The 72,089-nt window shown below is 39.8% G+C and overlaps 1 protein-coding gene across 1 annotated transcript; it reads left to right on the forward strand.

Moving 5' to 3' along the window:
- Positions 1-4,956: 4,956 nt before the first annotated feature.
- LOC139720432 (engulfment and cell motility protein 1-like) lies at positions 4,957-31,516 on the forward strand. The gene is made up of 20 exons (XM_071631793.1): positions 4,957-5,023; positions 7,044-7,227; positions 9,385-9,546; positions 10,977-11,146; positions 12,292-12,391; positions 13,295-13,383; positions 14,394-14,462; positions 14,925-15,003; positions 16,021-16,071; positions 17,013-17,132; positions 19,293-19,394; positions 20,872-20,976; positions 22,221-22,329; positions 23,271-23,407; positions 24,062-24,291; positions 25,097-25,212; positions 26,735-26,839; positions 28,913-28,977; positions 30,360-30,437; positions 31,292-31,516. Exons 2-20 carry the CDS (start codon positions 7,102-7,104, stop codon positions 31,487-31,489), a joined length of 2,211 nt encoding a protein of 736 aa, XP_071487894.1. The 5' UTR covers positions 4,957-5,023; positions 7,044-7,101; the 3' UTR covers positions 31,490-31,516.
- Positions 31,517-72,089: the final 40,573 nt, after the last annotated feature.

Below are 72,089 nucleotides of genomic sequence, written 5' to 3' on the forward strand. Positions count from 1 at the left end.
TGAAGTAACCAAAGGTAACGTTTCAAGTTGTTATAAATGAAAGTACGGACGGGATCTATCTGATCAAATGAAGAAGTTCCACCATTCAACAAATGTTATGGTCCGAGTCCGTCATTCGGCTGTTCGCTCGAGAAGGTGATGCCCTAATGGGTAGTAAAACGGTCCTTCTCCTTGCTCTTGCGACGGCGGTAGGTTGCCCGACGACATAGATAGTGCATGACTGACGTACATAATCAGGGGGAGGATGTCCGGATTCTGGTAGAAGACATCAAACTCCGGTAAAAATGTCAGCAATCGCCGCAGAGTGGCATAAGATAGTTTGCATGAGAAGAAAATTATACTGTTTTTCCTTGTACGCAACAGTCTATTGAAAAATCAGAACCACACATTCACAAATACAGGCAAAAACGGCTCTTTCCCACACAGATGCACGTACTATTTCGCCAGAGTCAATCATAACCTGTGTGTGTATCCCCACGCTCGCCGAAACACATCGGTATTGTGCATTGTATAACACGTAGGTTACGCTACGCGCTGATGGTATGGTGGCAAGTGTGAGATCGTCCTGTATCCACCACACACACAGGTCACCATTTCTCCGTCAGCCGAACCTTGCCAATATCGTCATTACATAAATGTGACGTCATTCAATTCTTTTCGACTAGGAACACAAGCGCAACCAAACCTGCTTCAGCGAGCATCCAACCATGAAATCTTTGGTTCTTTTGTGAAACACGACTGGAGTATTTCCAAATGAAATGGTTCTATCGAAATTTTGAGATCAAAGTCAAAATCTTTCTTCTAACTATGAGGACTGGTTTCAAAGGACTCTTTTATGTGAAGTATCTTTTGAATCCTCCTCACGATCCAGGAATTTCGTAAAGGTGAGGCGCCCCCCCCCCCAAAAAAAAAAGGGGGGGCGGGGGGGGGGGGGAGGAGGCGCACGTTGATTTTTTTTTTCATTTTTTTGTACACAGCACAAATTTTACAAAGGGGTGGTGGCACAAAACTCGAATTTTCAAGTTCGTGGGGTGGGGGGGGGGGGGGGGGGGGCGTCCTATGCGCCCGCCTTGAATCCGCCACTACAATTATATACACTAGAAGGAAACATTAACTACACAGTCATGTACTTTCTGATGAAAAATATCCCTCGCCTTTGGCTGGAAGGTTTTATAGTTCAATTATACATAACAGTATATTGCCTGGATACGATATACTTGAATAATATATGTTAAGCACGGTTGTTTTGGATATAAAGTCTTTGAAATTACATTTAGTGTTGCTTTATATAATCTTGGCATTGCCTTGTTTCTTTTTGTTCAATAAAAAAAAAAAATGAAAACCTTCAATTCGGTGCATCCCACAGGGCATGCATCCACTGAACCAGTAATTGCAGGCTATCCCTATGTAACCCAATAAATAATTGCAAGGATCAGTTTAAAAACAACAACAACAGCAACAAAATTGAATAAGTTTTTCATTACAGTCAGGCATTCTGAGCAGAGGTTTCTAACTCTGCACGAAAGGAATTGAATCCCAGTTATATTACTTGCACGAATGAATGCAGAAATATTAGTCAGAGTATAAAGTAAATGAAGTGTGAGGAATATTGCACTCTCAGTTCTAAAGTTATGGATCTTTGCAGTTTTGGTACCATCATCGCTGGAAAAGAAGTCGTCTGTACAGTAAATCATGTGATATCACAATTGGACAACGATATAAAGAAAACTTAAAACTAATTCAACATTATATCCTATAACTAGCACATGAAAGAGCACTTGCTCCCTCTTTTAGATGAGAAGGGGGAAATCAATGATAGTATCATTTTATGTGTCAGTAACAGGTGAAAGGAATATTTACTTGTCATATAAAAATTAACATCAGATGGGAATTTTCCACTTTATCTATATCGTGTTGTCCAACTGTGACATTACATACGAGTTTATTGTTGTAGACTTCTTATCCAGCGCCGGCTGTATACCGAAACTTTGAAAATTCATAACTTTTGAACGGAATTCAATTCGACTTTTTTCAAACTTCACTGATAAGTAACTGTTTTAATAACTTTGATATGCAGTCACTAAATCTTCACATGAATTCAGATTCAATTCTCCTCAGAAAAGACACCTTTGATCATATAGTACATCTTTTTCTGACTCCACTCACAGCACGACACTGTACTCGACTTAAAATAAATTATCACTGCTATAGCGAAGAAAATTTTCTGATCCCATGCAAGGCCTCTGAGGCAGTAGTTTTATTTCTGAATACAGAGCACAGTGAATTTTAACTTTGCGCGAACTTAAAGGACAAGTCCACCTTCATATACATAAGGATTGAGAGAATGCAGCAATATTAGTAGAACACATCAGTGAAAGTTTGAGGAAAATTGGACAATCCGTTCAAAAGTTACGAATATTTTAAGTATATGCGCAGTCACTGCTGGAAGAGAAGACTACTGCAGTGTATGATGTCAAATGCGTACAACTATATAAGGAAAATAAAAAGAATTTCACAAAACTTTACTTTTTGAATAAAGTCCACATTTCTTCGACTTGTTAATGACGAATGTTAAGGGTAACATTATTCCTCCTGTCTTCTGAAAGAGAGAAGTCGAGTGTTCTTTTGTTATGGGAGAAAAATGGAAATATGTTGAATTTTCTTTCTTCTTTCTTTATATCGTTGTACTCATGTGACATCACAAGCTATAGTAGTCTTTTCATCCAGCCGTGACTGAGCAGAAACTTCAAAAATTCATAACTTTTTAACGGATTGTCCGATTTTGCTCAAACTCTCACTTATGTGTTCTACTAATATTTCTGCATTCACTCAACCCACATGTCTATGAAGGTGAACTTGTCCTTTAAAAAAACCTCTGATCGCAAGTTTTATCTCTGCACACGCACAACAACTGCATCATGGGTTATAGGCCTAATTTTCTCTGTTCATATTCAACTCATACAAACCATGTCTTGAATATGAAGACAGGAAATGGATAATGGGTTACTAGGATAGCCTACTGTGTGGGAGTGACTAGTTATCGACAAAAATGTGGTCATGTTGAAGGTTATGGACCATGAAAGGTTAGAAGAAACCCCAAACACAAATATGCAGTCGTGCAGGCTGGCCTGTTAATTTTACCACTTTCATTGACAGATCTCATCGGAAGTCGGTGAGACATTGCTCCTTCACGATAACACTCAAAACTTGGAAATAATTGTAATTTGTCACTGCCTATGTCTTTAAAGTTAATGTGCTCAGTCATGCATGGCATTTGTCAACATCATTAGTGTCAATGAAAAGAGGAAGAGTTCCCCATTCCTCACAACCAACATTGCGCTCTCCATAAGTATAGCTGACAACTATATGAAACAACAGCCCTCCAAAGTTGGATTACCTTTTTTTAATAATAATATATGCATCTGTATAACCGCTCAAAACTAACTCCGTGAAAAGAATAATTAAAAAAGAAACAACGTCATAATGCATATGGGCAGTCCAGATTCCTTGCTAACAGATGCTGCATGTTATGATGTAGGCCTATAGTCTTCATGTGTGGACGCTGTCTTTCGGCATTTTCTTTTTCGAAACTGCAATAAATCTTGTGTTTTATCCATTTCAGTGTGACCCCCAGCTTTCTCTTTGTCTTTTCTTGCTGATATTAAAGCGCTAAGATGAAACCACCGATTGAGTTTTTGGTGTGCTTGCAGATCAAATATGATATATACATATATATATATATATATATATATATATATATATATATATATATATATATATATATATTACATATATATATATATATATATATATATATATATATGATATAAACCTATAGAATGGCATTAAAACGCTTTGTTCTGGCAAGGAAAGCGCATGTTTTAAGCATATATATACATTACAGCAGGGCCGGCGCAGCTGTGGGGGCCGTGGGGGCTCGGGCCCCCACACTTTTTGTGCACCATACAAAGGAATACATAAGGTGTCATCACTTTGGGCCCCCACACTTTTTTCAACCCGGAAGTACGTAAGCGGCACTAAAATAGAAATAGACAGAGATCTTGAAGTATGGCGGCGGTAAGGTTATGTGTTTTCTCTGAAGACCTTTTTTTTTTCATAACACCTGGAAATGGGAGGGGAGAGAATGAGCTGAGGACCTTTTTTTTTTTTTTTTTTTTTTTGGTAAGTGGGCCCCACACTTTTGAAAACACTGCGCCGGCCCTGTACAGTAGGCCTATATCGAGCTGAGATTTAACTCGCAGACTGTAGATGCTTCTTCAGTTCATCAACCAAAACATTTGATTGATTTAATGATTATTGTTTTTGTGGAAATTACTAGAAAAGATATGATCATCGTCTGCACGTTCTGCGTTGAATTGTTGCTGTATCACTAATTACTGTTCCTCAATTTATAAAATATGTGAACGTTTGTAACCACTGTTGCAGCTTTCTTATTTCCGTTCCGACTCTGCAATTCTGTTTGATTAAAATTTATCAACTCAGATAGAACATGGAGTGCCCTTTCACATCAAATTTTCCAAAAGTTCAAAAGTTGGAAAGTAGAAAACTACTAGTACACAGATTAAAACATGTCTGTCTTTATGTAGATCAATGGCCACTTCAAGATGGGGTTCTGATGCTGTTGTTTTTTGGAGATAATGTGAAGATCTACATGCATAAAATATCTTCTTTCTACAAAAGTTGCCTGTATAGGCCTATAGGTCTGGCGGTTTGTGAAGTAATTATTTACTAACTTTGTAAAGCTTGCAAACTTTCAATGCAGTTGCAAAACTTCGGACTGAAGGTCACCAGTGAATTCAATGATGATGATGATGATGATGATGACGATGCAGCTCATAGCTAGCGCCAGCTGGTGCTGCTGTATACGATCTTTGCTTTTGTATGCTGGTTGTGCACTCGCTAAATCATATCCCAATCAGATACCTCCAGTACTAGCTAGCAGTAGGTATCATCTAGCATCTGTCGGTAAAAAAAAAGACAACTTCCGCGTTTCGTTGGACGGGTAAGTCAGTCAGTCTATCACTAATTTGATGACAGAACATTGAGGGATTGATAACTTCCTGTGGCAAATTGTAATGTAAGACTCTACTGCAGAAATTCTCACTGGACTATAGAATCCAAGTGTTATGTTTTCGTATGTGTCAACTGAGTTGAAACTTGTCAGCGAAAATACACACCTGGCTTGGTGCAGTCCCACACGTGTGTATTGATGTTAGTGATGCCCCTTTTCGATATGGCCTTCGAGAAAACATTGCAACACCAACAATAAGAAGCCTACCAAACTTTCGTAAATTCAACACAAATAAAATTAGATGAAGAATGTTAGTCCGAGATTTCTAGGGGCAAATTTTTGTCTTTTCTTTCCCTATTATGACTAGATCTAACCAAGTTATTATGTTACTTTCGTTTAATTTTATCAGGGTCTAGAAAGTTAATTTAACCGCAACAGCGACCCCAACCCGTACTGGTTACAGCGCCCCGCCCGCGCCGGGGTTTAGGGTCTAGTTAGCATGATGTTGACGTGATGTAGACTGTCGTCTAATATCTAAGCTATTTTATAAAATATTCTAGTCGGGAAAAGGCTATTCTTCTTTAGTGCAGTGAACCTGGCCTGTGGGACTTGCCCAAAAATTGAATTGATGACGGAAGGTCTTAAAAGTATAAATTAATGCAATTTCGTATCTTAAGCATATATGGCTCTAGTTCACAAGGCTTGAGTGAAGCTGGACAAAACTGCATCGACAAAATGACACCAAAAAAAAAAAATCTTTTTCAATAGGCCTATGTCAGTTCGGGAAACCCACTCACAAGGGGGGCCCCTCCTTATAAGTAACCTGTCCCCCTTATAAGTAACCCCGTCCCCCTTATAAGTAACCCCCGGGGCACCCCTTATAAGGAGTCTCCACGCTTTTTTGCAATGCAACGCGAAAATGAAAGGACTGCGGCAATTCGCTTGATTATGTCCATAAAGCTTCACAAGTTTCCTAGTTACTCACGAAATTTGAGCAAAATCGGTTTGAGGCATCATATCTAAAATCATGGATTTAAATGCGATGTCAAACGACCCATGCGAATGCTGAAATGCGAGCGATTACTGGCGTGAGTGTCGCCAGGCGCGGCGGCGCGGCAATGCTTGAGTGCAGACGTGGCGACTGAGTACATGTACATGTACTGAGTACATGTACTCAGTCGCCACGTCTGCACTCAAGCATTGCCGCGCCGCCGCGCCTGGCGACACTCGCGCCAGTAATCGCTCGCATTTCAGCATTCGCATGGGTCGTTTGACATTGCATTTAAATCCATGATTTTAGATATGATGCCTCAAACCGATTTTGCTCAAATTTCGTGAGTAACTAGGAAACTTGTGAAGCTTTATGGACATAATCAAGCGAATTGCCGCAGTCCTTTCATTTTCGCGTTGCATTGCAAAAAAGCGTGGAGACTCCTTATAAGGGGTGCCCCGGGGGTTACTTATAAGGGGGACGGGGTTACTTGTAAGGGGGACGGGTTACTTATAAGGAGGGGCCCCCCTTGTGAGTGGGTTTCCCGAACTGATGTGTCGGACATCGATAATTAAAGGACATGAATTTGTAGTTAAGTTTTTACATCAAACCATGGTCTTAAATAGGATAGGAAGTACAGTTGTATTCTTGTTTTCTGCTTTTGATGTGGGATTGGGGCATCATTGGCTTGCTGAGTATTAATTTCATGTATTAAAAAAAAAAAAATTCACGAATTACGAATACCGGTGCGGTAGCTCCCAACTCATGAAATATTCGGCATACATTGTAATTTTTTATCTGATGACCACTACTATTAGTACTACCCACTGTTTTAAGTTGGCATTATAATGGGCCTCTGCTTATTTTTCCAACTAAAAAATGTGATGCTTTGCTCAATTGTTGGTCATTTGTTTTATTTTTGAGGTACAAAGGGAAACTTGGTTTATTAGACCTGCCAATTCTCATAAGTTGTTCTGTTCTTGTTTTGTGTGACATTATTCATTTGTTTGATCGTTGCAGCTTTGTCCACAGGAGAGGAAATTAGTGTTTAGAAAGACAGAGACGAGAGCACAAGAAAATGACCATGCAGGCGCAGCCAGTGACCCTGACTCTGATTGACCCCAACCAGAGGGCCGATCCAAACATCATACGTCTGGCCATTGTCATGGATGGGAAGAGTGGCACGCTGTATTGTTTAGATCAGGTGAGACAATGATGTTAGTTAATCTGTAGCGTTGCTGCCCATTCAAGCCAGATGATGACAGTATTACCAGAATTCCACATGATGGTTGCCTACTTCTGCACTCCATACCTTGATCCACCTTCCCCCCCCCCCCCCCCCACCCAAAAAAAAAAAGAAAAGAAAAGAAAAAAGAAAAGTGCTGGAATAATAAAATACATAAAATCCAGCATGCAGAAATGCATTTCAACATGTAAAGCCTGTGGCTGTATTACAAGGCAGCCAGAGTAAAATGTGTACTTGAATTCTGCTATGAAATTTCAAAAATTTCCAATGCATTTCATTAATTGTATGTTATGTTAGACCCTGTTTATAGTGCAGGGCTGGGCCGAGCCCGGACCAAGCCCGGCCTCAGTTGCGGTACTCAGCCCCGCAATTCTGTCCGTTTACAGTGGTGGGCTCGGCCCGGGCTTTTTATTCAAACCTTTCAATATTTTGTCGTAGTGGTGCTCTGCTTGTAAACAATGACTATTGTTGGGAGCGCGCCGGTTGCATTTGGTACTACATTTGGCCCAGTTTGCGTTTACAGTGAGAAAAGGCCGGGCCGAGCCCGGGCCGAGACTGCCTCCAGAGCTTGGCCAAATGCGCGGCCGATTTTGGTACCACATTTGGCCTTTTACAGTGAAATGAATTCCGGGCTTGGCCGCGGCCGAGCCCATCCCTTTCACTCGCTGTAAACGGGGTCTTAGTACAGAAATGATTGGACAAATAGGCCATTTTCGTGATGTTTTCAAATTCATGGATGTTTCATTCCTGGGAACATAGAGACAAACTATTCCATTGACCTGCTCTTCTTATCAAAATGACATTCAAAGCTTTCAGATTGTCAAGAACAACCTCTGTTTATAAGATATTCATATAATTTGAATGTGCTCCGAAAACTGCCTCTTCCTGCAAAGCTGCTGGATTGTCACATTTATGATATTCTAAATATACTGTTATTTTAGATGCCAGATACTGGTTGCCTGATGCTTGTTTGTAGAAGCCTAAGCCCATCAGGCGACTGCTATGATTGCCTATGAAAGTCTTTAGTTCTTCTTCTTCATCCAGTAGGGTGCAGGCTTCATGCTTTAACCCGCTGAGGACGAGTCCCGAGTATACTCGGGCAGGTGTCTATGGGAAATGCGTGTTGTAGCGAAATCAAACCGTCCTCAACGGGTTAAGATAAATGCACTACATGTATTTTTGTGTGGCTAGGTAACCAAAGATAGGTGGTTGGCCACTTCACCAGGCAGCACTCTGCTCTTTGCAATGAATAATGTGGAATGCATGTACCCCCACACAGGTAGATTATCATTTATGAGATTTAGAAAAGAAGAGCAACTTACACCTACAACATGTCTAACTATTGCACTCTTTTCTGCATCATAATTCCAGATGAAAGCTCTTGAATGAAAATTAGATTTCAGGAGAGGGATATTAGTTGTCATTGTTTGTTATCATGCTTTTCTCATGTATCCCAAGAAACTATGATGCATATAGACTAGTAGAAGCAGTGAAAAGTGAATGTTTAGAGTGAGAAGAAAATAGGAAGTCGGTGTAATTGTGTGAATAGAATGTGGACTACCATCAAAAAGGGAAGAAGGAAATGATGATTTATCTCCTCAATTGCATGAATTTTGGACTTGTAGTGAGGGACTGAGAAATAAGTGTCATTCCTTTTTGGATCCCACTTTGGATTATGATATACAGTGCATCTGTGATACAGGGGGCAATATTTTTTCCGATGTTGTCCATTTTGTTAACATGAGCTGACTTGGAAAATCTGCAAAATATGCCACAAATCATCAAAATGAAAACAAAAACAAAAACAAAGCAAAGCAAAAAACACCCAGCAGCAGCAGCAGCAGCAACAACAACAACAACAGCAACAACAGCAACAACAACAACAACAAACTAACAACTACAACAAACAAACAAAAATAAAGCACTACCAAAACACAACACATATATGTGTATCTGTTCTAAATACACATCTATCTCTCTGGCCTTCCTGACCATCAATATGTTAATATTCCTCCCTATCCAGCTATCTCCCCTATGTGTAGATATTTTACACTATGTCATCTCATCCCTAGTCATTTATCTGTATCCACCATTATGTGTTGTAATTTCTACCAGAGCAAGCCGTTGAAGGAGATTATTGAAGAAGTGTGCTCCACGTATAACATCAGCACCGCCATCTCGGACTACGCGCTGCAGGGCGAGGGCGAGAAATACATCACAGAGACGAACCGCAAGGACCTTCAAAATGGAGAAATGCTCAAACTCACAGACTCACCGGTGAGAATATTCTCTTCCTGTCTTTCTCTACATGCAAACATTTCCTTGTAATGTCAAGGGCGTGGTCATGTGCTGTGTTTGTGTTTGATTTGCTTGAAACCACACTTCACCGATGCCCCAGTGGTTTGTGGAATGTCATGTTGCTGGTTTTTTTAGTTTCTTATTTAAAAACATTGAACTAAAAAACAAATTTACAAGTAAAGACAAGGCATACAGGAATCACTAATGGCAATGAAACGGAATTGGAGTAACACAGTTGAACCTGTCTTTAGTGGCCACCTAAGGGAGATGAAAAATAGTGGCTGTTGTATACAGGTGGCTGCTATAGACAGGGTCTTTAATATGTCTTTCCTTTGGGGGAGTTTTTTTTTTTTTTATAGTGGCTGTATATTAAGACAAAATGGCACAACACAACAACCAATGCAACAAGACATTACAACACAATACTAACACACGACGCCGCCTGGTAATTGCAGTCAAGTTTTTGCCTTCAATAGCACTGTTAGTTAAGCCTTTTGTGCTGTTATGAACCATCGCCATATAATACCACTGTACCAATGTGTCCAACTTATGAACACACTTTGTAGTGAGTGATGTTCTTGATGGAGAGAAAGCATGCTGGAAGCTTTCTGTACAATGTGCAAAATTGTTGGCCTCTCCAGTAGGCAGATAAAATCATCAGTACAAAATTGTTTTAACTGCATATCACATTAACCTTTGTAGGAAAAGATACCACTGTACGTCAAATGTGTACATTCAAACTTGTCTATAGCGGCCACCCAAGGGAGATAAAAAGAGTGGCTGTTATAGATAGGTGGCTGCTATAGACAGGTTATCCAACTTTGTGTGCATTGCCTACATGTACATGTATCATTGTTGTATACGTCTTTAAGTACTTACATGTAGTACATGTATGTGTATATACGTATGCACATGTGTGTTTCATGCATTGAACAATGCTGGTGTATATGAAATTCTTGCACAGTAGCATGTGTACAGTCGTGAAGAAAGCTTAACGTTAGTGCATTATTATGACTGAATGAGTAAAGAATGCAGCGGTGGCAATCACTGAACATTGCCCAGGAATGACTGGCACGGCTACAAAGCAAAAAAACATGCTGAATTACCGGCTCGGCGAAGGCTCCATCGGGTCTGTGGCCGCTATAGACAGGTTAAAATCTACCGCGGGAAACAAATTTGTGGCCACTGGCCGTGTTAGACAGATGGCCACTATACACAGGGTCTATAACAGGGTTTTTCTCTCGGGGGGGGGGGGGGGGGGGGGATTTTTCAGTGGCCGCTATAGACAGGTTCGACGTACTACAGGTACATGTATGTGCATACTCTATGACCAACAGTCTGCCCTTTAGGCTGGTTACAAAATGTGTCTCTCTTTTACCATGTTCTACCATGTTGTTGTGCTCATATAGAACAAGGCGGCACTCGATATCTACAACAAGCTGCAGTCCAACACCCCAGAGGACATCAAGCCTGCCCTCGTTCGACTCTCAACAGCCTCCACCGACCTGACGTTCGCCATCGAGTTCATCCAGAATCACGGCATCGACCTCCTGGTCAAGATGGTGGAGGAAGGCTCCCAGTAAGTTCTGTTTTTAAGTTGACAACCCTGGTGAAATTTGCTCAATTTGTCACTTTCAGCCAACCTTAAAAGGAACCCCACACTTTAGCTGAGTTTGCTTTAACCCTTTAGCAACTGAAGATTCCGTACATGATGGCCTGTTGTTCCCTAGAAGGTACAGCAATATTACTATCATTTCGATAACTTTCTAAATGATGTAAAATAGCTCATTGCATGTTTATTTTTGTCTGTTATAAGTTATGTTTATTTGAAAGCCTATTAAGACTTTACCAGGAGACTGGTGTGTCACAGAAGTAATTCTGACATAATTTTGTTGACCTTTGACCTCTTTCAAAGTACGTAACTATATATTATATATATGAAAACAATAAAAATGGTAAAGCATAAAACTGTAAAAAGGCAGACAGGTGGATTCGGGTGTTTTAGGGAGTAATCAGAGGGGCGGTTTCGTTTGGTTCAGTTACTAATGGGTAAACAATAAGAATAAATTGTCAAAGAAACAACAGGAGAGGTCTCATGAAAATCGGACCACAGATCTCAAAGTCATGGATTACATACAGAGTGTCAAATTTGTTTGCAAAAAAGGAGTAATTTTAGTCGTAGCAATATAAGCAAATTGTGTTAAATGATGTTGTCATAACTGAACAACTCCTCCTTTATTTTGGAAATAAAAGTATGGGAAAATTAATTCAGTTTGTTGGCGATTCAGCAAGTATTCCCTCCTTTCCCTTTAACCCGTTGAGGACGAGTCCCGAGTATACTCGGGCAGGTGTCTATGGGAAATGCGTGTTGTAGCAAAATCAGTCCGTCCTCAATGGGTAAGAATCCATAGATGTCCATACATTGAAACAATTAATGTGAGGGATGTAATTTGGTGGAAAAGACATAGACAATTTTGTAAGTTACCTATTTCTAATTCTGATGAAACTTTTGCAGTTCTGTCTGCCTGCTTGTACTTTATCAATACTAGTCATACGTGGGCACTGTGTCGAATAGCACTTCAAAATTTTCTGACTCTGGTTTCAATGCGAGGATCTATCCTCTAGAATCGCCACAGATGCCTGAGCACATTGCCAGTGAAAATGTCCTCTCTTGTCAGAAGCTAATGCCGGAACCCCATTTTGATTTTCTATTGATGATAACAGGAGTGGGGATCAGCTGGCCCTGACACTCCAGTCATTTATTGAGCTGATGGACCACAATGTCATTTCCTGGGATACACTCTCCCCTAACTTTGTGAAGAAGGTAAGTACCAGCTGTTGTATGAGGTGTCTTTAATACAGTGAGCTTGTGATGCTTACAGCAGTTTAAGGTTCTTTGTAAGGCATCATAGCACATTATGTTGTCATGAGCATTTTAATGAAACCTTACAACTGTGGTTATTTTTTTTTCCATTTAATCTTTATTGTAATTATCGATACCAGGTAAATCCAGAATATTACAATGAATTATGTACTTTCTCTTGTATCTTATCCCTACCCCTTGGAAAGAAAAATACTTGTTTACCAACGATTGATTAATGTGTTTGTTCAATTTATAAGAATCTTACCCCTTTCCCTGGAAAAGAAAAATACTTGTTTACCAGCTATTGATTAATGTGTTTATACAATATATAAGAATGCAAAATATTAATGAGCTATGATATTGTTTAACGAACTGTTAAAGTACAGGGATATTTTCTTGCATGCATTTATGGTATCGGTTCTAAAAGCATTTTATGTGTGTTGTGGAGTGTACCTAGATGACCTAAACAGTGCAAAGAACCAAATCTACAGACATTCAAGGACAGAGTTTCAGTATTAAGTTTTCATTGTTCCTCTCCTTAAGATGCTTCACAATCAGAAAAAAAACAACAACCTGAAGTAACAATACTCCATAATGTGCTTTGTACCTAAACAGTGCAAAGAACCAAATCTACAGACATTCAAGGATAGAGTTTCAGTATTAAGTTTTCATTGTCCTCTCCTTAAGATGCTTCACAATCAGAAAAAAACAAATGTGAAATAACAATACTCCATAATGTGCTTTGTGCTTAAAATGTTTCCAATTCAAAACCAAACAAACCCATATATGTTTGGCTCTCTCTGTAGAATGCAAATTGACTGTGAATCTGTTAAAATAATTTTCCGTGCTTTCTTGTTTGCCTAGATTGCTTCATTTATGAATAAATCAGGTAGTGCTGATGCTCAGGTGACACAGAGGGCGCTCAACATCTTGGAGAGCAGCGTCCTCAACAGGTATGCTGTATGACAGAAAGGAGGAATGGCTTGTGGAACACACACACAAACACACACACACACACACACACACAAGTTTATGATGCCATCACAATGAATTAAATCACTTCATAATTACTTCATTTGTGTATTTATGCAAATGGCCTTTTCTTTTTATCGGTTAGTTAGCCCTTCACTCTTTTTCAAGGTGACATACTGTATAAGCTTTTATTTTCATGTGGGTTCGTGAATTTCACAAATCACTGTTGGACCGCGAATTTAATAACACGCGAAATGTCGCCATACGCTAGGAAAATAATGCACTTTCATGATAGCCTCGGTGTCAAATTGCAAAAACAACATCTCGCGAAAATGTATGTGACCTCCTCATTCGTGAAAATATTGATGCGCTAAAATAACAGCTTATGCAGTAGTGCATAAGCTTGCTTAACGAAACATCCAATAGAACACTAGATAGGCAGAGAAGACATCAACAAACTTTTTACATTGTATATTAATATTGCCAAATACTAGGCTTTTGTGAGCACTTTGTTGCTGTGAGGCGGATTTCTGGCAAACACCATTCATTCGAATTATATAAATTATCTTTACGTCACAGATGCTTACTTCAGTGAATTTAAAAGTCAACATGCCTGTTTGATAGTACAAATGACCTTTTATTTTTGCTTGTGTGCTAAGTGAAACTACAAACTCGCATATTAAACTTGGTGTTCTTAACATTGCTGAACAGGAGTTGTATAATATGTTTGTGTCAATGAGATTCAAAGTGAAAAAAGAGTGTTTAGTCTCATCAGAATACAGTGCAGCTATTACTCTTGGGTGGAATGCAAGGTGTTAGGGGACATTTACAATATGTGCCGAATCATGTTATTGGGCAGGAACAACATTTAAGGATCAGTCACATTTGAGCAATGTTAGCCCAAGCAGCCATATTACTGTGTATGCATGATCTACCTCAATACATGTAGTTGTGAGATTTACTGTGAAAACACTTCTTTTTTCCCTTGCAGTGTAAAGCTCTACAATGTGATTGCCAATGAGATTACATTCCACAACATGGCCCCACACCTAGAAAACAGGTTTGGTTCCATTTCTTGTCATAATTTATCCATTTATTCCTATTTATATGATGGTGAAGATGATAATGATGACGGTAGCAGTGGAAATGATGACGGACAATATGATGATGATGGAATGTTAATACCATTGATAGTATCTTATATTATCATTATTAATATCATTATTGTATTATTATTATTATTATTATTGTTGTTGTTGTTGTTGTTGTTGTTGTTGTTATTATTATTATTACATGTATTATTATTATTAGTAGTAGTAGAAGTAGTAGTAGTAGTAATAGTATAGAAGTAGTAGTAGAAGTATTTGTTATCATTAAGTAGGAGAGACAAGAGAAAATGTGCTGTGAAGAATATGTAGGCAATTGTGAAAGAATGTTTCATATTTTAATTTAGAAATGCAGGTTGGTGTATGGGCATCTTTAAGCAATGACCTTTTTGTCCTGTCTTTTTTCTTTGTTGTAGCCAAAACCAGGGAATTCAGCAGAATTGCCTGGCTCTGATGAATGCCCTGTGCCTCAAAGCACCAGAGGACAAAAAGAAGGTAACCATGGCAACAGAGGAATACTGTCTTGTCCTGTATTCATGGCTGTAAGAAAAGCTCAACACACCTTTTCATGTGAAATTGTGCAGGACTTGCAGTGGGGTCATTTCACACGTTTCATGTTGTAATTGCAAGACATTTTGGTTATTGTAAATTATATATTTTTTGTCCTGACCATCTTATGGCAATCAAATTTGCATCAAGGAGAGGTCTTTGTATCTCACCTCAGCCAAAGACTCCAATGAGCTGTGTAATTATGTCACTGTCCAAAGCTCCTTCAATATCATACACAATTATTTCTTCCATATTGTTTTTAAATCCTTTTAAAAGACTCCAGTGTAGACATCTCTGTGATTTGGTGGGAAATTGGATCTGAGGTTGCTTTTGTGTGAAATCAAAGTGTGTGTGATTCTCTGATAATTTGCTGTTGTGGCTGAAAGTAAGGAATCCTGCAGTAATACACCCTTGTTGAGATCCCCTTGCTCAGTCATTGTGCACTTAGACTTGATCTACATGTATGTGCATAAAGTTCAGAAGTCAGTTATGTGAAATTCTTCTGCAGGCACAGTATATTTCAATCCTTGAATCAGTGTTTTGATAGTGGTAAAACAAACAAACAAACATATCGTAAAATATGTGCTGGTTTACTTTTCAGAGTAGTAACAAGTTTTTCTGCATAACTGTATCAGTTTGGTGAACATCTCTGTTGAGATGTGTGGTTTTTGCATCAATGTTTATCCCCAAGGAAATGTGTACCATGGGCCATTAACTTCAGAGGCTCCTGTGACTACATGTGTTTGAGAGGTTTTTGTTAGTTTACTTGTTATTCCTGTAAGTGTATGTGTGTGTGTTTCCATCTAGATCAGTTTTGCAAACATGATCATTCTTTCACATTCACCCTCCCTCTTTCTCACTGTAGCTATTGTCCCACTCTCCTTGCCCATATGCCTACAAAATTGCATTTATTGCATATAGTTCTTGTTGCTGACACTTTAATTTTTTTTTCTTTCTCTGCAGCGCTTTGAGGAAGCTCTGTCAGCCAAGAATATCAGGGTTGTGATCATGGAGGTAACATATTGTCTCAAATAGTGAAATAACTCAGTTATTTTGCATAATTTCACTTTCAATCTGTGACACGTATTTAAAGGTAGGGGATACCTTTTACAGAACTCCCAAAATGCAGCAAAACATTAAATATGAACCTCAGGGGACTTGTTTAGGCCACTGCTTAGAAATTTGGAAGTCAACAGTTATCTACGATTTGAATAATACACAAAACTCAACTACTCAGTAGTTCTGTGTGTCAGCCACACTTAAGCCTTTTTGTTGCAGTCTTCTGTATTTTTTTTATCTATAAACACAAATCTAAAAGTATAAGAGCTGATGTAATAACATATGAAGTGTGTGGCAAGAATGTATATAGAAATGTTTGTAAGTTTTGATGAACTTTATTCACAAAATATACATGATGGACACACATGCAGTGCATGGGTCTGCAAAGGTAGCCTAGTAATGTACAAAAGTGTACTGGAATTTACGGTGAGCCCCGAAAAGAATTCAATTCAAAATCTAACGGTCAATAAAAATGTACTAAATGTCACCTTCCACTTTCAATACTTTATGGGAGTTTCTAAAATGATACTCTCTTCAACATACCACTGTGTTTATACAACTCTTCATTTAAGGCATGCAAATGGGATTCTCTACCTTTAAAATCATCTGCAATTGCAAAGTGATGCACTAGTATTTCATTACCATACTTATTTCATATGATTACTTCATGATATGTTAGTAGAGCAAAGGCAAGCTATGATTCAACAACAGAACTCTCCATTCTATTTCTTCAACAAGTTGTGAGAATCTTAAATTCAACTGTATGAAAGTATTATGGACTTCTTTGTATGTGTTTTTAAGTGCGATGTTATGCTGTTATTATGAATATCACAGTAAATGTTTTATTCTTAATCTTTTTTGTTTGTTTGTGTGTGTCTGCTTTTTTGACCTACCAGAAAATAATTCGATCACAGAACATCGGAACCGAGATGACCCATCAGCTCTACGTCTTCCAACAGCTGTCATTTAACCTCTTGGAGAAGCGACGTATGACACAGATTGACCCCGGCAGTGCAGTAAGTTGAGACATGGTGAAATGTAAAAGATGAAATGGATTACCTATTTAAAATTGAGTTTGAAAAAGGTCTTCATTAAAACCTGAATGGCAACCAATGGTCAACTTGCACAGATATACATACAAAAAGGTGTACATTGACATAAAAGGAATAATTTTATATACATAAATATGAAAATCAAGACAATCCCATTTGGATTTCCATACAAATATTAATACAACTATCAAACTTAAAGGAAAATTGTTTGGATACTTAAAATCCGGCTAAAGCAAAACTTAGAGGAGAGTTCAAAAAGCTGGATGCTTGTAAGATTTGCATCTCTGTATGCTAACATTTCATAAGTATCAGTAGCTCAGATGAAGTGATATTAGTGGTTCCATTGATAAGAGTGCTTAGGTTGCTTAAAGAGTTGTGTGAATTGAAGCCAGCAGGTGCAATACATATTTGATCAGAGTTGGAAATTGGCCGATATTTGATGCAGTTTGCATGTCAGTTAATCATTTGATAATCTGTGACTTTTCTGAAATAAGCTCTCGTACTGAACTATGTATTCAACTGCTTGCAATTAACTTTCATTCTGTTTTCACAAAAAAACAACAACAACCACAACCAAAATATGTCTTTGTTTGAAGGTTGGAGAAGAAATTAGTGTCTTCTGTTTTGCAGGATGTCTGAGGATAAGATTGTTTATAGCTCTATAGATTCTGTTTAAAAACGCCAGGTCTCTGAATCCTTATCTAATCGGCCAAGACTTACCTGATCCGTATTTAGGAAAGTCACAAGATTGTCCAAAGCCTGTCTGTTGTGTGTGCAGAAATACTGATGTGCAGAGTCGTATCTCACGGCTTAATGAGGTGTACAGGTCAGTTAATTTTGTATAGGAAGCCGTGTGTTGCACTGGCATTGCACATGCACCTCAGGGATTTTTTTTTTCTTCTTTGACATGAAATTATAATTCTCTGTCAAATGTTAGAACCCTTCATTGTGTTGTTGCTTTTTTGTCCCCGCCGAACGAGTTCGAGCAGGGGACTATGAAACGGGCTCCGTACGTGTGTGTGTCTGTGTGTCCGTGTGTCCGTGTGTCCGTGTGTCCGTCTGTCCGTGCGTCCGTGTGTGATCAAAATGTTCAAAATGCTACTCCTTCGCCATTTCTAACCCGATTTTGATTTTGTTTGCTTTATATGATAGCACTACATGGGAGCTTTGAAACTTGTATACAGAATTTCAGTTGTGACCTTTGACCTTGACCTTTGACCTATATTGTACATTTTGCTTCAAAATGCTACTCCTTCGCCATTTCTAACCCGATTTTGATTCCGTTTGCTTTATATGATGGCACTAGGTGAGGGCTTCAAAACTTCTACACAGAATTTTGACCTTTGACTTCTTTGACCTTTGACCTTGATTTTTGACCTATATTGTACATTGCCTACAAAATGCTACTCCTTCGCCATTTCTAACCCGATTTCGATTCCGTTTGCTTTATGTGATGGCACTAGGTGAGGGCTTCAAAACTTCTACACAGAATTTTGACCTTTGACTTCTTTGACCTTTGACCTTGATTTTTGACCTATATTTTACATTTTGCTACAAAATGCTACTCCTTCGCCATTTGTTACCCGATTTCAATTCCGTTTGCTTTAAGTGATGGCACTAAGTGAGGGCTTCAAAATTTCTACACAGAATTTTGACCTTTGACTTCTTTGACCTTTGACCTTGATTTTTGACCTGTATTGTACATTTTGCTACCAAATGCTACTCCTTCGCCATTTCTAACCCGATTTCGATTCCGTTTGCTTTATGTGATGGCACTAGGTGAGGGCTTCAAAACTTCTACACAGAATTTTGACCTTTGACTTCTTTGACCTTTGACCTTGATTTTTTTTACCTATATTGTACAGTGGCTACAAAATGCTACTCCTTCGCCATTTCTAACCCGATTTCGATTCCGTTTGCTTTATGTGATGGCACTAGGTGAGGGCTTCAAAACTTCTACACAGAATTTTGACCCTTGACTTCTTTCACCTTTGACCTTGATCTTTTTACCTATATTGTACATTTTGCTACTAAATGCTACTTCCGGCGGGAACATCTTTTACGCACCGCATAATTTCTACTTTTCCTTGTTTCCCCTTCTTTTATTCCCTTTTCCATGCATAGAAACACAAGGACTGCATTGAAGATTTGAGGTCCCATGCCTTCGGTCATGACGCAGATATAACAAGGGGCCCATCCAACGATTTCAAACGTCTTGGTTTTGTGGTGAGCTGGACAAATGTTTACATGAGTGTCTCTTTATATCGCAGTTAATGTAGTTACTTCCAGAAAAGTCCCGCAAAGAGCACACATTTGCGGAAAACTTTTTGAGAAAAATAGGTTGAATGTGGTGTCTGATTTCCTATAGAAATTTTCTCTAGGTGTTCCTGCATTATATCATATTTTATCTCATATTCTATTCCATCCAGAAACTGTAAAGTTTTACATATTTATGGATGTGTTATTATTATTATTACTGGGTGAAAGAGTGCACAGCTCATGTCAATTCTAACTAAGTGGTTAATACTAGCGAAGTGGTGCCAGGAGTAGTACGCTTGCAGGTTCTCGGTTCATTTCTGTGTACATGTTATTGTATGACTGTCCATGATGACTTGAAATTGAGAATTATCTGTCACCATCAGGAAGTAGAATGTTTTACAGTCAAGGGATAAATTCCACATTTTCATTAAAATACCTTGGTTTTGATGAATGCTAGGATATGCTGTATACTCGGTCATTAATGTGTCCAAAGTTTGTAATCGCAGGATATATGGCATTCATAAATGCAATGCTGGGGAGTACAGCGGAATATAATTGCTTGAAAAATGAAAAGCCCTTGAAAGATGCTTTTGAATTGCAGGTTACTTTAGTGTTCCTCGGCAATTCTTTTATTTGGTTGGTGTATTCGAATGGCATAAAATGCTTGGTTGAAGCCATTCAGAGACCATCACTTGTTACCTTGGGCAAACCGCGGGCATCATGTCCCTGTTTTTTTTGACGAGTATGTGTGTGAGTGTGTCTGTTAGTGCATGTGGGGATGGAGGTGAGTGTCATGTCTCTATTACTTGAGGCGACACCATGGTTACTGACAACACTGTAGCAAGACTCACTGGGGGACTTGAACCCAAGCCAAATGATTGCAACATGGTCGATACACCATGGTCTATGAGCCACTACCTCCTAAGCCTTACCATTTATTTTAACTTTAGTATATGAAGTATATATTGTTGAAAGTGAGAAAATGAGTTATTAAATGAGTTGCTATTAACCTTTATTCAAGGCTAGTTTACATTACTGGTACCCATTGATATCCAATGATTTCCCTGTGACCCTCCCAAGAATAGAGTTGGTGCTGGTCAATGTGATGATCAAAAACTCAGTGAGAAATCCTTGTTCTTTAAATTAGTATATGAAGTATATATCATGGGTATAAGCATTCAAAAGGCAGGAGACATTCACTCAGTGGTTGCAATTACTAGACTGACTTTATTCCAGTATTTCACATATTTTAGACACCATTACTATATTGGAGAAACAGAGAGTTCCTTTTATTGGAAGGGAGAGAAAATTAGGGCTTGAAGTCAAGTGGGCGAGAGCATGAGCAGAAGTAATGAAAGTAGTCTTTAACCTCAGACTGTAAATAACGTTTATCACACTATTGTCTTCCTACTCTCCCCTGCCATCCCATGCTGTCTGTAACCAGAACTACCAAAACCCCATCAAGGACTTCCTCGATGTACCTCCCGGTCTCCTTGCTCTGGAGTGCATGACTCACTTTGCCAACTTCCAGAATGAGAACTACACTAGGGTAAGACACACGCCTTAAAAAGTAAAATAACAACAACAACTTCCATAATGCGTCAAAGCCATAGAAGTCAGTTGTACCATGTGTACATCTCAGTGCGTCTGACTCAAGAAGATGATTAGATGCCTTCTGTTTATGTGTAATGATGTTGTTAGTGATGGCATGTGATGAAATACCCCACAGTTTTTTGAATCCGCAGAGCTGCCATTAGCCTTTTTTCAAGGCTAATTTACATTACCCATTGATAACTCACCATTTCCCTGTGACCTGCCAAGAATAGAGTTGGTGCTCGTCATTGCCATGATTAAAAGCTCAGTGATTACATCCATGATAATACCAGAAGAGATAGTGCAAGATTGGGGTCATTGCATCTGTGGTGTTTTGTGTGGCCAGCAGTGGTATATTGCAGAGACTCCAACTCTCTCGCTTTCAACGGGAGATCTCCCGCTGAAAGCCCATTTTTGCAGAATCTCCCGTTCTCCCGCTTGAGATTTAATTTCTCCCGCTTGAAATGATTTCTTACTTAATTTTATCGTATGTTGAAAAATAAGCCTTAGATACAACAAGAGAGCATCTAGAACCCTAAACTGCAATTAACTTCATGCTCGTGATGTGCGCTTCGTGCACATCAAGTTGGAGTCTCCCGTTTGCTAGGGGTTTCAGGCGGGAGAATCTCCAGATCAGAAGGTGCTTAGGGTTGGAGTCTCTGATATTGTGGAGTTCACTTGCTGTGGAATCATCAGATTCTGGGTGAATACCAAGTGTACTTTTGGTGTGATATGATACAGAAATCTTTGCTTTACATATGTAAAGTGGTGTTCAAATAGAGGTGACAGAGATATATGTCTCGATACTTTACATTTTTAAGAAACATTGTCCTCAACAAATTTTGATAGAACAATAATTCAGTTCTGTGTTAGCATTAGATGGCCTTTTTGTTTTGTCAAAGTATTCAACATGTTGATGGACAGAGTGCAAAAATGAAAATCTTTTTTTTTTTTTGGAAGTGGGATAGATTTGTTTGACATGAACCTGGGCATGGTCTCTTTGTCTTCATTAATCCTCTTAAAACCATATCCTTCAAATAAAAAAATTACAATCCTCACAGATATTTTGACAATGGTAATTACAGGGTTAATTAAAGAAGAAGAGCAGTAAGTTGAAGTGCCATCAAATGTCCTGAGGATGCAAAACCATTCAAACTTTGTTTGTGTCATTGTTGTTGTTTATTTTTTTCTACGTCTCAGTTTGTGCTGGAAAACTGTTCTCGGGCCGATGAACACGAGTGTCCGTTTGCAAAATCCAGCATCGCTCTCACCAAGATGCTCTGTGAGATTCTTCGGGTCGGTGAAGCACGTAAGTGGGTGATGATTGGAGGCAAGGGTAATGTGGGTGTGTACTTTACTGTTAATACAGAAATATTCGTGGCACATTAATTTTCATAGTGAATTAATAATATGCATGGAATTGTCAAATCAAAGTCTGCCTTTTTTTCTTAGATTTAATAAAAACATATGAGTAAGCAAATGTGCAGCATGAATTCAAGAACCCACAAACAAGTCTTTGAGATGTTCAGTGCAAAAAAAACCCTGCCAAAACACACACACACAAATTACTGGGTATTCGTGCAAAAATATTGCAATGCAATTATTATAGTAAGCACTGTTAGGGACACCTTTAGCAAGGCTTTTAGTTGTGCATGTTGTGTTGCTATTTTGTGTACTTCTGGCATGCATATAGAGGGAGAGGTTATGTGGTGTCTCATTTTGTCTTATATCAGGGGATCAAGGAGCTCAGTTTTTGCCAAAATAGTCAAAATTCATCTCTGACAGCACATGTTTGCTAGTATGGCAAAATTTGCATATTTTGGCAAGAACTGAGCTCGCTTGAAATATGTAAACTTTTTTTGACAGCATTCTTTAGTCCATGCCAGTAACTAGTACTAAACACCCTGTCACTCAGTGATTTCCACAAGCCACTTCACATGTTTAGCATTCGGATTGCAGTTTTAAACTTATATAGCATCATATAACTTACCAGGGGGATTTCTTGATATCAATTTCTTTTCACACAATCTGATGTTGGCATGTCTAGCGAGCGTGTGGACAATAAGTCAACAGGATATATACATGAAAGTAACAATTGTCATTTTTGGAAAAGAAATAGAAATGGTCGTTGTATGTGGCAGTGCAGATAGGCAAGGTGAGGCACCCATACAAAAAGATGAACATATGAATAAGCTCACAAACCTGTTACTGCTTCTCTTCCTGGTCTGTGTGGTTGGCTTTCTTATCCAGCGACTGAGACAGGAGCGGAGTACTACCCAATGTTCTTCTCATGCGACAATGCCTTTGAGGAGTTCTTCTGCCAGTGCATCAAGCTCTTCAACAAGACGTGGCGGGAAATGAGGGCATCTCTGGAGGACTTCCCCAAGGTAGGAAGGAGGAGGAGTTGGTCTCCTTCACTGAGGGAATAGCACCTTTTATTACCATGATTATATGGACCGTAATCAAATGATTGGCTGAGAGCAATTAGTGACCAGTCTTTCATTTTGCCTAACATGCCCAGTGGGCATAAGTTTTCACCATTGACTACATACTAATTACCTCTCAGAGATATGTGCTATTGAGCTGGATACACCCACAGGATGTATGCACTCTACACATGCATACATACATACATACACATGTGAATGTATGTGTGCATATATATATATAATAATGTGCACTTGTAGTTGTATGTACTGTGCTAAGTATTTATCACACTTCTCTATATGATCTCATGGAAACCAAATAAGTATTGCCGACAAAAATTTGTTGTGCAGTCTATTTTGTACACAATTCACATCTCACAGAAATTGTGTCATCACTTTGTCATTGATCTTTTTGTCAAAACACTGATGCTAAATTTTTCATTAGTCAATGAACAATTGACAAAACAAAACAAAAAATATACTTCAGTAAGTCAAATAATTACACTTGATTCTGTTTTATTTTGTTGTGTTTGTTTGTTTGTGTTTTTAATTGGTAGCAGTCACCTAGAAAGCACTAGATATTTGACACCAGTTATGTCGTAACACAAATCACAGGTGATGAATGTGGTCCAGGACCAGATCGAGCGCTCGCTGAAGGTGAAGCAGAGCAGCATGGAGCAGATGAAGGAGGGCCTGAAGACGCCCTCAGTGGAGCACTACAAGCCCACCACCATGGAGAACTTCTGGACCAAGCTCCAGCACTTCAACTACAACGAGATCCTCAAGCTGCGACACCAGGAGCGCTACGACAAGGAGGAGTGGAACTCGCACGCCACGCCTGTCGTGTGAGTATCGGGGGTCCATGCCTTCTTGTAGTTAAACATGGGAAAGTCAAAAGGGTCCCAAGTTGACATCCATAAATTGGGTAAATTTATTGACATAAAAAACTGTAGAAGTTGTATAGATGTACATGTGAATATATATAAATATATATATATTTTTTTTCTTTTTTTCTATCACAATTAGTATGTACTGATGTTCTATTAAAAGGCTGCTAAATGATTGTATTATTGGCATACTAAAAGTGCTCAGAAAATCCTTAACACTGACAGACACAAACACACACACACACACACACATGCACACACACACACACACACACACATACACACACACACACACACACACACGCGCACACACACACGCACACACGCACACACACGCGCACACACGCGCACACACACACACACACAACAACAACAACAACAACAACAGCAGCAGCAACAACAACAACAACAGCAACAGCAGCAGTAAAACAAATTCTTTGTCCAGATTACAATCTGGATTACCACCAAGAACTGATTGACTGTTCCTTTTATCACAACAGACCTATTCTGAAATGTTTTCATGTAGTATTGTTAAAGTAAAAACAACAAACCAATAAACCAATGCAAAAGCAAAACCTCCTTGGGGGAATATATGTTCAGAGTCAATACAATTTATAATGGAAGTACCAGAGTCTGCACTACATGACAGTATATGGGGTTATGTCAGTAGATGTCCAGATGCTATTAAAGTGTGACCACTTAAACTTGTGAAATTTAAACAAAAAACAAACAAACAAAAAGCATGTTTCCTTGTTTGTGACAGTGAGCTGCGAAACCAGATCAAGCCAGACATTATGGAGCTGATCAGACAGCAGAGGTTGGTGTACCTGGTAGAGGGAACCATGTTTAACCGCTACAACCAGAGGGGTCGCGCCCAAGGTAGGTCTTCGCTTGTACTCATTTCATACATACAGAAGTCCATATTCAGTCAACATCAACTCTGTATAAAGCCAGGATGATAAACCCTCTGTGAAAAATGCCTTTTGTTACCAGCAATGCATGTGGGTTAAAAAAACAAAAAAATCGATGCTGAGGAGATAGATAAGTTGGAAAATGTAGTGAAGTTTTTGAAGACTCTGAAGGAACATGCAAGATATCAAGGCTATCAATGTTAAATATGCTGTTTGTATTCAGGACTGTGCCCTTCTCAATAATCCACTAGATCATGTGTATAATGCTCTCTTCTTCTTTATTTTTCAATAAGAATAGCCTTAGATCAATCTCACTTCAGTCATGCTCGTGGACCATCTTTCATGAATTACTTTATTGCAGTTCTTATTTCAATATAGATGACAATAGCAATAGCACTGGCCTGTCACTGATACACAATTGTGACCATTGTCATGTTAACAAACTGCAATTAGCCAGTTCTGTATTTTTTCCTCCTAGCAACTAGTGAAAAGTTAGTCCATCTGTTTGCACACAATTGCATTTCAATACTCGGAATGCACTTTGCGTGTACTCGTTGCTATATCTTGCAAACCCCAAGCGAGCTTTCAGTGGTATATAGAGAGATTCTGTGTTGTGAAGGTATGCATTTAATTTTGAATATGTTGTGAAGCTGGTCTGTTGATACAGATCACACTTTTCATATTCATGTGAGTTTCCAAGCGTAGTACATCTGTGAATTGAAGTATTATAGCAAGTGCTTGCAAATGTAATTGTCAAGGTGTAATAAACCTATTTATGTTTGCGATGGTGACACGACATTTACTCTTGCAACAATTGCTGCGGTGTAATTTTCTCCAAGGACGTAGGGTTAGGGTTAGGGTTGTGATAGGGTTTCAGGTTTAGTTTGATGTGAGGATTAGGATTTGAGTTGGGGTTATGTTTATGGGTAGAGTATATGTGTGGTTTAGTGTGCAGATATTTCATGGGAGCAATTGTCACAGTCGAGCAAATGTCATGGAACCGTTTGGGTCATCCTACAGCACTACATGGATATATATATATTAAAGGGATGGTACAGTATTGGTGGAGATGAGAATTGGGCTTTCTACTTTTTGCGAGATACCAAGAAAACACTTATGATATAGTATAGAGCATACCATTTTAAGAGGAATTCAAAGTTTATTTGATGAAAATCGGGTTTGGAATGACTGAAACATCCAAAAACAAAGTAAAACAAAGCAATCATAATAAAGTGTGGGTCCCACACTTTATCAGAATTGCTCTTTTTTGGATATCTCAGCCATTTCATAACCAATTTTCATTAAATAAACATTGAATTCCTCATAGAATCACATGCTCTTTCATATTTCATAAGAGGTTTCTCATTATCTCACCAAAAAAATGTTAGAAACCTGAAATTAGGTCTCAACCAAAACTGTATGATCCCTTAAAAAAAAAACAACAACAATACCTGAGGGGACATACAACTTGTCTGTTCTTGTGACTTTAGATCGGTACTGGTACTGTCGTCTTTCACCCAACCACAAGATGATCCATCATGGAGAGTCAGAGAACCCTCAGAGCCAACCAACGTACGAGTCACTGACAAACAAGAGTGAGTTCTCTTCAATACTGCTCTCATATACTGTATACGCCGAATATTTCGCGAATGTCATAGAGTCAGGTGCTATTCGCGAAATTAAAGACACGCAAAAATAATGACTCTGATCCCAATATGAATGTGACGCACGCATATACATTTCTCGTTCAGTACAGTACTCCATGATCGCGAATTCAACCACTCGCGGATACGTCGGGAAGTCCCGATTCATGAAAAATTAGACTTGCTAAATAAATGGCATACCTTTCTTTTTGGGGGAGGGGGTATACCAGGTTCCTGTAAGGAAGGGTTTAACAAGCTGCTTGGAACCACCAAAATTTCCCTGTTGTACTGGTTATCTTGTTATACCAGGAATAAAAACCGAGGAATATAAAAGGGATAGGACCCGCAAAATTACCTTGTTACAATGAGGTTTCACTGTGTAGTCAAATTTGCAGAAATCTGCATTTTTGTTGACAAAGCATAATGTAGTGATGCAACTGTCAGACAACAACTGAGGAAAATGGTCCTTGACAATGTGTACAATAGAGTGTAAAATCCTTTGTTTGTGAGTTCATTATTTCTTGATGTCCACTTTTCATAAGTTAAAAATCACAGCACTGAGAAGCATAGTACAGTGGACTTGCATTATAACAAGATCGGATATAACAACATTCCTGTTCTAACAATTACATAACAAATATTTTGTAAGGTGGGTGAACAAGGTCATTTATTTTTGGCATATACAGTTAAACTCGCATAAGTCGATCTTCTCGGGACTGAGCAAAACACATCGACTTAGGCGATTTTCGACTTGTACGTAAGTCGAAAAAAATCGACTTAACAACAGTTACACCACACGTACATTATGTATAAATGTACATGTATGTTGTCTACTCTGGAGCCGAGAGCTGGAGAGGTGTGCCGCAGCATGGGTCGCCCGGCAGGGCCGCCGGCTAACTTTGCATGGACAGTGCATTAGTATTGGCACAGGTCCGATTACTTATACCTTGTTAAACCTTGGAGAAATGAATATGAACGATATTTGAGCAGTGATTGATTCCAGTTTACCATACCGTGGCTTGAAATGCGTGTAGAGGTGTAATTCTGATTTACCCGTGCCCGTAACTTTCCCCCTACTTTCCGCTTTGAAAACTCTGCAGCTTCATCCATCCACTGCACAGCGCAGACTGCAAACATACACAGACTATACACAGCCCAGTCGCTGTACGCACAACTATACACAGCCCAGTCGCTGCACGTATACGTAGCGCGGCTGTACCAGCGTACCTCCAAACACGAAGAGAGTTCAACAATCGCATCATCGCTTTTAATTTTGATACTTTAGATCATTTTTTTGTCACCTGTCTGGTCGGGCTAGGTCTTATGTAAACAAAAACTGGCGTCTCATGATTTTGACAGTGATTTATTGTACAATAAAATCTTATTCGACTTAGGCACAGTGAATTTAATGGTTTTTCCGTGAAAGTGTTCTTGGAATTTCATCGACTTAGGCGAGTATTCGACTTACGAAATTCGACTTGTGAGTGAATTAATACACGTAAGTCAATGGGGAAAAATCGGGACTTTTTAAAATCATCGACTTGCGCGATTATTCGACATATGCGATGTCGACTTAGGCGAGTTTAACTGTATGTAGCCCCCTTTTGTTCCAGGATGTCCTTTTGTGTGTGTGTGTCTATACCTCATGGTAGGTTAGGGTGCAAAGTTGCGCTCATATGTACACATATGATATTTATGTGTAAAATGAGACTTTTATAATGGAATCTTGTATCTCATATTCTTTAACAAGTGATGTAGATTGTATTTGCTTGTAAATATTGCAAATGCTCTTTTGTTAGCTGAAAAATAAAGGAATTGCCATAGATACAGACACATTGGACAAAATGTATAATTTGAAGCAGCATACAACTTACTGACATGATGGATATTTTATTGATACGATTATTGCTGTTGACCTACCCTTCATGTACAAGGGTGTAGGTTAATGAACTTCAGCAGTTTTGAACCAAACCAATTAATGCTTTTGATGGTTGTTGAGATGTTTGGTTTCTTTTCCCACCACAGTTCCTGTTGCTGACATCCAGGGAATACAAACAGGGAAGGAGTGCCAACATGTCAGGAATATTAGAGTGAGTCAATCTCCCCTCTCTCTATTCCACAATGCCTCAGATTTATGTACAGGTGACTCCTGTTTAAAGGGGAAGGCTAGTAACTGATCAGTGGGAATCAGTGGAAATACGGGGAGATGATTGTTCCAATCCTTATGGGATTCATTCAAGAGTTCATTGTATATCTATTGTTGTGTGAAAATGATTTGCTTCAGAAAGGTCTCGTATTCAAGTAATGTGCAGTTTAATGCTTCCAGGTTAGCGTCCCTGGTCAGTGACGGAGCATTAATCTGCACATTACTTGAATATGAGACCGTTCTGAAGCAAATCATTTTCACACAACAATAGATATACAATGAACTCTTGAATGAATCCCATAAGGATTGGAACAATCATCTCCCAGCATTTCCACTGATTCCCACTGATCAGTTACTAGCCTTCCCCTTTAAGGAAGTTCTCGGGACCGGCAGTTCTCTTTCGTCATATCAAAACGTTCTTAAAGCCATACAATATAGTATATTGAAAGATGGTATGGATGGTAATTTTGGAATCTGAATTTTTACTTTGTTATATGAGATTTTCACTATAACTGTGTTTGTTATAACAGGAGTGCACTCTGTATTTCAAAATCAAAATCAAAACAAAGTAAAATAAGAAAATAAGATAAAAATGACACAAGTTTACATAATCCCCAAACCCTCTTCATGATCAGTGTACTGATAAGAAGACTGTACTTGCTTTCAGTAGGTATTTTGATGCTTGTATTACCTGTACATTTGGTTTTTCCTTGACAACATTTTAGTAGGTGAATATTTCCCTGAAAATCTGATAGTTTTGCCAGATTTTGTGGACCTACATGGAGAATGTGAATGCACTCCATGTTGTTTTTGTCAATTTGAATGACTATTGTGACACGAAAATATAAAAACACAGTGGAAAACATGACAGTAATAACTGCAACAAATATTTGTCATGTCATTCAGTTGGTTAATCTTGTCAAATGACTTGGTTCATTCGGTCTTGACTGCATGAAGGACAGTATGTATGGAACTTTGTTTTGTTTTGTTTTGTTTTACCAAACACACTCGATCCTAAACTAAAATTCAAATTGTAACCCCTGAGGTGAATACCAACCCTCATGTAGCACTGGTTTAAAACTCCCACTTGAGCTGTAAACATCAAGATCTGGGTAGTTCTCCTCGGCGTGATGTGAGAAAGACTGAGGTGGAAAAGCACTTTACTCTTCAGTTATGGATTAATGTCCATGTGAACCTATGCATCTTGTTAAAGACACTTTGTTTCACACCATACCTAATGGAAATACTCTGCACATAGTCTTGATGTCTTGAGTGTCTGTAGTTTGATATATGATTGATAGACATCTTGGAATTGTTCTTTCTCAGGGTGAAGGAAACCTGGCGTTCTCAATCCTGTACCATCCGGACCATCGCCTGGATTTCATTGCCCGCAATCAGGAAATTGTGAGTTGGTAGCAGCAACTGAATTCACCCCAGTCAAAACTGGTGTCCAGATGCTGTAGCTGATATCATCTTTAATGCTAGGCCAAGGGGGATTCTAGACACTGTTGTCATTTTCTAATCATTACACATTCCATTCTGTCAAATCTTAGAAAATATCTGTTATTGTTTTTGTGTTGTTTTGTTGTTGTTTTTGATGTGTAAGATGTAAGTTAGCCTTGAAAAAAGGCTAGTGACATTATTTGTGCAGGCATAAATATTCACAACTGAATGACATGCACCCTAAAGATTTAAAAAAAAAAATGATATACAACGGTAAAACATATTTGGGTATTATATTATTGCAATATCCACTTGTATGCTTTTTTAGGACTGCAAACCTCTGCAGATCAACTACTAATAACATACTTCTATACAGTAAAATGATAATCCTTAAATGAGAACCATATTTTGGTTCAAGGTGGTAGAATTTCTTATGAATACTAAATATGCTATTAAATGAAATTCAGAAAAAAAAACTTACTTTTTATTAAAAAGACTGAAAACATGCTAGTTAACAATGCAGGAAGAATCCTAATTGGGGGAACCACTCTAACCCCTTTCCCAGTATGGTTGTCAGATGACCGAAGTAATCTTCTACTATTAAAAGGGTCACAAGGTGTCTTTAAAGACATTGATCCATCATTTCTCCTGGAAGGTTTTTGATGTTGTAGACTCTTACTGAATCATTGCTTTATCTTGTATCATCTTATATTATTAGATTTTATGTTAGTGTTTTATGTCCCTGATTGACGGCAACACAGAAGACTATATTGAATATTTTGGACCTTGCTCTTATTTTGTTTCACCTGGCACAGTTCGATATGTGGACGGATGGTCTCAACGTTCTGCAAGGCAAACCGATGGCCAGCAACCAGATGGAATCCGACTTGGAGGCTCTCCTCAGCATGGAGATGAAGATCCGCCTCCTGGATACGGCCAACATCCCCATCCCCACGGAGCCGCCCGTCATCCCCCCACCCCCAACGGACTACAACTTTTGTGACTCCCAGTGAATGAATGGGGAGGGGGGAGGCGATGCAACTCTAGTGTATAATTGTCAATACCCCCATGCACCCATTCACAGGACTATGGTTATGTCAAACACGGACTCAACAAACATTCTGCACAGGACCAAATATGCATTCTTGTGATCTTCTGTATTTTGTGTTTGCAATTGTGGCATTATACAAATGTAACGCAACTTTACAGTAAACTTTTACGGAGTCACAAACACCCTGAATCACTGTATACTCTTCATGGCTGAGAAGCCAACCCTTTGTAGCTACCACTGCGAGCGAATGTTGCTGTTCAGCTCTCCCTATTTTATTAATCTTCTCTATAGCCACAAATTCACATTTTATACCCTCGATTTTGCTTTATTATGAGGCACGTGTCTAGCAGAGAAGGAAATGACTGGATGGTATAAAGCCATAATTCAAGGGATAGTGGTCAGTTTGAGTGACTAGTATATGACCACCCAGGACTTCATTCCTGGTCAGTTTTATGCGAAATCAAGCAAAGGCATTGCTGCAAAATTTTCCAAACGCAAGATAACCTGCACTGTTACATGCATTGTATTTATTGCTTCATACGCGTGGGTTTATCCATAAGGAGAGAGGTTATAGAAAGTTGGGGGGCATTGAATTAGGTATTTTACTCTAAAAGTCTATGCCCACAGTTGCCATGACTCTTACAACACAAATCATTAAAGGCTAATGGTACTTCATTTGATGGTCACTGAGTGGTCAATGTAGACCATAATGTCGTCCATAAGATATTCCTAATTCACAAGGACTTTGACTGAAAAAAAAACTCCTCAAAACAAAACAAAAGAAAAAAAATGACCTGCATGACGATTTATGACGTTGAGAGCTTGGGATTTTAAGGGTCACATGTTAATGAGGTTCACCCTCCCAACCTTACGCAATGTGTTGTTACGGACAAATGCTTGTGAGAATTAGGCATAGATGAGATTTCAATTTGTATGATATATTGATAACAGGTCAAGAAAAAAAAAGAAGGTATTTGCCTACCTTGTGTCTTTTTATTTCAATACTAATGTGTAGCTTATTTCATAGATATATTTACAGGTATATATTTATTTGAACAAGAGTGAAGAACGAGTATACACTTTATCTATCTATCGAAGGTCTCGTTGCATTTTAATCAAGAAAAGGGTACTGCGTAGCCGGTCTACACATAGATTTTACAAAGATCCTGGCGTGGAAGAAAGCATGTTGCAAAATGACTCCAATAATTGAGCATTGTTGGGTCTATTCTTTCAGTAAGAACATTGTTGTACATATTGGTCTGTTATTTATTCTGACCAAACTGACCGATGAGCAGTGAATAGCCCGGATTGCAACCATTTATATTTCCGTTGCCTATGTCTGAATATAAATGTTGTAGTAATTCCCTCCTCATTTTTGTCATGTTTTGAAATACACATAGTGGTGAGTGCAAGGTTTAGTAATCAGTTTCCAGTACCCTGGTATTTTTCTTTGTATGTATCTAAGGTACATGGTTGACCACTTATGTTCTTCATACAGTCAAACCTGTCTATAGGGGCCACCCAAGGGAGACAGAATAAGTGGCCATTACAGACAGATGGCCGCTACAGACAGGTTCTTTAACATGCTTTTTCTCTCGGAGGGATTTGGTATTGGCTGTATATGGCAGGTGGCCACTATAGACAGGTGGTCATAAAAACAGGTGGTCACTAAGACAGGTCGGACTGTACCAGTTGTTGTCTGCGTGATTCATGCTGAAAGCTCAGCCTCCAGCCTATCGAAATCTATGGAGTGTGAAAGCAAGTGTAAATTTTTGAGGAATGTTGTAGATTATGTGTGAAATGGGACTTCTGTGGTCTTCCATGACTCCAGATAGCAGTATTAATATTATAGAGGATGTGAACTCAGAATTCAAAGTACTGATGTGTTAAAAATATGTGCATGTCAATAGCACAATCAAGATGCTGCAAGATAATGGGAGCTGATTTTCTGAACACTTCAAATATCACAGAAATATCTGACAGTTCTTCCTTGAAGAAACCTTGGGGTTAACCACATCTTCAGCTAGCTCTGTTCTGCCATTGCTCTCTATCCGAATTTTGCCCTCTGATATAAGTTCTGCCAAAGTCTTGCCTAGATAAATTGTGTTTCAAAGTGCTTATATTTAGCAGAACTTGTACCATTTGCTAACTACAAAAGCAAACAGAGGGATTTTCTGTAAATTCTCGTGTAATATTTTGTGAATGGCATTTTTGACATTCTGTGTGACATGTTGAATATTCTGTGCTGCGGAGAAGAGTTATGGACCCCATTACACAAAAAGTTGCTATGATGGCAACTCTTGCTGGAATGGCAACTCTTGCTGGAATGGCAATTCTTGCTGGAATGCTTGTCATGGTAATGACAAGAACCCAGCTTCCTGATTGGCCGTTGCTATGGGAAGTTGCCATTCCAGCAAGAGTTGCTATCCCAAAAATCTTTCATAAAATGGTGCCCTGATGTTTACATTACACGTAATTTCTTCATCATGGAGGTTATTGAAAAATTTGTAAAATAGCAGGGCTGAAAACACAGACATGAATTTGAACATGGCTGCAGGTATGTTCAGAATAATCTTGTGTTGACTAATTCTTCTACACCAATTGCCTCTGGGTAATTATGATTATGGTGAGTCACAGCAATTGTATGGGCCCATTTTATATCTGTTGGTATGCATCAGTGTTTAATCATGACTTAGGCAAGAAATTTGGGTGAGGCCTTGTGTAGGACCTGTCAATATAGTTGGTATGAATCTTTTGAAGATTGGTCATGCATTTCTTCACAAACCACTGTCAGACCTTTTTTTGAGATATATGTTTCAGCATTTTACTCCAGGGCTTTACAAGTTTCCCTTCTCTATGTTCAGTTTGTTGATGTCCTTTGATGATTCATACTTTTGTTGTTTTTTCTTTCCTTTTTGTCTCTTTAAAGGAAGGGATAGGTGTAAGTTGAGAGGATATTGTTTTCTCCTTTGCATCAGAGCATAGTTGAATATTCAGATTTTTCACAGTGGATTATAACTACCCTGGGTACACCTTTTGTGAATAACTATACCCTGTCATATAAATACACACACACACACACACACACACACACACACACACACACAAACACACACACGCCCACAAACAAACATCACAAACTAAACAAACTGCAACAACACCCACATAAAATGGATTGAAATACATTCATAATTACCTTTGTGTGTCTGTTGAGCCATGTAATTTATATACCAAGTATATATTATATATGTCTATCATCGCAGGTGAAACCAACTTTTAGCACTCAATCTCCACTGTGTACATGCCAAAGTGTCTGTTTTCGGGCAGGGGGTTATTTTCATATGTTGACAATTGAGTTAATTTTTACAGCCACCTGACCTCAAAGAGTATGCTTTGCTTCAAAATTATGGCAGTCTTTGTCTCAATGCACCTTGTGATAATGATGTAGAACAAAACCAGTTAGAATGGAACAGCTTATGAGTATTTCAGAAGTTGTTAGTATTTGAGCACAGAGGAACACTGAGAAAAAAGCTCACACTTGCTTTGAAAGTCTATCAATTCAATTAGAATATAATGTACAATGCAGGGATTAGGGGTTGCATGCTAGCACTGTCTGTCTTGAAAGTTGATGTAATGTGATATTGCATATAATATGCACATAATGTTTCAATGTTTTCTTTTTGTCAAAATGTTTTCTATGTTTGTACTGAAAAAAAAAAAAACTCCAATTTTATTTTGTGACATGACAAAGATTAAATGATATTGTACATGTTACCCAAGGTATTGTAAGTTGATTTTAATGTTCCATTTTTTGGTGTCCTCTGTAGCATGCAACCACACACACACACACACACACACACACACACAAACACACATACACACACACTTACACAGACATCCTCAGCACGATCCACTGAGCTTGTCAGGGCAGAACTACCCATACATATAATTACTTGCACTGAAACATCACAAATCAGAATTTCTCTCAGATACAGGAAACCCCTTTTATAATGAGCGTGCTCACTAGAACATACAGCTTTTAATGAGATTTTTCATTACTGTTTGTAACTGGTCTTTTGTTTATTTTTTATTTTTTCATTTGTAATGAGGTACTGGCTAAATTGAGGTAAAAGTGGTGGTCCTGGTATTCCAACATTGTTGTAACGGGTTTCCCTGTATAGTGAGACATTTCACATACACGTCGTTATAGTATATTTAAACAGTATTGAACACCAAAATACATCGGGTTGTGTTTTTTTTTTGGTTTTTTTTAATTACTGAATTTCCCACTATCACAAAAACCTAGTTCCAGTGTCATAGGAACAGGAAATAATACTGGAAGACTTGTTTATCAACCAATGATGTCATAGAAACCACATACAGGTACCCTGTTTGGTGCTGCATCTGTTTATGATATTTCTAATATGCATTGATGGCATTTTTTCAAGGTAGAGAAAACACTTTCTTTTACCCTATTTGTTGCTCAGTATTTGTTGTTGTTTTGGATGCAAAATTTTCACAAGCCTCTAAATTGATATATATCTATAAATTAGTGATTATCAAATTTGCAAGAAATTATTAGAATTTCCTGTTACTCTCCAAAACTGACAAATGTTTGTAAATCTCTCTGATTTTAATGTGTAAGCCAGTTCCATCCAATATTTCACAATACAAATTATCATAGCCGTGAAATTCAAAGGTGCCAATTAATGAGATGATTTATACAGTAAAAACTCCCCAACCCTGGACTTGATGGGTTAAACTGTGCTCAAACACACAATATGAGGATGTTGTGATTGTGAGTAGTGTTCAGTCTTCCATGCAAATGCCATGTAAACAGATCAGTTGGCTATTTATTGTAGTCTTCTTGCAATTTACATCACTTACTTTTTTTTTCATTATCATACAATTATGTGTACATACAATGAATTTACAATCATATATTTGTTGCCCACACAGACATGGATACAGGGTTTTTACACATGCAAACACATTTAGATGAATATACGGTAGGCATTATAATACACCTTTTCACACATCAACATACATAGAGGTAAACAAATATACAGTACAACAAAAAGTTGCGTATAAAGCCATGTTGAAGTTCACTGGTTCGGATTTATTTCACATTTCTCATTTCAGTCTCATGTCAGTATCGTAACAACTCTTACAATGATTTCAATCCTCAAAAGGAATGTTAAGCTGATTAAAAAGATACAGACGGAAATAAAATTCAGTCCCACATCAAGTTAGCAGTAGATGAGGACTTTTACAATCACAACCCCCCCCCCCTCAAAATGACATTTCTAGTACTACATACATTTCTTAAGTCTTCAGAATTACATGTAGTCAAGTATTCATGCATCTCTTCTTTATCAGGGGCGGATCCAGGAATTCCGTAAAGAGGGGGCGCGTTTACAAAATTAAAGGGGGGGGGGGGCGCACGCACCCCCCCCCCATTTTTTTCTTTTTATTTCTTTTGTTTCACCAAAAAATAAAAGGAGGGCATGCGCCGGTTGTGGTCCTCCCTGGATCCGCCACTGTCTTTATACCCGCTGCTAACTGTAACCAACACTGCACAATGCTGTAACTTCTGTGTAACAAACACCAAGGTCCATCAATGCAAAATGCAACTCCCAGAATACTCTTTCATCTGACAATAGGTACAAATTACACTTTCATGCAAATTAACAAGTCTATAACATGAATGACATGCATACAGTGCACTCCCGTTAAAATGAACACGGTTATAACAAAATTCTGGTTACAATGAAATAAAAATTCAGGCCGCAACATTATTGGCTCTATGTTTTTTATTGTTTATTTGTTTGCTTATAACAAAATTTTGATATAACGTAAGAAAACTGCCCATCCCGAGGACTTTGTGATAACGGAAGTCCACTGTACTACATGAATATATGTATGCTATGTAGGAGAAATGAATACAAGGTCAAGCTTAATAGGCTCCACCCAAATTATAGGGTCAGTAGTATAGGTGTACGTATAGCGTCATAAAAATATGATTCATATTTCTATTGTTCTAGAACAAAAGAAATATGAAAAGACAAAAGAATTATGAATTATGAAATATGGATTATGATATGATTTATGATAAAAAGATGGATTATGATATGATTTATGATAAAAATATGGATTATGATATGATTTATGATAAAAAGATGGATTATGATATGAATTATGATAAATCGATGAATTATGATAATAGATATGAATTATGGATATTTGCATAACAATAGAAATTGGAAAGAACAAAAGAATGTATGAAATATGAAAAATGAAAGATGAATATTCATGAGATATGAATTATAAATATGAACGATGAATGATGCTTATGAAATATGAATATTTATGGATCGATGTGAAATATGAAGAATGAATTATGAAAAATATGCTATTGTTTTAAGAATCCGCGTCATTGTTTCATCATATTCTTTTGTTCTCACATCGAGAGATATTTTCGAATGCAATGGTCGAAATGGTCATAATGACGATTGCAATCGTATGCATGACATTTGTTTGATTTGATGACGTCACTCCGACAAGTTCGGACCTGTCCTCTGACCGACGCTCGCCCGATCGAAAACAAAAGAACTTTAAAAAACGAAGAAATACATAAAAATGGGGGCGTGTCCTCTGACCGACGCTTGCGCAATGCTTGCGCAATCGAAGACAAAAGTCAGGGCGTGTCCACTGACCAACGCTCGGGGACTTAAAGACAAAAGACTGGAAAAAACAAAGAAATACATAAGACTGGACCTCAAGTTCACGATAAGTTCGGACTTGTCCTCAGACCGACGCTCGCACACTCAAAGACAAAAGACTAGAAAAACAAAGAAATACATAAGACTGGACCTCAAGTTCACGATAAGTTCGGACTTGTCCTCTGACCCACGCTTGTACGCGAGCGAAGACAAAAGAATTTTTAAATAAAGAAATACATAAACTGGACCTGGAGCCAGTGACGGGTTCGGACTCGTCCTGCATAAAACAATAAATGCCTCATACATATTCAAAGAGATGGTGGCGTCCTTTGGAAAGCAAAAGAATAAAAACTCGAAGAACATGCGAGAGGGACACATTTCAATTTGAAACCTTCCGAGAGCATCACATGTTACAGAATGTCTCAGCCGAACATCGCCAACACCTGGTGTCCCGAAATGCAGAGGACGGTGGAGAAGGTGGACTTGCTGATGTTGACGGAGTATCTAACTCTCATCGAAGTCTTGAAACGGGTGCAAAACGTGCCAGATTCTCCAATAGACGGTACTCCCGAAGATCCACAGCGCAAAGTGTTCCAGGCGGTTCATCATTTGGACCCAATGACTGTGGAGAGAGTGTACCCTTACGTTGGCAGGGTGCTCTGGATGAGACCAGATCTCGTCGAGTGCGGTTTTTTCCTGGAGTACATCAAATTTATTCTGAGGGGAGAGACTCAACAACAGCTGGAACAAAGAAGAGTCAACATAGGGAGACACGTGGAGGGGATAGAGGCCGCTGTGAGAGTGGTCTACAGGGCCTTGGGGCTCGAGACCGGCCTGCCCGACATCGTCTTGACGGACCCTCAGTGGAACGTGCTTTAGACGAACGACTGCTATTAACGGTGATAAAGGACACATTTCCTTCCGACTTTCACGCCGTAGACACCGAGACAATCTTACGCGCATGTCGGACAATTGCAAGCGAGGAACAATTTTCCCGTGTGCGACGAATCAAGCTTCGAGGCAATGAGAGGTTCGACGATTGTATAGAGGCCCTGCTCAAAAATTGTATAGAGAACCCCAATCATCCCAACAAGTACAAACGTTCGCTGATGGCTCTATGCTATTTTGTCAACGTCTACCAACATGCCTGCATACCGGACGAGCGGAAAGAGGAATTTCGCGCGCAATTCGTGGAAGGACTCATTGCATGGATAGGGAAATGTCGGCAGACACCTGCTGCGAACGATGCGGCCCTCCCGAAGACCGTGCCATAACATTTCAGGGAGCGAATACCCTTGATCTTTTCACAAACTGGTTGTTTTCTATGGAAAATCACAACTCGGTAGCAATCGCACATAACTCAAAGGCGTATGATTCGTATTTCTTACTAAACAAACTAATAGAACAAGGGATCGAACCCCACGTAGTGATGAATGGCGCTCAGATCATAAGTCTCGAAACACGGGAGCCAAAAATTAAGGTTAAAGACTCTTTAAATTTCTTTCAGAAGTTCCCCGAATGTCCCTGCCAACCAAGATATTCCGGGCCCGTCTCATCACCAAGGCCCTGGCACAAATTACAAAAGAAATCCTCGCGATGCACCGCCACCGCCGGTGAATTACTTTTCTTCGAGCGATGAGGAAATGTTTTCTTCTCCCGAAACGAAAAAGAATTCAAATAGGAAACGTTCAGGAAGCATTGGGAATCAGAGAGGGGGGAACGTGCAAAAGAGGGGTAAAAAACGGGTCAAGAGATCTTCCGAGAAAAATGAAGAGGGAAACCCAAAAAAGAAAAAATCGAAAGAAAATCACATTCCAGTGGAAGAGAATGAAGAAGACATGTTTTCGGACATTTCAGCTTCACTTCCCTCATCCCCCACTTGGGAATTCATAGATCAAAGAATGTCTAAGAGATTTGGGGTGAGGGAAGTGTGGTATGACTTCAAAGCAAACACAAAAGGTATTTCTAACATACGGGATATGATTGACTACATTCGCTCATCGCTCGATGAACTGAAATCCTTACTCGTGTCTAACACTTCAGAGCGCGATTACATGCGTCTCGTATTAGTTTCGGAACAACTCAACGTTCCGATCGCTTTCCCTTGGGCCCTGGTAAGAGATTTTGACGTAGAACTGATTCTAGAACGAATCGAGCAAGTGTTGAATAGCAACCAAGACTTTTTCATCAGTCCGGGATTCACTATAAGATTCCATCATGTGGTGAATCCCGCCGGTGGACGGGCGTCGAAATTCGACGGCCTTCCATCGCGTCTCGCGGCCCTCAAGAAGAAGTCGATAATCACAGTGCCGAGGGACGAAGATAACCTATGCTTTGCAAAGGCAATTGTCATTGCAAAACTGCGAAAAGAAAACGATAGGAGATACAGACTGTGGTCAAGAAATGACCGTAATACCACGACAAGACTCCGAAATGAGGCGCGGGAATTACACAGGTTGGCAGGGGTACCTGAGGGAGAAGTAGATCATTCACAGTATGACTCCTTTCAAAAAGTGCTCCTTCCAAAGTACAAACTGGTCATTTATAGAGGACGATATGAAGAAGCGTTAATCTACAGCGGTCCTCAGGCTTCTGATACCATTTATCTCTATCTGTCAGACCGTCATTACGACGTGGTTGCCAATCCATCGGCGTTCCTGTGCTCCAAATTTGTTTGCGACGAATGTCACGAAACATATCGCGATCCCAGATATCACGAGTGTTGCCACATGTGTCGCGATTGTCAATCGACCGATTGTGATCGCGATAGCTTTGGTGAAACCGATCGCACGCTAGTATGCGAGAAATGTAACATGACGTTTCTAACCGTGAAATGCTTTCGAGCACATACTGTGAAATTATTCAACGGTAAAACAGCTTGTCAGAGGAATTTCAAATGTAACAAATGCAACAAGGTCTTTGACACGGATCTTGTTGATGGCGATTCCAAGAAACACAATTGCAACGAAATGAAATGCAATGTTTGTAAGCTTGTGGTCGACGGAAGGTATCACGATTGCTACATGCAAGTGACGAAAGAGAGTCCCTTCCACTCAAAAAACGTCAAGAAAAGTGAATCAAACCCTCCTCAACAAGATCAAAAGTGTGAAAGTTCTGAAAGTGACTCGCAGTCCCAAGACAGAAAAGCTAAGAAATCTCCTACCAAGTATATATTCTTTGATTTTGAGTGTACTCAAGAGACAGGATTACACATACCAAATTACGTGCACGCAACATGGGAATGCACGAATTGCATGGATAGGGAAATGTCGGCAGACACCTGCTGCGAACGATGCGGCCCTCCCGAAGACCGTGCCATAACATTTCAGGGAGCGAATACCCTTGATCTTTTCACAAACTGGTTGTTTTCTATGGAAAATCACAACTCGGTAGCAATCGCACATAACTCAAAGGCGTATGATTCGTATTTCTTACTAAACAAACTAATAGAACAAGGGATCGAACCCCACGTAGTGATGAATGGCGCTCAGATCATAAGTCTCGAAACACGGGAGCCAAAAATTAAGGTTAAAGACTCTTTAAATTTCTTTCAGATGCGGTTGGCAAAACTGCCCAAAACATTTGGCTTGCAGGAAATGAAGAAAGGTTATTTTCCCCATTTTTTCAACACTCCCGATAATGCCAATTATGTAGGATCACTGCCAGACAAACGTTTCTATGGCGTGGATTCCATGATGAAAGCAGACCGAGAACAGTTTAATGCTTGGTACGATGAGCTCGCGCTAGCCAATTATGTCTTTAACTTTCAGGAGGAAATAAAAGCCTACTGCGAGAGTGATGTCAATATCTTGCACCAAAGCTGCAAGATATTTAGAAGACACTTCAAAAGTGTGAGCGCAACAGAGGCTAATCCCGAAGGAATAGATCCATTCATGCGCTGTCTGACGCTTCCCAGCGCGTGCAATCTTTTGTTTCGAACGAACTACCTTAAGCCCAAGACAATCGCGCTCATTCCCCAGGAAGGGTATGGAAAGGGGAAAAGACAGTCCTCCTTAGCCGGAGAGTGGCTTCATTTTGAGGCACAGCTTTCAGGATTTCACATTCGACATAGTTTCAATGGTGGGGAAAGAAAAGCACACGGACGTTTCGTAGATGGCTATGCCGAAAAAGATGATGAAAAACATGTTTGGGAGTTTCTCGGGTGCTTTTATCACGGGTGTCGCGAATGTTACGGTCCCAGTGTCGAAAACCCAAAGCTAGGCAAAGCAATGGGTGTACTGTTTAATGAATCCATGAAACGTCTTGATGCGCTCAAAGAGAATGGATATATTGTACACTATATTTGGGAATGCGAATGGAAACAATTGCGCCAAATGGCTGATGTACATCCACACATTGCACACCTTCAAATGGCTTTTAATCAACAATTAAATCCACGTGACTCGTTCTATGGCGGGAGAACTGGAGGGTGTTCGCTCTTCTACGAGGCGAAGCCCGAAGAAAAAATCCTTTACTATGATTTCACCAGTCTTTATCCCTTTATCAATAAGTTCGGCAAATATCCTGTCGGCCATCCCAGAATTATCTATTCTAACTTCCCTTCACTGTCTCGAATTTTTGGACTCGTCAAATGTAAAATATTACCTCCTAGACGTCTGTTTCATCCAGTGCTCCCCCATCGCTCAGGGGGTAAACTTACTTTCCCTCTATGCAGGACCTGTGCAGACACCTTGAATCAGGGGCCCTGCAAGCACGCAGATAGGGAGCGTGAGTTAGAAGGCGTGTGGGTATCGGAGGAACTGAAAAAAGCTGTAGAGATGGGGTATACACAACTCCGAATGATCGAAGTATGGCACTTTGACAGGTATACAGTGTACGATCCCAAAACAAGAACGGGAGGACTGTTTGCGCAGTATATAGACAGCTTTATGAAAATAAAGCAGGAAGCCTCAGGCTACCCCGCCCATGCCAGTACTGAAGAAGAACGTGAAAAATACATTCGAGATTATTTGGCCCATGAGGGAATTCAATTAGACTCTAAAAACATCGCGAAAAACCCCGGTTTACGCGCCATTGCCAAGGGCATTGTTAATGTGTTGTGGGGGAAATTTGCTGAGAGACCAAATCTGAAACAAACGCGCTTTGTCAAAACCAGCGCTGAGTTGTTAGATTTCTTAAAGGATCGCACTATCGAATTACAAGACATTCTCGTTCTAAACGACGACATGGTAGAAATTCATTTCAATCAAGCCGAAGGCTTCGTGGACCACAACGTCAACACAAATATCATAATAGCCAGTTTCACGACGGCATTGGCGCGACTGAAATTGTATTCTGTCTTGCAGAGGCTGAACGATAGGGTCTTGTATTACGACACTGATAGTGTAGTCTTTAGAACAGACCCAACAGTACAACATCACGACCCCAAAACCGGCGATTTCGTTGGTGACTTGACGGATGAACTTGGTGAAGGCGAGTTCATTCAAACCTGGCTTTGCGGTGGTCCTAAGAACTATAGTTATCGCACCAACAAAGGCAACACCGTGTGTAAGGTGCGTGGATTTACCTTGAACGAGGCAAACTCCCTCGTTATAAACCATGACTCTATGCGCGAATTGATACAAGGTGAACCGGGATGTCTGAAGACTATTGTGGAAAATAGAATTCTCAGAGACGTAAAAAGCAAGTCCGTGTACACTTCCGAGAGAAAAAAAGACTACAGGGTAGTCTTCACGAAACGAGTTAGATTACCAGGTGGCACGACACTGCCCTATGGACACGCGGACATTCCTCGCTTATAAAGACCTCAATGTGTCTAATTGCCAATCATTCGCTGTTTATACATTGTCGCAGAAGGTGGTACTTTCTCATCAGCTCTGTACCTACCGCTGGCATTGTCGTTGCTAGGAAATCATGGATAAGTCGCGCGCATCATATATGTCCACAGTGCTCAGAAATGTACTGAAAAGTACCAATGCTGGTACAAATGTATTTTGTTTGGCGCTTTTTGTATTTCTCTTCTTTCTATTGTTTTATCTCGAGTCTTTGCTCACTAGAGATGCCCATTTGTCAAATGGAACGGATTGGTTTGATTTTTCCTTAAATAAAACTGACGTTATCACCGATGTCAGTTCTTTCGCGGGCGCTTGATTGCAGCGCATTATACCGTTATGTTGCTCTTGAATATACCGCGTAGTTTTAACAGTTTGCTTCATATCGTCGTCTTATTCTTTTAAGAAACTTAACTGAACCCACATCTCACGTATGATAGAGTATTCCGTTCACTTGCTTCGTTTGACATTTGCTCTAATTTCATTTACAGAACTTAATATCTTATTGTGTTATTCATATAGCTATATTTGTACTATTTAATGCCGTCAATTACAATGGATGCCCGACTCAAACATAGTTTTTCATGTATGGTGGTCGGACCGAGTTTTTCAGGGAAAACCGAATTCGTGAAAAGATTACTGAAAAATGCCTCGGAAATGATCGATCAACCTCCTCGCAAAATTATATGGTTTTACGGGGAGTATCAACCGTGTTACGCGGCAATGACACGATCTTTTCCGAATATTGAATTTCATGAAAATTTACCGGCAGATTTCAATGATTTGACCGACCCCTCCCGACCAGTGTTATTTGTCATCGATGATTTAATGGATGTGGCTGGTGATGACAAGAGAGTAGCCGCCTTGTTTACTAAAGGTTGTCATCATAGAAACGCGAGCGTTATTTATATCACTCAAAATCTCTTTCATCGTGGAAAGGAGTCTAGGACTATTTCATTAAACACGCAGTACTACGCTTTATTCAAAAATTGTAGAGACAAACAACAAATTGCTTGTTTAGCTAAACAGATGTATCCCTCGAAAACAAAGTTTTTTCAAGAGGCATTTATGGACGCCACAGCCGATATATGGGGTTATTTATTCGTAGACCTTAAGCCAGACACGCCGGAAGAATTTCGTCTCAGAACGAAAATATTTCCCGGTGAAGTTCAATATGTATATGTTCCTAAGATATAAATTGTCGCGTTCGTGTATTAAGTCATTTATTAGTTAAAAATGTCGCGCCGAGTGAAGACCCACGCAGTCCTGCTCAAGACCCTCGCACACTGCTCTCCTGATCAACGGAAACTTCTCATCAAGACAGCTAACAAGAACTTCATTGACGCCATCTGTGAATGTGTTTTGAACGTGATCTGCGGTAATGTCAAGCTGTCGCAATCCCACAAGAAAACTTTGACTAAGCACAAGCGAAAACTCCGTAAATTAGCGGATCGTCGTACATCTCTGGCAGAGAGAAAACGAATCTTAAACCAACGCGGAGGATTCATTGGTCTCATTGCCAGGTTGATCACGCCTGTACTCGGAACTCTCGCTTCTAACCTCTTTGCATCGGCAAAGTAGACGCTGTATAGAGGTACCGCGTTGATAATGGAGAATGCGCGCAAGATGGTGCTTGTGCCACAAACTATGCTTCATTCTCTCAAAAGTCAATCTTCAACACCTACAGAGCAGCGAATCAACGAATTGGACGATCAGATTCGTTCGGTGTTGGACAGGCCCGATCTACCAGAGTATGACAAGGCGTTGTTGTATTCGCAATACTTACAGCGGTTTTTGAAAGCGACGGACAGCGTTAAGAAGCCATTGTCTATTGAAGTCGTTAGCGACAGCTCAAGAGACAATGACAGCACGCATCTAGTAACTCATGGACAGAGGGGCGCGCCAAAATCTGAGGACGCAGTGGAGCGTGACATCTTGCAGCACGTGCCTAAGAATTTTGTGAAAAGAGCTTCGCAGTTGCTGGAAAAGATGAAAAGGTGCGACGATGTGGGATGGACGGACAAAGGGGAGCTGATTGTGAGCGGGGAAAGTGTGCCTGGCAGTAACATTTGCGACTTAATGTACGACATTTTCAGAGAGCGAAGTGGTTATATTCCTACTGGTAGTGAACATTTTATTCGTGCGCTGGCTCGTTTGAACATTCCAGAGACTGCGTTGACCAATCTCAGCCGACGTGACCAACTTCAACGTGTTAAGAGGGGGAAAGATTTGGAGACCCCGATTCATCGTCGTTTAGATTCTCCAGACCCCAAAATGTACACAACCCCTACTACAACTAAAAGTTATACACGTACAAGGCGTACAAGAGCTAGTGATGCTAATGGTTCTCAAACCCCAAAGTGGCAATCTTTTTAAAATACGGCTTAAACGGTATGACCACAATCCTCGTTAACCCGAGCTGTTCTCGTTAATTCGTGTAATGATTTTATTGTATGTTAATTTACTACTCTTCTATTTCAAACAGTTATGTACAATTTTAAATAGTAGCCCTTACCATTATGATCTGCGTGTTGATCTAGGTGGGTGTTGAAGTACGCCATCGACGTTGCGTATGGGGTGATATGAAAGTGTGTACACAAGCATTTACATACTTAATATGTATCATTATATTTTACGAACGATGATTTTTTGATTGTATTAACGTTAACATCGTTACATATCCCCAACCAATTATTTCATCAGGTGACCCGCAATGTGTATATAAGATTGTACGGTCTATGTTCAGATGTGAAGGAGTGTATACATACATAATATTCTGTTTGAATGTATTTGAAATTTTGATGCTAGCTGTTCTTTTGAATTTGTCCGCATGATATAGCGATTGACTATACTATCTTAACGTTTCTCCACTTCAACATTTCATCGTCTGAACATTTCGACTAGTTGCTATGTAAATATTGTAAATATAAGTTCGCGTGACGTTTGATTTTATCTGTGGTGTTTACCGAATGTGTCATACATTTTATCTCCTGGCGTAGTTGTACATAATATGTCTTACTTCATGAAACGATGTAAATAGTCAAATCCTGCCTGGTTTATGCATTAGTACATTCAGTGGTGAAAGTAGTTGTTTTTATTATTATTCGTAGTTAATTCCATAAAGACCGTCATATTGTACATATATCCACCACTTCGACGTTTCGTCGATTCGTCATTTTGTCATTTCGTCATTTCGTCATTTCGTCATTTCGTCATTTCGTCATTTCGTCATTTCGTCATTTCGTCATTTCGCTGTTTTAAATCTGTGCATGTAACGCATGCAAATTTCTTTTTTTTTAATGTCTGTTTACCTAGAATTAATAACTTTGACGAAACGGAAATACACTGTAAAATGTCTCACGCAGATTCTGCAGATTGATGACTACATCACCTCAATGGTTTATAAGTTGTTAATTATTCTTTCATCACCATGTATGATTTAAGCCATGCTTGAACATCGAAACATAATTGAATAATGTATTGTATTTTTTATATGAGGAATAGTTCTTTACGTATCCAGTGGAAATGTATATAGTTTGTTCGTTGCACGGTGTAATGATTTTTTTCTCACAATCACAAAACGTAGAAGGAAGCAAAGAAAAACAAGTACAACAAGGAGAAATTTATTTACATATTTATAGTCTGTTGTTTTATTGGAGAAAATAAAACGGGTACCACGTACAATATTCTTACGATACAAAACGCACTCGTTACATCTTATTTTTGTTTTGTCCTGTGTGATATGTGTTATACAGCGTGACTGAGGAAAAGAGAAGCGAGAAAGAAAACGAAGATCCAGACACCTGCCTCGTCGGTTCCAGACGCTGTCTTGTCTTTGTCAATTTGTCCATTTCCAGACGCGTTGATTGTATTGCCATCTCCCCTAAAATCACGATCGCGACGTTGTTCTTGTTCCATTATCCCGACTGGTTCGGAGTTGGCCATAGTGTCTATTTGAAGTTCACCTCTGTTGGCTTCATTATCCATGCCTGGCAGTGCTGCCGTTGAACGAGTATCGTAGGCATTGCCGTAGTATGAGAACATGTTGACAGCTTTTCACGTAGCAATTCCTTCAGGGTATTCGAATGCTCCGTTCTTTTCGGAGCTGAGTTTTTATATCCCCATTCCGAAACTATTCTTAGTAACTGCACGTCGCTTTCCAAAGTTATGCGATGATGTCATACTTTTTAATATTTCTGTTGTCATTATGTATTTCTCCATTTTGTATACATTACCCTGTGATTGTGCAAGGATCGGTCAGAGAGCATGTCCGAACTCGTCACGGGCTCGAGTCCCATTTTTATGTATTTCTTTATTTTATAAGTTCTTTTGTCTTTGATTGCGCAAGCGGCGGTCAGAGTGCACGTCCGAACTCGTCACGGGCTCGAGTCCCATTTTTATGTATTTCTTTATTTTATACTGACTTTTGTCTTCGATTGCGCAAGCATTGCGCAAGCGTCGGTCAGAGGACACGCCCCCATTTTTATGTATTTCTTTGTTTTTTAAAGTTCTTTTGTTTTCGATCGGGCGAGCGTCGGTCAGAGGACAGGTCCGAACTTGTCGGAGTGACGTCATCAAACAAACAAATGTCATGAATACGATTGCAATCGTCATTATGACCATTTCGACCATTGCCTTCGAAAATATCTCTCGATGTGAGAACAAAAGAATATGATGAAACAATGATGCGGATTCTTAAAACAATGGCATATTTTTCATAATTCATTCTTCATATTTCATATCGATCCATAAATATTCATATTTCATAATCATCATTCATCGTTCATATCTATAATTCATATCTCATGAATATTCATCTTTCATTTTTCATATTTCATACATTCTTTTGTTCTTTCCAATTTCTATTGTTATGTAAATATCCATAATTCATATCTATTATCATAATTCATCGATTTATCATAATTCATATCATAATCCATCTTTTTATCATAAATCATATCATAATCCATATTTTTATCATAAATCATATCATAATCCATCTTTTTATCATAAATCATATCATAATCCATATTTCATAATTCATAATTCTTTTGTCTTTTCATATTTCTTTTGTTCTAGAACAATAGAAATATGAATCATATTTTTATGACGCTATACGTACACCTATACTACTAGGGTCAAACTTGATTGGAAAACTTTGTAGCACATTTCTCCCACTTTTTATACATATATCCTTTATATTTTCTTGCTGTTTAACATTATGATTTCAAGAATACTGGCATTTCTTACTTGTTAAGAGTTAAAGGTTCAGCTCTAGTCATAGAACCCTCTGACACCTCAAATCAACAATGGCCAAGCACTTGAGTTAATGAAGCTTTTTTTTTCTTTTCCTGTCAAAATAAATGTGTATTTTTTTCTTTTCAATAAAGCACTTCTTTTTTTTTCTTTGGGAAATTTATCTTAGCAACACCCCCCCAAAAAAAAAACAACAACAAACAAACAACAACAACAACTTTGTCATAATCATTCACCAGCTCAGTTGAAAGGACCAGCCTTCAGTAAACAAACCCTTTAACAAAGTTTTCCATGTGTCATGATGAAGTTCTCAAGCATGCCAAAGTACTTGACTGCAGTAGTGAGACAGGGAGAGAGGTATTTTTTCCCCCCATTTTTATCTGTCCATGTTTTCGGTCAACCGATTCCAATGTCTCATGTCACAGCATCCTAGTTGCACAATTGACAATTTGGAAGAGGAATTTTGTGGATATCAGATTGATCAGGGGACTGATGCTGTTGCTTGTGACATACATTTTAGACAGGATTGACAAGCAATGGTATATCATCAGTCAGATGAAGAATATAACAATGGTTCTCCTAAGTACTGACACTTGGCAGAAGTCATGCTTGGAACACTTGTGATTCCACACAGCAATGCTGATTGTGAAAGAATCTCCTCCTTGGTTCGGAAAAATTCTACAGATTTCAGGCCAAATCTAGGGATCAGACACTAGAAAGCATCCTATTAGTCACAGCCAATTGCAGGGAGCTTTGATGAATGAACAGAAGCTATCTGATGAAATGTTACGCCTCATCAAAGGGGCAACCTCCAGGGCTCTGACAGACCAAGGAGCAGTTTAAGAACAAGTATGATTGACTACTTCATCCTGATTTGATTAGATTTGATGAGATTAGATGTGCCTGAAGCATTCATGACACACCAAGATATATTTGAGTACATCTTTAAATACTATTCTGTATACAAAATGATGTTTGCGTGTGTTTGAAATTATGATACTCCCAATCAATTGCATCCAATGAATTTTAAACTGTATAAAATTCATAAATTTTTCCCCCCAAAATGTACAATCTGTTCTTTACTTTTGCTTGAAAAGCATTTCATATCAAACATCTTTAAAACCTTTCACAAGTTTCTGTGAACCAGTGCAACCATGACATTCTATTTTTTTTTCCTTTTCTGCCTCTCTTTTATACATGTCTGGAGGTTCACGTCTATGGTGATTCAATGGTACAGAATCTGGAACTGGACCTGTAACAACATTATCGATGCACAAGTATTTTGTTACCCTGGAGCAGAAATCTCTTCTTTAGTGGAAAAGATTGAACTTTGTGACATTGACACTAGTGAAGTTAATGCAGTACTTTTACTTTTAGGTACAAACAACCTTTCGTCAAATTGTGGAACATTGAAAGACATTCCTATCAGAAGTTATGATACTCGGCATGTGAAATATATGCAACTGCAAAGATCCTGTCTAGTGGAACTCTTCCCAGGTAGGACTGTGATTATTTGCATGCTAAATGTAAATATTAATCTTAACATCGTCACAAGCAAACTGTTTAACTGCTCTTTCATCAACTTGTGTAATTACTTTGTTTGGACCGACAAATACTGCTGCTGGGATTATTTACATCTCAACAAGGAAAGAAAAGTGAAATTTGCAGGGGAGTTTTCCGCATCAACTGAAAAGAGCTTCAAAGCCAGAACAAAATGTAACAGTCGCATACCTGCTGAACTCAAAACTCTGTATGCATGAAAAATCAAGAGACGGAAAAGAGAAAGTTCTAAGACCGACAAAGACTCAAGGAGTTCGTGTAAAGATCCTGGATATTCAGCAGAGGAGAATGAAAACTTGTGCAAGTGAGGAGCAAAACTTGAATCATGAAACACAGGACAAAGTTGAAAAAGAAAGATGTAGGAAGGAGGGTGAGGCTGTTCATGAAAAGGTAGCCTTTAGGAAGTGTATAACAGAAGAAAGCAGAAAAAAAAAAACAGAAAAAAAAAACCCAGAAAAAAACAAAAAAAAAAAACCCAAAAAAACAAAAAACCAGAGTGGACAGTGAAAGCTTTGTCACCCCATGAAGGATGACTCCTCCTCCAAAGCCTCCTGATTTTCAACTTATTAATACAGCCACCCAACCCCTTCAAGGGGTTGACATCCCCCATGTGTATATTTCATCTGGGAGGACGGACTGTTGTAATAATTCTAGAATTGTATACCAATAAGCTAAAAGATGCCAAGTATACCCCTATTGGTAGAAGAGAGGAATGAAGCATGTTTTTCTCTCGGGTTTTGTCACCCTTCAGAAGTAGATTCTCGTATTCCGGTAGACAAATTCAATAAGTTATTTGGTACACAATATGATAAGCTTCAAGATGTAATACCTCTGTGCATGATGCACTGAGAACAGATTTTCAATTTCGTAGACTGTCAAGAATGTGCTGTCTGTGGGTCATGTCATGAGACCTGCTGTGTTAAGAAAAATATAAAGAGTTAGTGAATTGATAGATTTACAGAAAGTTTTCATCATAAATGAAAGCTATAGTCAGATGATGACATGCTGTGCTAACAATGCTACAATTCTTGCATGAGGGGAACAAGTGAAAACTTAACCACAACTGATATCGAAGCTCAACTTGAGATTAATTAAACCAGCTGAAGGTAATGAAGAGATTGATTCAGTCCTGAATAAATTGTGTGTCGTTGCTTTCAGAGAAATTTGTTCATGGTGTAAGAATCACTGGGCATATTTATTAGTAGATGCATATGATCAGTACTAGTGAATTAGGAAAAAGGTATCATGAAGATTCAGATGAATATGATGAGTTTTCAAAGTCTAGCTGCTAGTTGTTTGCCCCAAATTTATGCACAGGTGGACTGGTCCACCATACTGAGCTTGAGTGAAGAAGAATTCAGGCCAATGCATACCTACATGCCAGCACAAGACAGAAAAAAAAAATCACTATGTAAAGCACAGGTAACATCGTGGACACAGTCCTACTCGCCTATGGAACCAATCACGAATTGGAGCACCATCGCTGACAGTGGAACTAGAGAACCATGCTGCAGTTGACATGGACGGGTTCACCAGAGAAATTTTCAGCTTTTCTTTTCTAGAGTGGGTACATACAGATATGGGTGAGCGGTGGACCCAAGAATTACAGCTATACAAAAGCAATCATGGTAATACCATGTGTAAAATCCAGGTCTCATGCTGAAATTTACAAATGTCCTCCAACTCAATCATTGACACTTTGAAAGGAAATTGTGGGTGGTGATGAAGGTTTGGTTCTCACCATAAAAGAAAACAAAATAGTAAGAAGTGAAGACAAAATCTGTGTTTACTACATCCACTAACACGATAGTACAGTGTAAGACTCTTCAGAGACTATCTTGAACTATATTTTCATCAGTTTTCAACCCGGTTTCCAACCACATTCAAAATATTCGAAAAAATGACCAGTCCACTATTCAAAATTAAGCAAAAGAAAGTGAAGTTATTAAGCATGGTCTACGTCTTGAGCCAAGTTTTTACACCGATCCAAAATACACACCAACTGAGAAATTACGTTTCACCATCTCAAATTATAATGCACACAAAATATTGAGTGTCATAGTCTTTCGTGGTCATCTCTTCGCACACTTTTGTCAATTTAATAGACGCAATAGTGTGCTTACGAGCTGGGTCACGTCGATGTTTCTGACGCGAAATGGCATCGAAAAACTTTTAGAAAAAATGGACATGGTGTGCCAGACCGTGAAAACTCATGAGGAGGTACGTCAGGACGGTGAGGACAAGGACTTGGCACGATTTCGACTAGAAATTGGGCCTCTGCGATTCCCCTCTCTGAAAGACAAAACAGGCATCAAGATGATCGTGAGTTTGCACTACATGGGACAAGTACTTATTCATATGCGATGTTACACACGATCAAATGGCATCAAGATGGGCAGACCGACTGAACAGGGTGTTGCCATGACAGCCGCTGAATGGTGATGTCTTTGTGAAAGGAGAGAAAACATCGCGGAGATTCTCCGGACTCATCGCGAAGACGATGAAGGTGCCCTTCTTCTTCTACTCTTAATGGAGCTGACAATGCAGCAGAGGAATGAGGGAAGAGGACGGCTTCAGCGCATTCATTTCAAGGGGCCGTGGCAGCGGATTAAAGTCATCGAAAAAGAATTGCGCAAGAACCCTGACGTGTTGGGGAGGGCAAGCTGCATGGTATCCTTCCACCGCCAGCTATGTGAAGCTGAAATCGAAGAAGTCATTGAGAGTGCCTTTGAGGAGAGGTTGAAGGGTCTCAATAAGCCAAGGTAATGAAATGAGAAGTGAAAAATGAGTTATATCCATAGATTTCAAATCCCTTGCATATCTTTTGACAAATAAAACGGGGCATTTTTTGTTACTAACATAGTGCACATGTAATAAGGACAAAACAGGCATCAAGATGATCATGAGTTCATGCTACAAGGGACAAATACTTATTCATGTGCGATGTTACACACAATCAAATGACATTGAGATGGACAGACCGATTGAACAGGGTGTTGTCATGACGGCCGCTGAATGGCGATGTCTTTGTGAAAGGAGAGAAAACATCGCGGAGATTCTCCGGACTCATCGCGAAGACAATGAAGGTGCCCTTCTTCTTCTACTCTTAATGGAGCTGACAATGCAGCAGAGGGATGAGGGAAGAGGACGGCTTCAGCGCATTCATTTCAAGGGGCCGTGGCAGCGGATTAAAGTCATCGAAAAAGAATTGCGCAAGAATCCCGACGCGTACGTTTAAAGGCCGTCTATTGATTACTTTACACAATGTCTTAAATTGCATGTGACGTTTTCACAGTTACACCACAAGCAGATATTTTTTACTCCATCTTCACCCCTCCCAGAAACATATAAAACCCTCCATACAATGCTTTACATGCTACATTTTCCACTGGGTTGAGACTAGAGGCTGTAGCATGTGTAGCCCCTGTTAGGTGCAACATTAAAGATATGGTTTGTACCTTTAACCACACAAAAGCTATTTGCATTAAAGGGACTGTACAGTACTGGTTGAGGTGGGGATTCATGTTTTGAACATTCCTAAGTGAGATAATGAGAAACCTCTTATGAAATATGAAAGAGCATGTACTTTTAAGAAGGATTCAAAGTTTATTTGATAAAAATTGGTTTTCAAATGGCTGAAATATATAAAAAAAAGTGATGATAATTAAAGGCGACAGGACACGCCTTTTATTAGCATCTTTTTGTTTCACCTTGTTTTGGGATATCTCAGCCATTTCAAAACCGATTTTCATCAAATGAATTTTTGATGCCCCTTATAGAATTGCATGCTCTTTGACATCTCATAGAGTGGTTTCTGAATATCTCGCAAAAAGTTAAAAGCTAAATCTTCACCTCAACCAGAACTGTACACACCCTTTAATGTGCCAACTCCAAAGTGAAAGCTACTGTGCAGTGAATGGACATTCCACTTTGGCCACTCATGCCATGGTCAGTCGACAGTGGACCATGCACACTCTAGTGCTCAGTGCGGTTCCCATGGCAACGCACACATGATATATGCCAGACTGGACCATGGGACGGTGAGTCAATGCACCACTCCCCTTCTCTCTCTCCCTCTCTCTCCCTTTCCCTTTTCCCTCTCCATCTCAAGTAACTTTTTTGTCTGTTTCCTGGAAACAAAGGGGAGAGAATAAAGCTCTGAAGTTGGGCTCACACTGAGGGGTCCAATTCCACGGGGGAGGTTTGTGTTGGGAGAGTTTTCTTTTTCTTTTGCGAGGCCCCCTAGTAACTCGTGCAGGGGTTTGGCCATTTGAGAGAAACCGGAAATAAATTTCCGATAATAGCTCGCAAATCCAAGGAAAGTTCTCACATCACACACGCGTTTAGGTCAGGGCCAGTTTTTGTTTTTGTTTTTCGATCTTGTCCTGGTCAATCTCGATTCCGTCTTCAGAAATTACATGTCCTAGGTACTTTATTCCGGGGCATCTGTGCATGACATCATAAGCAAACTTGAGGGACTGTATGGCACCGTGGAATCGGGCACTGTATTACTTCAACAAGTATACGATTCGAAACAGGGAAGCAAAGAAACGATTGCAAGCTTTAGCGCTAGGCTAGAACTTGCAATCAATTGTGCTGAACAAAGGGGAGGCATATCCCCACAAGCACGAAACGGGACATTAAATGTGGTGTTTTGGAAGGGGCTGACCAACCTGAAAATCAAACAGGCGATTCAGCATAAAATCGAGTCAGTAGTTGATTTCGATGATCTTGTCCGCGCCGCTCGTGTAGCCGAACAAGAATCAATTGATTTTGCCAGCTTCCATATGCAGACTAACCCACTCCCATAACTAAACCTAGACCCTCTCACCCTACTAACCGTGTTGCAGCTGCCTTTGCCCACACCAACCCTAACCCTGGTAGAGAATCTGACTTAGCGTCAAAGGTCAGAAATTACATAGACTAGAGTGTGAATCAAAGGCCGAGTTACCCCGTCGTTCGAACCCCACACGAAATTTACCAGGTCCCCCAAATGCACCACAAAACCCGTGGCACAATAGGTGCTATAACTGCGGTGAAATAGGTCACTATGCTAGGCACTACAGTTCCCCAGGAACTTTCCTCGCCCCCCTAGAATGGGCCCACCTCGTTCGGGTCCCCCAGGCCTAGCCAACCCTCCCCCTCCTTCACTACCTCATCAGGTCCCACCCCTCAGAGTGATATTGATGTTGTTTGATGTTGCATGTATGTGAAACCTTCCCGTAGACTGAAAGGTGGGGATGTGTATTTTGAGTGTTAGTGTATGTTAACATAATACCACATACACATAACAATAAGCCCAACAAAAATTCTTCCGCTGCATATTAATATCTGTGTTTTATGAGAGGTGGTCCCCCACCCTAAAAGTTTTGGCGCTACAATTGGTAGCAGAGCGAGGTTGTTAAATTGTTTTAATGAAATGTTTATTAAGTGTTGTTGATTAATGGTTGAGTCAACTTGTTGCAATTTTGTTCACTTTTTCCATGAGAACTACTTGTTTCTGACAGAGAGTGCTATAGTTTCACGGGTTATGAATTAGGGCTACTTGCCACAGTTTCCCTAGTTTTACGACCGCTTTTGTTGACATCATAACACTTGTCGGCCTTGGCTGCTGGTAGCTGGCATTGCCCTGTGGGAACTTTGGACTTACTAGGCCCAGTTACACTTGCTTGGAAAAATCGCGATTTTTCTAAAATCGCGACATTTGGGTGTAAGTTGCTAAGCAACTACACCCAAACGCCCTCGAAACATCGCCAGAAAAATCGCCAGCCGGAGTGCGATTTTTTGAAACATCGCGAAGTTTGAGGCGAAGTTAGCGAGTGTAAACCCAAGCTGCAAAAATATCGCGATTTTTCATCACGTGACTCTCCGTATCGGATTGCACCGGGAGTTTACGCGCGCTCCCGATCCCTCTTTGGAACGTGTAGAGAGCAGGGAGGTGTGAGAGAGAAAGAGAGCAACGGTATAGACAGCTGTGTACAGCCACAGGTCTAAACGGCCGATCCTCGGTCGGCTCGTGGTCTCTCACGTCCCCCTCCCTGATGAAACTAGTACACTGTACGTGAAAACTACTACTGGTAGCAAACCTGAAGTTCTCCAACCACGTATCATCACCCTATGACAACTTAACAAAATAATGTTCTTCCAGAAATGCGTTGATTCAGATTGTGGGAGTGCCCGTACTGCTCTCGATAATTATATACATTGTTTGTGGAATACAGGACTCAGGAGTACAAAGTGTAAGGATTCAGGAGTACAAGTGTAAGTTCTTGCTGTCGCCTGATAAAATACCAGTCCTAACTTCGATCCAAGTCTTACTTCCCACTTTCGTCATATCGGCGAAATTTCATGATCCTCCTGAATGCTGCTGTAGATGAAGTTTTACACACCTACTACGTATGTGATCTAATGTAGCAAGCTATATAGTTTTACCGTAAGTAAACAGTCTCGAGAAGCACAAATTTATGTGTACATTGTACTGATAAAACGCCCTGGCTCAACGTTCCAACCAGCCAGCTGTGATCAAAATATACTGCACTGCAGTGAAAACGAATAGAATAGCGCGCGCTTCCATTCAGCTACCGTGTTGAAAACAGGTAAATTACGCATGCGCACTACCGACCAAAAAATCGCGATGTTTCGTGAAGCTCAAACTTCGCGTGCTTTTGCGCAAGTGTAAACGGTGGAACCAAAATATCGCGATTTTAAAAATCGCGATGTTAGTAAGTGTAAATGCGGCTACTCTTCCTCCTTTTTTTTTTCTCTCTCTCTCTCTGCAAAGAGTCCCCTTTTTTCTGAATGGGAGAGTGATTTTGATACTAAAGGCATTTTGTTTACTCTCTTGCTTTGTTTATGCTCAGATATTTTTGTGTGTGTGGAATTAATACACTGAGTTTTGATTTGTGTCCCTACTGATTACACAGTTTGTTTATATTCTTTGAGATTGAATTGAACTGATTGTGTAGGGATTACCACAGCGTTGTAGGCTAGATTTGTTGTTAATTCTTTTGTTTTGAGCTATCTTCTCTGGTGTATTGATATTTAAACTGTCTGAAACTGGTGAAGAAACTCTAGGTGCAACTATTGCACCCCCTGAAGACAAGCTTGCACCACCTGAACACAAGTTAGACAAATTTCTGAAGGAAAGTGGCCTTACAATAGACCAGCTAGAAGAGTTGGTGAATGGCAGCTCCAAACCCAGTCCTTTGCCAGCTCGACCCCCTGCTAGCAATGTCATGATGGGAGTTAGTGCCCCAACTGTCCCCAGACTCCCCCACTTAGGGATATTTTCGGGAAATACCCCAGTGAAGTAAGGGGAAGTTGAATGGGAAACATTCATGGACATAGCTCTAGAAATCATTAGTGTGCCTGGCTTGGATGAGGCAACCAAGAGGAGGGAAATTGTGACCCGCCTTGTGTCCCCTGCCCGAGACTTTGCCAAGCAGGTCCCTCACGATGCCCCTGCCATTGACATTGTTCAATTTCTAAAAGATTTTTAAGAAACTAGAAAACACGAATCTCCTGCTCCAGGAATTTATGAGCATGACTCAAACAAAACAAGAGAAACCTTCTGACTTTCTAAAACGTCTCCAACTACAATTGACCAAGTTGATAAATGCTGGAGAAATTTCCGAAGATAGTGCCCCCAGCAAACTTTTGGACCGCTTCAAAATGGGATGTGCAGACGAGTACATTTTGTCTGTCACAAACCTCCACCATCAAATAGTCCCACCTCCCTTGCGCAGCATGCGGGGAAGGCAAGCCCCAAGCCAACCGTGCAGCATCTTGCGCAGCAACTAGGCTCGCTGCAACTAGACGACAAGAAGGCAACCCAACCTACCCCAAAGAAATCGACCCCACAAATCCTCCCAAGTCTCCACAATCGTCAAAAAGTACTCAAAACAGACCTCCCACGGTTCTCGTTTGCTACAAATGTGGATAGCTCAATCACTTCCAAAATAATTGTAAGAACCCTCCAAATGAAAAATGAAAGGAAGAAAGTATCAGAATGAGAAATCAAATCATCGAAACGCCCTGAAAAGTGTCATCAAAGTAAACCCCCAAAATCAAGCTCTACCCAATTCCCTCCCAAGTTAATTGGCGAACCGTGCGAGTCCCCCTGTATGGTTGATGACATAAAGACCACATGTCTAATTGATAGTGGCAGCGGGGTTACTACGATATGGAAATCTTTTGAAAGTGGTCAAGACCCAAGGTTGCATTGGCAAACAGTTTAGAATCAATGAGCTCCAGCACAGAGTTAAGGAATTGGAGCAAAAGGTAGTTTCCAAAAAGTCACAAGGGCAAGAAGACAAAAAGTGAGAGGAAAAAGCTCATCAGCACTGAAAATATCGACGACAAAGACTGCATCTGACAGAGGAGCAGGAAAGACAGCTACATGAAAATTTCAATGTCACAGCAGACGAACTTACTCAAAGAGACGATCAAGTAACATATTGCAATGCTCTACGGGAATTCCTAGGAGCTCTTGTACACACACATAACCACTTGTTACATGCTTGGTCCATTGCCGTCATTTGCTTTTGTTGTCCATCTTGATTTGAAAAGTTAGGAGGCACTTTTTCTGGGGTATCCTCAGTGATTGTTGGCTTTAAGAGGGCTGCTTACGTTCTCTTGCATTTTTATTTTAAAGACTGTAAATTTCAAAGATTACTTGAGAGTGTAGATCAATGGAGGGGAACTGATTCAGCTGTACATTTTGGCAAGTTTTCAATTTGGATGATTATAATTATTTTTCTTTTTTTTTTACAGTTTTTGTCTCCAAATTGGTCATTTTGTATTTGCGCATTCTGTGCATTCTGAAGAATTTGAGGTTAGTAGTTAAGATCTAAGATGGATTTGAATTGGTTAAAAGTATGAAGCAATATGTTACATAAGAACGTCTAAAAATACTGAAAAAAAAAATCCATCTTCAAAGAGAGAATGCATCTGGATCTACAAACATGCAAATGACCCACTCAGAGAGGTAAAAGATGACAAAATGCAAAGACAATACATTGTTTGTTTGTTTTTTTATTCAGCAGGAACATTTTCTCATGTATATGACAAACTAAGTTTGTCCTTTCAAAAAGTAAGAGTTGTAGCCTGATATGCTTCACATCTGGGTAGCAGATATGGTTAGATACACATGTATGAAAGGGTAGTCACGTGTCTGATAATGCATAAATATTACAAAATAAAGTCACACAAAAAAAAGAAAACACACAGGCCAATAGTTTGTATTTAAAAGCAGTAAGGTATCTAATATGATTGGAATTGCAAATTTTTGTTATTTTAATCAGAGCCTAAATGGAAAATTTAATTCAATATAATGAGCACATTTCACTGATTTCCGATAGGAGACAGTTTATACTTCAGTAGAATTGACTATATAAGATGAAATTGATGAAATTAAAAGTGGCTACAAAACTGTACGATCAAATCAAAAGTGTTCATCATCAAATGAAAGGTGGCCAGCATCTTATTAAAAGTGGCTGCGATCAAATGAAAAGCGACCATCATCGAATGAAAGTGACCACCATCAAATCAAAAGTGGCTCCAATCAAATTGAGGTTGTCCTTTTTGCACACACACTACGAATGCCCAAAGGACAACTTTAATCCAATGGCCAGAACTGATTTGATTGCTGCCAGAAACCATTTGATGGCTGCTACTGCGGAAACCCATCACATAAAAAGTGACTGTGATCAAATGAAAAGTAGCCATCATCCAAGCCATGTAGGCCTTCAACTCAAGGTTGTCCTGTCTGATACCCCTTTCAGGTAATCGCGGTTCAATTATCCGCATCCAAATAATGCGGATGAAATAATCAAAATCGCGTTCATATATCCCATGAAGTGCGCACTACTTTTACGAGCGCCCGTTCATATAACGGTGCGAAAGACGGGAGTATTTGTCATGGTTACTCGGCACGCCTCTATAATGACGTAATGTTTCCGTTGATATATACTCACGTGTATGCACAGCTCTCGCTCAAGCTCAGCAATGAGCGGTTGTTCGGGAAATCGAGTGACCTTTGACCGAACTGTGGAATGTTAGTGCGCATAAGTCGTAAAACGCGTTCATGTATTCTCGATCTACTCCTTATGCTGCAATAATGCGCATAATAGCAGCATCAAAATAATGCGCACTTTTTTACTCCTCTCCCGTTCATGTAATCAAATTTTACGACTTATTGCTCCTATTATCCGCATCCACGATTACCTGAAAGGGGTATGAGTTCCATACTGCAGAATGCCTTTACTTTCTTTCATCACAGTGAAGTATCCTGAAGGCTATTGCTTCATGCCAGACCATGACCCAAAGGTAAGCAGATTTGCATTTAGTTTCATTTTGTATGAAGAGCTTTAAAACAACTTGAGATTTTATGAATTAGTTTTTAATCTAATGAATTTAGAATGTACATGATATATTATTTATATACAAGTTTATTACAGTAAGCCATGTGGTTTCTACACCACCGTCGCCGGCAGTATCCGACATTTCAGCACACGATGTCCTGATGACTGATGTCCAGGGAGACTTGGACGACACCATTGAAACACCCCAGCTTCAGCCGCTTGTAGAGAAAGATGACAATGACGTCCTACATGTACCTGAGACCACACCTCCCACTGAGCAGACACCTCCTACTGAGCCGGTACGTACGTGTACGTCCCACCAAAAAGGAAGAGGAAACTAGAGCCGAAGGATGTTCCTGGCACACGCCAAAATAGTTCAGGGTGTAAGCATTTATTACCCTTCCATGCAATTTACTTTTCATAACTCAAAATAAGGGCAGACCATTCAGGCCTGGACGCAAAAGCTGCCATTACTGCAGTGTACCATGCACGCATGCGTATGGCGAATGCATATGGTGACTGGCTTGCACCCGCCGCAACAGATCATGCATTCATGCAGTATATTGCATATTCAAGGGTACAAATTTTGTTTTTCTGAAGGATTGTCTACATGATGGTAATAGGCCCCTTCATGTTGTTGGTAACATTCATTAAGCTATTTTCGTCCCTGTTGATATTTACAAATGAATGCATTAAGATTGAAAATAAATTGCACATACATTGTTCATGTCCAGCATACAATACAATTATATAGGGGGTCTTGAACGGGGGACAAATCACTGCCGGCGGTTTCAGCTCTGCAGTAGTACTAGGTGTTACAAAAAACATTTCCCACTTTTGATCGTTAAAACTCAAGAAGTCTGTTACTTATTTTGCTCAGATTCGCACATCGAAAAGCTGAATGAGTGTATAGTTTTGTGGATATTGTTTGATTGCAAAACATGAGGATCAGGTGTGATCCTCTTATCTACGAGGTACATACGACCACCTATCTGTTATAGTATGCTATTATGTCCCTATAATTGCCCATACATCGAACTAAATTTTTACACTGATTACCTACCATACACTGCCAGTGTTCCCCGGGATGTACGCGGTAACGTAACCCGTCACCCGCCATGACTATTCCTCTTTCCCGTTCGCCCTCATACAGTTCCCCGGTTTGCGGAGAGCTTTCACCTTCCAGCCGGGCGATACGGCCCGCTTCCTTTCCCCTGAAACAGTCTCCGAGAGCGAAAGTGGGAAAGTGAATATTTGGCCATTACCAAACTGTCAGATGTAGTATATCGAGTCCAAGAGAACTCCTGGGAGAAGCCCAAAGTGGTACACATTGACCGAATGAAGCTGTAATGTGGTCAAAAATTCACAAGTTGGTTAAAAGTGTTTCCAGTCAAGAAGAATCCTTTTCGACTTGCCGAGATGATACACAGATTTGTAAAGTGATTCAGTCTGGGAAGAGCTAGGAAAGTAATTTTGTAGCAACCTTCTGTATTATATGCCGACACTGTTGAGGATTTAATTACAAAGGCATCCTCAAGCTGAAAAGAGGAGGTGTTGGAAAGAAGAGGAATTTTGAAGACAACAGACATAAACAGCATCATCACTGAAGGTCTGGCAGCACAACTCCACAAGCTGAGTCAGAGAAGATCAAAGAAAGACCAACAACTGAAGCGAGCTCTTGCTCCTGCACTTATTATTTTTGCAGGAGTTTTCTACAAGGATGTTGTTCTCATTGACTATGGGGCACAGAGCAGCCCCTCAAAACTTCAAGCCATTTCATTGGGGAGGGCAAGTTGCATGGTGCCCTTCCACCGCCAGCTAAGTGAAGCTGAAATCAAAGAAGTCATTGAGAGCCCCTTTGAGGATGGTGAATCAAATCTCATCTTGCCTAGAGGAATTGAGGGACTTGTTATTGCAGAATACTTCGGAAAGAGATTACGTTCGACTGGTTCTCATGTCTCCCCAGTTAAATGTACCAGTGGCCTTACCGTGGGCCTTGGTGAGGGACTTTGATATCGCTGCCATCCTACAAAGAATCGAGGAAGTGCTGAACAGCAACCAGAATTTCTTCATGAACCCTGACTTCACAATTCGTTTTTACCATCTGGAAAATCTTGTGGGGGGTGGGTACCGCAAGTTTGATGGTGTTCACGAAGGGGTGGCAGCAAAGAAGAAGAAATCTGTTATCACCATTTCCTCTGGCGATGATGAAATGTGTTTTGCGAAAGCAATTGTCATCGCAAAGTACCATGTGAACAAAGACAGTCGATCCAAATTATGGACTCGCAATGACCGTAAACCGACATCAAGGTTTTTAAGAGAGGCCCGGGAACTTCACGAAAAGGCAGGTGTACCTGTTGGTCCAGTCGATTCAAGCCGATATGGCTCCTTCCAACAGCAACTTTTACCCAACTACCGCTTGTTAATCTATCGTGGTCGTAATCAGGAGTCGCTGATATTTGCGGGTCCATCTGAACCCAAGTGTCTGTATTTGTACTCGTCGGGATCGCAACATTATTACGTGATCTCGAATCCATCCGCATTCCTTTGCGGGCATTACCTATGTGATCACTGTCACGAAACATACCGAGACCCTCGTTACCATGAATGCACTTCAATGTGTGGCCATTGTTTTTCAGTAGAGTGCGACTAAAGGGACGCTGATCACAAAACCCATCGTTTGCCCGAAATGTAATATGACTTTTCTAACTCAAAAATGTCACGATCTCCATCTCGTAACCCCTTTTTGTGGCAAGACGGAGTGTCAAACCATGTTTAGGTGTTCAACATGTGAAAGATGTTTTGACAAAGATTTGATAGGCAGCAATGAAACTTTCCACAAATGTTCAAATAGTACTGTAAAACTTGTAACAGTACGTACATTGTAAATGGTACCAAACACAAGTATTTTATGAAAGTTACAAAAGGTAGCCCATTCTACAAACCTACCCATCCAAAAAAGTCCAAATCAAATTCCAAAAACAGCTAGATCAAGCAACACACCAAAATCGAACAAAGCAAAATTGAAGAAATACAAATTCTTTGATTTTGAATGCTTGCAGGAAATGCAGTTACATGTTCCAAACTATGTTTATGTGCCATGGGAGTGTACAGACTGTATGGATGGTCAAGACCCAGATTCCAAATGTCCCACGTGCCACATGTGGTCCTAAAGATGATAGGGAAGTGGAATTTCTTTTCGTTATTGGACAATAAGCGTCTTTAACCGTTTTCTTCGTGCAAATGCACTCAGGCGACTTGCCTTGGTTCATTCTCGGCACACTTTCGCCATTCTCGCTCAAGTATCTAGTACCCCTCCTCCCCCCCCCCCCCCCCATTCCTATCCCACATCAAATCTTCCAGTTCCCTAAAACCCAGGATAGCCGTGAAACGTCCTTGAACTGTCTTCATTTGCTGCAAAGTTGGCTTTACTGTACACTTAACTTGTAGGCAAATTTTGGTACTTACCTTTTCTTGGATGACGGTCGCGCGTGCCCGTGCGCGCTACCTCAAGCATTGATATCAATACAGCGTGGGTGTGATGTGTATTGTGTGCTGTTGATAACAGGCACGGGATGTAAAATTTGCTTTGTGTGTCCGTGGGGTAGTGTAAAAATTGTTGTTTCACACAGTTCTGTGGTTGGATGAAAACTGTTCCTTGTCTTCAATCCTTTGCCTGTGTTAGATTAGCACTTGCAGATTTACAGTATTACTGTTGTTTTGCTGTGATAGCATCATAGTCGTAAACAAATGATTTTTTTTTTTAATAAACTGAAAAAGAAAGTATTCAGGTTTGACCACGTTGACCAAAACTTGCCTTGCAGACTTTGCACTGATTAGTTTAGTGATGAGATGTAAGCCCGCACGCTTTGTAAAATTAATGTGACAAAATCTGCATTTTTTTTTACAAACATGATCTTTAAAGGAAACGTCTGTCTATCCTAGCACATGAGGATATTTTTACAAGAAATTATATAAATTGAATGTTTTATCTTCTCTGCAGCTTGAGTAGCATTTACTATAGGATAGCAATTTATGTTGTTCCTTTTCCTCTTATTTATTTGTTTTTGTCTGCACAGTTATTTTATGGCTGCTGAACGTTCAAAGAGGAGTATTGATCGGGTCGACGACAAACAACTTGCAGAGGGGCCAGCATTCAGCAAGGAGAAGACAAAGAGTCCCACTTGGTCGTCATCCAAACTCTCCCGCCTGGATGTTATCGATACAAAGGTAGAGGCTGGAGTAACCATTTGTCAAGTTCATTACATCGGATGGCAAAAGAAGTACGACGAGTGGAGAGAGTTTGAGTGACATAGTTGAAATCCCGGAAGAGTTTCGAAATCATCGGAACAAGCAATATCACTGTTTTATAAACAACTGGCCATCGTTATCAAAGAAAAGCTTACGATTACCAAAAAAGAGGACAGCTTTGTGGAGATTAGAGCACCCATAGTCCGGGACGCGTTTGAGCCTTTGAAATGCTGCAGCTATCCAGTGGGAAGCAAAGAGAAGTATAGTGTTAAGCTCCATGATATCACAGAATAAGCCTCACCGATAACATAAGGAGTGTATGTGGGACATGAAAATTTGCAAAGCCAACTTGCTCATTTTTTCGATGTGTTGCAACATGCACCTTTTCTATCTTGCAGGTTGCAGAATGGTACGTTTGTACCAGTACAGTTCAGAAGCAAGAAAGGGAAATTTGTCTATTTGGCCATGGTAAGTTTAAAGACGCACGGACGTCACAAGTGGATGTGCACCATGGAGACTACCACCCCAACACCCCTACGATTTTGTGTGCATGGGACTGTGTGCAGTTTCTGTGTGGCAAAAATTGGTCCCAATGCCTAATTCACTTGCTGATTGACCCCGCGCTGTTTGGATTCAGCGTCATGATATTTGATACGCGTTGGGCGCACAGAACTCTACACACATAGAAGAATCAAGAGCTGCCCGTTCTGTCGCCGTCGCTCGACTGGTTGTCACGTGACGTCCACCATTTTACGCAGCAACACTGTTTGTGCGGAAATCCCTGGCGACATTCAATTGACCGTGCTTTTCTGACATTTCGGACTGAGCCAGGCACTAAAATGCCTTATTGTGCGGCTATAACCTACACAAATCGTTTGACAGGAGGATGTTGAAAGACTTTTCACAGGTGAGTTTGACACCAAGCCATGATGAGAATGACAAGTGAATTAATGCCCAAATGTCCGGAAGGACGGACGGACGGACGGACGGTTGGACGGACGGACAACCCAAAAACATAATGCCTCCGGCACCACTTCGTGGTGGAGGCATAAAAAAGCATCATCTCAACGTACACAATTGTGTAACTTATCGAGAAAAGGTCTCATCAAAAGGGCACGGGCGAACTTTGCTGAAAGAAGGAGGATTGGGAAACAGATGACACGACTACAGCAGCGTATTAGGAAAGAGTTCGAGAAGGAGAAGGTAGATCTTACCAACACTCAGTCAAGGATTCTTGAAAAGTCTGTTCCAGAACTTGAAGATATCATTGAACAGCATGGATCTGTTCACCACAAACTATTATGGGCGCAGCAAAAGAAGGCACTGCAACTTAAAGACAAGAGAAACATGAAATGGAATCCAGCAATGCTTCGAATATGTATTGCGATACAAACGAAATCAAGTGCAGCATACAAGATCTTGAGAGAATGTGACCTTGTAAATTTGCCCCACCCTACCACATTGAAAAAATATTGTAACTATGCCGCACCAAAAATTAGAATACAGTATGATGTGCTGGAGACGCTGTTAAAATAATTTGATATTGACAGTCAACCCAGTTACAAACGTAATGTATCTGTTATTGTAGATGAGATGAAGATCAAGTCCGGGCTAAGCGAAGCTGAAATCAAAGAAGTCATTAACAGTGCCTTTGAGGAGCAGTTGAAGGGTCTCAATAAGCCAAGGTAATAAAATGAGAAGTGAAAAATGAGATATATCCATAGATTTCAAATCACTTGCATTTGGCGAATAAACGGGGCATTTTTTGTTATTAACATAGTGCACATGTACTAAGGACAAAACAGGCATCAAGATGATCGTGAGTTCGCACTACAAGGGACAAATACTTATTCATATGCGATGTTACACACGATCAAATGACATCGAGATGGGCAGACCGACTGAACAGGGTGTTGCCATGACGGTCGCTGAATGGCAATGTCTTTGTGAAAGGAGAGAAAACATCGCGGAGATTCTCCGGACTCATCGCAAAGACAATGAAGGTGCCCTTCTTCTTCTACTCTGGAGCTGACAATGCAGCAAAGGGATGAGGGAAGAGGACGGTTTCAGTGCATTCATTTCAAGGGGCCGTGGCAGCGGATTAAAGTCATCGAAAAAGAATTGCGCAAGAACCCCGACACGTATGTTTAAAGGCCGTCTATTGATTACTTTACACAATGTCTTAAATTGCATATGATGTTTCACAGTTACACCACAAGTAGATTTTTTTTACCCCACCCTCACCCCTCCAAGAAACGCATAAAACCCTCCATACAACGCTTCACATGCTACATTTTCCACTGGGTTGAGACTAGAGGCTGTAGCATGCAGCGCTAAGAGCAGAAGGACGATGGAATCGTTACATGAGTCCGAGTTATCAGGTTCACAGAAAACATGGCAATTGAGGCAAAATTGGAGACACCTTTTTAAAGCGAGTCTGGATGTAACATCATCGCAGTTACAAAAGGTTGTTGATAAGGCTGTTAGTAGCGTGCATGAACTGGTCCGACAGGTGCCGTCATCAGCAACTCATCGCAATGACGATTGTCAAGACATGGAGGTAAGTGAACGTGATGTTGATTGTAACGTGGATACAGCAATAGATAATGTTGTAGAGAACAACAATGTTATCCCATCGGGTACACCTCCTCATATGAGATCAAGCTCGATATCCTATGAAAATATGCCGGGATGTAGCAAAGCTACGGACAATCATGCAGTTCCTCCTCCTCATATTAACTTTCAACTCTACTCTGAGGATGAAGATTTTAACGATGAAAATATTAACGATTGTCCGTCTCCCGCACAACAAGGTGGTCGACAGAAATTCAATAGAACACTTCCGGAAAATGAAAATGTTCAAGACCACCAAAAAAATTAAGAAAGGAGGGAAATGTAAGACTAAAACAAAGCATACCGAACCCTCCTATACGAATGATCCTGAAGAGGCAAGTTTGGAAAACAGTCCTCCAGAAAATATTTCATCACAAGATAGTTCCCAATCGCCCCCTCAATGGACATATAATGTTAATGAATGGGTTTCAAAACGTTTTGGAACCCATGAGGTGTGGTACGATTTCAAAAGTACTACCAAACCACTGAACTCAATGGGAGAAGTAATCAAACACCTAGGTAGTGCCCTTGACGAGCTAAAAGATCTGTTGTTAACAAATGTTGCTCCCTGTGACTATGTCCGGCTTGTCCTAGTTTCGGAACAGTTGAATATACCCATTGCGTTTCCCTGGGCTGTGAGAGACCATTTTGACATTTCTCTCATTTTAGAATGTAGCGAACAAGTCTTAAACAGCAATGATAATTTTTATCTCAACCCTGGATTTTCCATTCGATTTCATCATGTGAGCAATCCCATGGGCGGGCATGTGAGAAAAATGGACGGTCTTTCAGACAAACTTCACTCTTTGCGAAAAAAATCTATTATCACTATACCAACTGCAGACGATGAGCTTTGCTTTGCTAAAGCAGTAGTGATAACTCGATACCACGCTCTTAAGGATTCCTGGTACCTTAAATGGTCTACGAATAATAGAAATCCCCTAAGGAACTAATGAAGGAAGCACGACAATTGTATAGAGAGGCAGGTGTACCCGAAGGGAAAGTAGATGTAAGCCAGTTTGACGCTTTCCAAAGAGTGCTGGCACCCAATTACTGTCTCATAGTTTCTGCTGGTCCAGACAGCGAAGCTATGCTATACGCAGGTCCAATATCCAAATGTGTATTGTATTTGTACCTTACCAGTACGCAACATTTCAATGTGAAATCTCTTCTACTATTGAAGGCTTTCTGTGCAAGTCCAACTTTTGCCTGCAATGTTGCAAGGCGTACAAAGACCCACGATATCACAAATGTCTTTACATTTGCCGGTCTTGTCAAACGTCTAACTGTGATGTACATTGTAGACAAAGTAAAGGTGAAAGTTCTTGGAAACAATTGATTACATGCACTTCATGCAATGTACATTTTCGGTCCGAACTGTGTTTTAAGTTGCATAGAGTTTCTACATATCATGGTAAATCTGTGTGCCAAGGAAGATTTCGTTGCACGACTTGTGACTGCATATTTGAGGAGGAAACATACGTTGAAAAAGACAAACACAACTGTTCTGATGTTTATTGTAAAATATGCCAACAATACGTTGATGGGACCACACACAGGTGCTACATGCGCATTACTCATCAAAGTCAATACTATTGCAAAAGCACGAAAAAAAAAAATGTGACAGTGGAAATCGCAATGCACGTGACAATTCTAAACGAAAGGGTTCAAAGTGAGAAAGGGAACAAGGCAAAAAAATATATATTCTTTTACTTTGAATGTACACAAGAAACGGGTTTACATGTGCCAAATTACATGCACGTGAATGTACATCATGCATGGATGGTAGTAATGAGACGTGCGCCCTCTGTGGTCCCATTGGCGATGTGATTGGCATTGTGTTTAACTGTTGCGAAACAAAGTCTAATATTATTTGCACCACCTAGCACCATAAAAATAGCCTTTGTATGGGCAAAATTCTTTGGGAAGGTACAGAGAATTTTCGATTGGGGCTTGTATCCAGAATTATAATAACCTGTGCATGACACCACTGAATTGTATTACTTGACAATTTCATCAGTTTACCCTATAACTTCAGTGGTTACAATGATCTTGCCTAGCACTTTATTCTAAAAAAATTGCTCATAGTTAAAAAAAAAAATTGGTGTAAATTGTTGGTTTAAAAAAAGTATACTCAAGTATGTGTCTATTGAGACTTTTGATATCCACAATTCCCAAATAGCTGTTCCAGTTGATATCCCCACTTCCCAATAGCTGCTCCCATCAGTATCTATGCTCCCTAATAACTGTTCCACTTGATATGAAAGGCAATGCAGGTGAATCTAAGCATGGAACAGGTATGTATTTTAGAAGACTGCACAACTTTTTTAGATCTGAATCACTGTGATTCCCTACATAGTGCAATGTTATGAAGTATGAGTTGAGGTGTGCACATCCTGATTAATGTTATTACTGTGCTAGATGATATTGTATCAGGCAGATAATTTACTGAATAAGTTACTCGTCTTGTGTATTGATAGGAGAGTATTGCTGCTCAGCATGACACCGAGATGAAAGATGCAGAACTGGCAGCAGATGTGGTCAATGAGCAGGAACCAGTAGTGGCAGCGGATGTGGTCAATGAGCAACAGACAGGAAACAAAGTTAAGGTAAAATTGAACGCTAGATTGACTGTTTTTTTTTTCTTTTTTTAAGATCGTGCTCTTCCTATCAGGACCCTCATCAAAAATATACTTACAATGTTTGATTCAATGATTGGGTGGATAGCAGGAGAACAATGAACTAATATATATTGGATGAACTATGAGTTTGGAAATATAGGCTAGGGCATGAATACTCGGTAAGCTTTCTCTGTTCTTCTAGGTTAAGAAGCATACAGTCATGTTTTAGACACTAACTTGCAGCGTCAATTCAACATCCCATTTGTTTGACATTGCATACACACTAATTCAACACCCTATTTGGTTGACAATGTAAATTTACCCAAAGAAACAAACAAATGTGGTGTTTAATTAGAGTGTTTGTAATGTCTAACAAATGGGGTTTTGAATTGCTGTCTTGGCACTGTTGACGAAATAGAATGGCTGTTGTGGGACTAAGTCGTAGACAAGTATTTTGAGGCATCGTTGGACAGGTTAACGCAAGAATGATTTTTCCACTTTTTGGGCTGCGTTTATAATATCAAAGAAATGTTTGAAGATGAAAAAATGGTTTGCATGGCAGAGGCATCAGAATTGTTTCATCTCTGCCTCTGAAGTTAAGAACATTGTGAAACACAAATTGATGGAACAGTAATGGGAGAGATGAGATGAAGATGAAAAAGGCTAAACGTGTGTCTGACTTACTGAAAGGAAACAAAAAACGATCGGAATGTCCAATTGTTAAAGAAAAAATATTTCTCTCCTCTCCAAAACAACAAAGAGGAATGAAGCGTAGAAAGGACATCGGAAACAGTTCCCAATTCAAAAGATCGAAATTGAGTCTCCGACAAAGGTCAGACGGAAAGAAGGAGAAGACAATAACATTTTTGATATTCTAGGCCCATCACATTATCATGGTACCCCAAGAAATTACGTACCAGAACATGCCTCTCCTTCCCTTACCCAATATCATGATAATGATGACGAAGATCTCAATGATTTTGACTACTCTGTTAACAACTGTCATCATACTCCCTGTGGTCATGTACAAAGTGGTGGAAATAGACAAAATTCAGATCTTCCCTCTGAGACAAAACAGCACAGAGGAAAGAGAAAGAGAAAAACAAAGCATTTACACCCACCCCACAATCAGTCTCGTCCCCCACTGAATTCTTCATCAGACTTAAATGAATCGGAGAGTGATTGTTCAAGCAAGAGCAATGGGACTACAAAAACAGCCTCACCTCAATGGAAATTCATAGATTCACGAATTGATAAATGCTTCGGCGTACGAGAAGTCAGGAACGACTTTGTCTGAGATATACCCAACCATTCTTCAATTCGACAAGTTCTTGACTATATTAGATCATCTCTCGAGGAGCTACGAACGCTCCTACTTCACAATAC

This window comes from Diadema antillarum, unplaced genomic scaffold, assembly GCF_040938485.1.
Source record: "Diadema antillarum isolate AM-2024a unplaced genomic scaffold, OU_Dant_1.0 scf00000128, whole genome shotgun sequence".
Lineage (NCBI taxonomy): Eukaryota > Metazoa > Echinodermata > Echinoidea > Diadematoida > Diadematidae > Diadema > Diadema antillarum.

Coding starts and splice junctions, on each gene's coding strand:
- LOC139720432 (XM_071631793.1), top strand. CDS start 7,102: ATGACCATGCAGGCGCAGCCAGTGACCCTGACTCTGATTGACCCCAAC. Junction 12,392..13,294: donor CCCCTAACTTTGTGAAGAAG/GTAAGTACCAGC, acceptor TTGTTTGCCTAG/ATTGCTTCATTTATGAATAA. Junction 15,004..16,020: donor CACCAGAGGACAAAAAGAAG/GTAACCATGGCA, acceptor CTTTCTCTGCAG/CGCTTTGAGGAAGCTCTGTC.